Raw genomic sequence first — 71,679 nt, forward strand, 5'->3', positions numbered from 1 at the left:
GAAAGTTATAGTACCCCGATGGGCCATCTTTAGCCTAAATAAAGGATGGGATAGAGCTAGGCATCGAGAGATATATATAGATATATAGATGGTGTCCCAGCTAGTCCCATAGAAGTTCCATTGCCAATAAATCTTGTGACCAGTTAGGCCAAGGAAGTATTGTACTCTGGCAGAGACATTCCTGGGAAAAATGCCAGTTGGAACTTAGTCCTGCCATGAGAGGGAACACATGGTCACAAGATACATAGTCACATAGTAGATGAGGTTGGATGAAGACATGAGTCCATCAAGTCCAACCTATAACCCTACAATCCCCTACAGTGTTGATCCAGGGAAAGGCAAAAACCCCATGAGGCTCATGCCAATTGCCCTGTTTCAGGGGCAAAACTTCCTTCCCGACTCCAATCTGGCAGTCAGTATAAAAATCCTGGATCAACGTGTCCTTAGAATCTAGAGTCCATAACCTGTTATATTGTTCTCTTCAAAAAAATCATCCAGGCCCTCTTTGAACTTATGACTGCAGAGCTGTTAATCGCCCTCATTTCACTACTTGGGTTGACCGACTGTCATATGTAATGGCTCCCAGATTATGGCACCAGCAGTTGGGGCAGCGTCTACCAAAAAGTCAGGATTAAAGCGCTCAAGTCACTACGAGGCCTCTATACTGGAGCCCAACATTGTCGGATCCCAAACAGAACTTAGATTCAACACTGAAGATAATACAGTTCCCATCATAGCAGTGAAGGGTTCTTATTCAAGACATCACTGCAAATGAAGGTGACTGTAGCTGGCTATCAATAGCAGGAGCTGTGACACCACCTGAAAATGGACTGGGCACGGACAGGGTTTGTAATGACGGTGTCCCCTGTGGATGGTGGACAAGACAACTGTGTGAGCTGCTAGTGCTTAATGGTGGTCAAATAGCCTAGATGGTGGGCAATTCATTGAAACGGCCATACTTATCAGTGTTGTGATGCCCCTCACTCCAGTGATGTGTCTCCTTTCAAAGTCTATAAACTAGGCAATAGGTCTGCAAATACATCATAGTAGTATGTCTAGCAGTCAACGATTCCTCACCATGAGGTACACTACCCAAAAGTAACCTCTATGAGTCTTTTTACAAGTTTAGTTTGGTTTAGGACCCAATATTTAAGAATAGATAATTTGTAATAGTCTAATTTGGATTAACTTTAGCAGCATTTCAGGGACCTCTGTTATCAGGGTTAAAATAACACCAAAAAATGGTGAATTCTTAGTGTACTCAGGCTAAAGCTTGGGGAACTTAGAATTTAGCATCGCTCATGAAAAGTCTTATCTCTGGAAAACTGTCCTATATAATATATTACAGTAAAAAAAAAAAGCAATATTCTTGGTGTGAATGGGAATGAACGGATGTGGCCTAATTTTTTGAGAAACTCAAGCCAAGAAGAGAAGTAACATGGCTATGTGGTGGTGACTCCGCCGTCCGCAGGATCTTCCCATGATGGATAATATAGTTAATGGTGCCTGAAGGAAACAGATTCTGTGTCTTTGTATAAACTCCAGGACCGGACAACTCAATGAATGAGACGTAGATAATCTTATTACTGTAAATATATCATGTCGTCTGTGCACATTCTCGGAGAAGAAGATAAATGAACCAGTGTGTGCATGAGGCGGGCCACCAAGGATGACCAACCCCTGTTTCTACAGGAAATGGCGCCAGGACAAAATATATACATATCAAATTTATTCGACAAAATGATGAATATATTATCTATGATTTGATCTTAATGCGACCTTTGTAATGCTTAATCTCTCCAGTGGTGGCGCTGCGAGAGAAAATATAAAAGCTACCCTGAAATACAAAAACCGGCATCTTGTTCTCTTCCATGCCAGGTTTACTTGCCATAGTAATAGTATTGGCGAAAAAAAACTCAATGCAGTATAATAACAAAAGTCTGTATGAGGGGCATAACTATGACCAGGGGAGGTGCCGAGGTGGCAATCGCTACAAGGACCTGGAGCTTGAGGGGTTCCAAAGGCCTCTCTACCACATGTGAAGACACTAGTACTATAGATGACACATAGTGTGGGCGCCATTACAGATTTTTCATAGGACCCAGTTACCCAACAGCATCAGATATTGAATCCAGCGCACTCAGGGACACACAACAATATGTCAAGTGAATGGTGGTCAACCCAACAGTTTGTAGGCACCTCGGGTGCAGACATGGAAGGGCATACAAATTACATTCAGTCTGGGAAGAGTCATGAAATGTAGGATTTTTTTTCACACCGTATTTGTTGCAGCATTTTTATCATAAATTTTATGCAAAAATACTTATGGAGGGAACACAGAACATAAACATGTCACTAAATTTATGGAGATGTGACAAATACCACAGTGCCCCCACAGAAGAGGAGAATGGGAGGGGCCACACGGTGGCTCAGTGGTTAGCACTACAGCCTTGCAGCGCTGGAGTCCTGGTGTTCAAATCCCACCAAGGGCGAAAAACCATCTGCAAGGAGTCTGTATGTTCTCCGCGTGTTTGCATGGATTTCCATCCCATATTCCAAAGACATACTGATAGGGAAAAATGTAGATTGTGAGCTCTATGTGGGGCTCACAATCTACATTAAAAAAAAAAAGAGAGAGAGGAGAATGGGCAGAGCAACCTGTCATATAAGGGCACTGCCTGGTTGTTGTCCAAGGTAAGGCAGTGGCACGATATGACACTAGGGGACCACTCACCTGTCCCTGGTCCTCCAGTGTCTCCCATCATGGTCAGGTCCTGGTGCTTCCACCGCATATAACCACTGAGATTAACCAGTGGCCTAAGGAAAGAAGCTGGGACATCATTCGTAAACATCACCTGGGACACCATGTGTCCTTTCCTTAGGCCACACATTGGACTTCTGCCGGAAGCGGCACTGGGAGCAGCAAAAGATGATTGCGGTGAGAGACACCAGGGACAGGTGATGAAGGGTTTTTGTTTGTTTTTTAACCTTCCCTGGCTCCTTGCCAAGAACGGGGACAATTCCTTTAAGTCTGACATACTTCATGACCGTCTTAATAAATCTTTACCTATGACTATTAAGAAAAAATGACGAGCGAGACTTCATCAGGGGTTTAGTCCTTTCCTTTTCTATGTTAACAAACATTTATCACATTTCAATGGATTCAAGCTGAAATATCTGATTTCGGGTTCTTGTCTGGGAAATCCGAATTCTTATCCAAGGCCATTTTTTTTTGTTTGTTTTTTAATGTAAATTATGAGCCCCATATAGGATTCACAACGTACATTGGTCCCTATCAGTATGTCTTTGGAGTATGGAAGGAAATCCACACAAATACAGGGAGAACATACAAACTCCTTGCAGATGTTGTCCTTGGCAGGATTCAAACCCAAGACTCCAGCGCTGAAGAACTGCAGTGCTAACCACTGAAACACCATGTGGCCATTTATGTCCAATTTAAAGAACTTCTCATGGCTGCCATATTGTGGGAAGTAATGTATGTCATACTATCTAGCGTATATAGCAACTGCAGTCATCTGGAGAAAAGGTCAGGAGCACAAGAAGGAGAAACAGAGGCACTGTTACCTTTCGGGTAATGTGCTGGCACTGTGTATATCTGATGAATGACGCACATTTATCCATATGAGTTACTTTGCAAAAAACTTGCTGACGCTTTCTATGATGGATGGGGATAGTCCCTATAGAGACATCAAACATTGACTCCAGCACTGCCTCCCGCATACACTCTCACTGCACTCATCCCTTGTGACAAGCAACTTGTTTTTTTGAAAAGCCCTCTGTGCTTATCCTACTATTGGGACTGTCCTGCCCCCCTTGTCCTACCTCATTGGCTGTGGCCACACACATCAGTCAGACAGCCTGGAGATGTGTATATAGTCACTGGTCATAGTCCCAGCATCCTATAAAGCAGCAGTCATTACACAGACCCTGATGAAGACGACTCCTAACCTTGTGGATCTGTTTTTGTAACTGTTTTGACTTATCTATGCCAAGGTGGATGAGGCCTGAGGACACTACCGGGCTATCAGGTATGGGGCTGTCTATCACAGGACTGCCAGCCATAACTTTTTTTATTACATTGTATTGAAATATTTTTATTGCAATTTTTTTTAATGAAAAATATTGCGATATGGAGAAAGTGATTTTCGTTTCTGAGTATAGATATATAGCAGAACTGAGGTCTAGAGCTTTACATTGCAGTCCGAAGTTACACTGTTACAAGGTGTTACACTATATGGCAAACTCGGCTCTGCTACATGCGTACAGGTGTAAATGCAAAAATATGTATATATGTGTATAGCAGTAATATTCTGTATTTGTATTGATTGTATTTATCTAACTTGTCTGACCCATGTTAGATGACACCTGTAGGAATCTGCTGGTACTAATGCCTCCCTCTACTATGCCATCTGCTTCATATAGTAGATATGGTTTGGAACGGGGGCAAAGATGATGAGTTATTAACCTGTATGTAAAATGAATACCAATGTGCTAAATCGCAATGTTCCCCCCCACACCCTTCATGTTCACCTGTTCTCTTAAAGGGTATGATCCCACATTGCAAAACATAGCAAAAAAACACTGCGAAAAAAATGAAATGCATCATATTTTTCCACGGTGTTTTTCATCACACTTTCGCTGAGTTTTCCCATGCGGATTTTCTGGCCCTATAAGGAAAACACCAGCGTTTCCGCAGGTATAAGCGACATGCTGCGATTTTTAAAAACATAGGCGCTTTCGTGAAATTCAGCTTTTCTGCTGCGGATTATTTTGTAGATGGAATTGGCCAGAATCCCATTCTCTTTGCAGGTACTGGAAAACACAGTTTTTTTGCCGCAACGTTTCCACAGCGGCAATAACGCTGTATTTTCACAACACGGGGTCAGTTTTACATAAATTGTGCCCGTATTACACTGGTAGAACTGGGCTTAGGGCTCATTCACACTTACTAGAATACAGATGTGCCATAGAGTTTGTTTTGTCACAATTTGTTCCGTTTTTGCTCCAGGATTGTATTCCGTTTTGTTCGTATTGAGTTCTATCTTGTCTGCTTTTCGTATTTGTCCAGTTGTAAGTGTAAACTTAGTTTTGCTATGGTCGGCATGTTGGAGAGAGATGATGATATAAAAAATGGACCAGAGTCCAGTGTTGTGAATCCGTTCATTTCTATAGGCTAAAATCTTTGGAAAATTTTGCGCGCTGAAAAAAATGCAAATTTGAATACAAAAATGTAAACATTTGTTCAATTAAAAAAAATGAGTTAAAGGTGTTTTCCCATGAATGTAACAATAGTTAGATTTGCAGACGGTCACCACTGACATAGATAGGACTCGTTCACATCTGCGCCCGGGGTCTCCGTTCTGCAGGTTTCCGTTTCCTGCACAAAACAGAGCAGGATACGGAAACCTGCAGGACTCTTTCTCATTCATTCATTTGAATGGGTTTGAAAGATGTCCGGCTGTGAGCGGCGGTGAGCGTTTTATGCTTTCCGCCGCAAAACCGTTTTTTTTTTTAAATCGGACACAGAGTCGGACATGCAGTACTCTGTGTCCGATTTAAAAAAAAAAACGGTTTCGCGGCGGAGAGCACAAAACGCTCACCGGTGCTCACGGCCGGACCCGGTCTGACAGCTTTCCGTCTTCTGCATGCAGAAGACGGAAAGCTCAGAACGGAGAGTATTTGTACAGGATGGTACGTCTACTACGCCAGCAGTGATTTTCAGGAGCAGGAAGGCTGTGGGGTTTGGGGAGGGGGGTATTACGTACCATCCACAGCAATGGGTAATCGTTTTTTGTTCATTCAGTTGGAAAAACAAGGGTCAGAGTTATGAAAACTGTCTAAACATGGCGTCTTTGTTGCCCATAGCAACCAAAACCGGCGCAACTTTTACTGTGTATTTTGCTCTTGCAAATGTGAAAGCTGTGTTGTGATGGGTTGCATTAGCACCGTGCTCTAAGGGCTTAGTCACACGTTAGTGATTTTAGGCCGTGTACTGTGGGATCAATCCAGTAAATCAATGTTATTTTCCATTGTAGTTGCCTTTTGTGTCCATAAAAGTCCAGTTGCACCCTGGGATCGTTTGGTACAGCGCACCATTTTGCCTTGTTACTTGGCCTGTTTCACGTAAATTTGTCTCATGTATTAAAATGATTTCATCCAGAAAGTACACCGTTGTAACCATAGGAGAAAGCTAAAACATCAGGGCCCCAGCGTTATAATACTGTTGTCTCTTTTGTAGGTGAGGGGCCTTGGACCCCCTCATACCCCAGGTGCGAAAGCTATCCCTGCACCTTATAGCAACACACCTATAGGTTACCCAGTAACCAGTGGCGTAACTAGGAATGGCGGGGCCCCGTGGCGAACTTTTGACATGGGGCCCCCCCTCCCCAAACCGATGCCGAAGACCTCGACTGACCCCCTCCTCCGCACTCTATTATGTCCCTTAGTAAGCCCTGCACACAGTATTATCCCCAATAGTGTCCCCTGCACACACAGTATTAACCCCTATAGTGTCCCCTGCACACACAGTATTAACCCCTATAGTGTCCCCTGCACACACAGTATTAACCCCTATAGTGTCCCCTGCACACACAGTATTAACCCCTATAGTGTCCCCTGCACACACAGTATTAACCCCTATAGTGTCCCCTGCACACACAGTATTAACCCCTATAGTGTCCAATGCACACACAGTATTAACCCCTATAGTGTCCAATGCACACACAGTATTAACCCCTATAGTGTCCAATGCACACACAGTATTAACCCCTATAGTGTCCAATGCACACACAGTATTAACCCCTATAGTGTCCAATGCACACAGTATTATCCCCCATAGTGTCCCCTGCACACACAGTATTATCCCCCATAGTGTCCCCATATGTCCCACTGTGGACACCTATAAACATTTATTATACTCTGGGGTCTGAAAAGACCCCAGAGTATAATAATCGGAGACCCGGGGGATTAAAACCATTAAAAGAACAGAGACAGTTGCTTACCTGTTCCTGTCGGCTGTCCTGTCCGCTCTTGTCCAGCTTTAATGACGTCAGACGTCACATGACCCGGGAAGCTGGCCTGGGTCATGTGACGTCAGAGACGTCAGACACAAATGACGGAGGCCTGGCAGGATCACGGAGAGGTAAGTAACACTGTTTTTTGTGTTACCTTACCCCTCCCAGTGCGCCGATCATTATACTCGGGGGTCTGCAAAGACCCCCGAGTATAATGATAGCCTCTGTGGGCCCCGCGGTGTTACTTGCTGATCCCGGCCCAGCCAGGATCGGCAAGTGAATGGGGCCCGTAACAGACTTTTAAAAAAAAAAAAAAAACCGCAGCGGTAGCGGCTGTCACCGGGCCCCCTAATGGCCCGGGCCCTGTGGCAGCTGCTACTGCTGCTACCACGGTAGTTACGCCCCTGCCAGTAACCAAATTTCCGTTAACTGGAGAAGTGGAATTGGTCCCTACTGGTTGATACAGCCAACAAAACTACCAGTTTGGGGGGATTATACAGCTTCTACAATTGAGATCCAATACCCGGAACCCCCTGCAGATCAGCTGCTCTACAGCTCTATTCCATAGACTTCACTGGGGTTGCCCTGTAGCACCAAAACCCGCTGCTACAATTTGTACGATGAGCGAGCAGCGTGACTATTGGAATGTAAACAAGACCGGGCCTCAGTAAAAGCTGATCTGCACGGATCCCGGGTATCGAACACCTGCAGATCTAATATTGATAGGTCTACACTGTACCGCCACATGGGTCTAATGTCATATGGAGACCTATGAAGGATTTTCTGTTGTTTCATATTGTATTCTAGGTGGGGATGTGTTCAGCCATTTGTCTGTACATTGAAAGGCAGGAGGCAGCGACCACATGATAATTATATATATACCGAGTCGTCTGCAGTGATAACAATGTGAGGACGTTGTGATAGCATTATTATCGCTACAGATGAACCAGTATCGATATAACTATCATGTGGTCGCTACCGTGTTACCGGTATCTTTCTCCATGTATTCCATATAGCATTTAGGGCCATTGTATAATAGTTACAGGCTCTGTGGAAACCTCCGAGTATAATCAGAGTTATCTAAGACTTCTTCCTTGCCCTTATATAACCATAAATCCTCCATTAAATTGACTGTAACATGCTACAGCACATGGGATCCATGCTGAACATTGACATTCCCACACACATTTCCACCATATAATGCACTACCAAACCAATTCATTCTTAGTTTGTCTTCTTCTTGTTGGTCAAGAACAATCTGATGGCTTTCCAACACCAAATACTTGAGAAATATCTTCAGTCTTGGACTACGAATTGGTCAACACCATGTTTATTAAGACTGAGGCTTTTGGTCATGGTGTTAAATCTCTAACACTAGAAATCAGTAGTTGAATATTGTCTACAAATGGTCGGGCCATACACACTTAGTGCTCCACCTATACAATACTACCTGTGACTACATAGAAATAGCGACCTCTTTAGGCAGCGCTTGGACTACGTTGGGGGTTTCCATCCCCAAACCCACTTAAAAATGGGAAGAGGAAGGACTTTTCTTTCTGCATTTTTTGGGTGGAAACCCGGCAGACCCCATTATAATCTATGAGTCTGCAGGTTTCCCACAGCTTTTTAACATATCGACCCAGATGTCACTGCTTTGGTCAATATTCAAATGAGGTCTTTGGAGCAATGAAGGTGTTGCTGTTTCTCCCAAGGGATAGGCAGCAATGTCCTTATGCCACAGATATAATTTGTATATTGATAAAAATAATAGTGACATCTTGGCAACAGAGACGCTGATTCACAAGGAGAAAACACTGTTTGGTTCAGGTGACCCTAACTTATCTAACTCTGGGATGGGTTGATATGCTGGGTCTGGTGACCCTAACCTATCTATCTGCAGATCTGGTTTGATATGCTAGTTCTGGTGACCCTAACCTATCTATCTGCAGGGCTGGGGTGATATGTTGGTTCTGGTGACCCTAATCTATCTGCTGGGCTGGGGTGATATGCTGGTTCTGGTGACCCTAACCTATCTATCTGCTGGGCTGGGGTGATATGCTGGTTCTGGTGACACTAACCTATCTATCTGCAGGGCTGGGGTGATATGTTGGTTCTGGTGACCCTAATCTATCTGCTGGGCTGGGGTGATATGTTGGTTCTAGTGACCCTAACCTATCTATCTGCTGGGCTGGGGTGATATGCTAGTTCTGGTGACAGTAACCTATCTATCTTCTGGACTGAGTTGACATGCTGAGTTCCGATTTCACACTCCCTTTAATTTCTACTAGACTATCTTATGCTGGGCTGTCCATCATTGGGGTCCCACGGTGGAGCCCATCTGCTAAAACAGCGGTTATCCATGGCCACCTGCAGACTCCATAGAATATAATGGGATCCGACGGGTGTGCGTTGGGTTTCCACTGTTTTATACTGAAACCGGCAAAGAGAAAAATCCTTTTTTACTGCTGATTTTCGGTGGACTGAGACACAGATGAGAACCTAGCCTAACTCATTAGGTTCCTACACATGTCAGAGCCATTTTCAGAGGGATATTCGGACTAAGATAAGATAAAATAATCCTTTAATAGTCTCTGGAAAGGAAATTCAGCAGAATGGATAATATAAAATACAACTGATGGAAGTTTCTCTCCTAGAGAAAGAAGCTTCTATAGAAGAGCACCTCTGTCATCGGAGGCACCGTGAGACCTCAGACATCTCTATGGCAGACTTGCCTTGTCTATGATCCTTTCCGAGCACCATATTGAGGCCAGTCCATGTAAGTGACTATTTATCTCAGACTATTATACTTCCTTCTATGTTTGTTCAACAAAATCACTCAAATAAATTCCACTTAGAAAGATGTAGAATATTGGATTTATATAAATTAGAAGAACATTGTAACATGGCGGTATGAGGTCCTTGGAAGGGGTCCTTTTCCTTTAATTTAATAAGATGTAAAATTTACTACCAAACTTTAATAACCAAAAGTCTGGGGAGGCCAAAGAATAAAAGTGACACAATCGCTGCTTTGTACTGTGGGATAGAAGGACATTATTCATGGACAAGTGGAAGGATCCCTTGTGTGATGTAGACACAGCAAGATTCCAGCGCCTGCAGCCATGAAGGACTATACGCTGCTGCTGTCAGATATAATATAGAACGTCTCATTTACGAAGCTACGGTTCCAGCAAACAATTCCGCCTTTGGTTGCAGAACGCCAAAATAAACCCGAGTCCCATCTTTTTTTAATCCTTTCATTCATGAGCCGATTTTGGATTAGATCTTTCTAATTCGAGATCTTCTATTTATAACTAGATTGGAAAGTCGTAACTTCTGTGGCTAAAATGCTGCATATATGTTTGTAAGGAATAAAAATGATTTTCGGACAAAGAGGTCTTTTTGCTGTCGCTTACTACAAAGTGACTCGGGTCGCAGGGGTTTGTAGTGTGTTGATATTGGTATGGATGTAGCAGAGCTGAATTTGTATTATCACGCTTGGTTACATTGAACAAAGACAGAAGGGACCACAAGATATAATCTATATCTTATCAAATATTGATATCCAGTATAGAGGCAGTGGACAGCTTGCATCTTATTATAGAGAAACCCTGCAGGAAAATCTAGTATATTGTGTTATGCCTGGTACAGGGCATGACTAGCGTTGAGCGATGTGGATCGGGAAAGATCGGATCGAGTAAATTTCACGATCGGTCTGGAAAATGATTGGAAATCGGATGTTAAAATCGATCCCAAGATTGGCTCAACCCTAGGCCTGACTCAAAGAACACCCCGGGCCCTGCACTAGGCAAAAACCAGTAGGGCATATTTATCAATTTCGGTAAATTAGTAGATGTCCAAGTTCACCTACCACCATTGAGTGAATTGGAAGGTTGGTTTTCCCCTTTAAATAAGAGAATATCATTCAAGAGTAAAAGTCTCTGTATCCAGTCAACATCACCAGAAAATCAACCCTCATTATAAATGAATTATAAGGTTTAATAATGACAAAGGCAAAACTGTTTATATATGTAGATAAGGACGGTCGTATAATTGGCGTCATAAGGACAAGGACACGTAAATCAGCACCCAACTATGTACTATATAAACTTACAATATCCGCAGGGGCCTCGGCCTGGACTATAGCCCGACTCATTATATCCCTTACATCATTTGGAATTGTTTTGTGTGCAGACAAGTCAAGTTGGTTGGAAACGGAGAAGAATCCTCCGCAGAACAATGGCCATGATCTCTCTCGAGAACAAGAAGAGTTGGTGTTTTTAAATCGAACATCAACCATAATAGGGGAAAGAGCGACTCCTACACATATTAGATGACTGACCTTAATTTTATCCATATGGTCACCTTAAATATTAACTCCAAGACCAGACTTCTTGGTCCAGAAAATATGGTCAGTATATCGGCCATATTTTCCTGACTGCACTCTTGGTAGAACAATAGTGAAAAAGGGTAACCCAGTTGACTTTCGGTAGATGGGCATGTTAAACCTGTTCTCAATTATCTGTATTTTAGGGTTATCTCTTGATCCCCTTCTACCACATAAGGACCTACCATGCTCTAATTCCAGTTTAGTAGCACTGCAGGGGTCCGGGCAACCCCGGGACAATGGAGTAGGCAGAGCAGTCAAGTGTTTGGGGTGCCAATTTGGGAATGGAGGCACAATTTATCGATAAAAAAATGATGAATAAATCCAATTAAAGAGCTTTGGGAATTTGTGGTACCTACTATAGATATACTACAGCCCTGTGGATGTACATGTGTGGATGGGAAGAAGGTGAAGTAAATGGGATTAGTGGAGGGTAAGTAAAATACTGACAACCGTTGTGGATCACCTTCTAAACCCACTGCCTCGGGTACCGGGAGACCTTGTCTTCCATAGTGACTTTGTGTTCACCCCTTTCAAGCTTTCCCCTATACATATGGTTGATAAATGTTTAGGTGGTACCTGATTTTCTTCTATCTGTAGCTCACCATGCCATGTTATTGCAAGATGAAGCAGAACCCTGAATGGGCGAGGTTTGTGTTGGCGGATCATCATGTGTTATCCGTGTTGTCAATCGTCAGTCTCTTATCCAGCCACAAACCATGACAAATGATCTCTTCATCTCAGCTGGTATATCTCTGCGGGCTATATTACACAATCTGGGACTCGGGATGTTTATTTCTCATTCTAACTTTTTTTCTATTTTGCTTTTTGCAAAACATTTGAAAACATTTTAGTTTTTTTGTTATTTAAAGTAGCCTTAGATTAGATGGTGCCTAGTACAGAACCATTTATGGGGCGCCCTTACCATATAGAACCCAAATAATACAATCAGGAGGGTTCATATAATCCGCTTTAGTAATGGAAATTGAATCATTGCAACTGCCTTTCCAAAGATTGGGCACCAAGTATGAGATTGGGTTCCAAACTCTAAGTGATCTGGACACCCACACCATGTGAGAGTACACCGCTCACAGACACTCAAAGAGATCTCCAAGACTTCATAGTAATGGCTTATCCTTAGGATAGGTCACCACTGTGAGATCACCCCAGCACCCCCTGATCAGCTGTTTACGACACTATATAAAGAGTTGGATGCAGACAGCTCTGTACACGGTGCAATGGCCATGCTGCGCTATTACAGTTCAGTTTCCATTACCATATAGAACCCAAATAATACAATCAGGAGTGTTCATATAATCGACTTTAGTAATGAAAATTGATCCTGTGTAACGGCCTTTCCAAAGATTGGGCACCAAGTATGAGATTGGGTTGCAAACTCTAAGTGATCTGGATATTCACACAATGTGAGGGTACACAGCTCACAGACACTCAAAGGGATCTCCAAGACTTCATAGTAATGGCTTATCCTTAGGATAGGTCACTAATATGACATCAATGTAGGCCTGACACCCAGCACCCCCACTGATCAGCTGCACTATATACAGAGTTGGACACAGACAGCTCTGTACACTGTGTAGTGACTATGCTGCACTATTACAGCTCAGTTTCCATTAACACCATACAGTACTTGAATTTCACAATCATGACCTATCCATAGGATAGATCATTAAAATGAAGACTTGAAGAAGCCCTTTAAAACCAATCCTGTCTTTAATCATTCAAAAGAAATATCACCAAGTATGTTGAAATCTATGTCTTGTACTTTCACAAGGGAAATATGTTTACCAGAGAATAAAGTGTGAAACCAAGTTAGCGGAGACCCCCATGTTCTAGTACCAGATACCTGCAGTATATTCACTTTGTAATGTATAGATACAATATGTAAAGAGGTTTTCTACCTTTACGCTTCTATAACATATCTTCGATGCCCCGTTTATCCCTTTCGCCCTTGCATTTCTTTTCGCATATATGATTAATGGATTTCAGGGAATGGCCAAGTGTGAAAACTCATTTATACCAAAATCAAAGGGAGCTGCAGATCAGAGGTCAAGCAGAGCCAAAGGGGTCCAGTCGTGTCCCTTTGTTCAGGGAATTGGTGACATCCTCAACCCAATAAAATTTTTATTAAGTCTTAATAACATGCAAGAAGATATAACTGGGGAGAATTATGGGTTTACGATAATTTTACGATAACAGGAAAAGCCATCCAAACGTGACATATACAGCGGCCATAAAGAGACAGACACGCATTCTCTAGGATGGAAAGCAATGGCTCAATATAACAAGATGGGTTATTTTGAGCCTATCGATCCCTACGACCTAAAATATTGCATTATTACTTATACACCCAGTGGCCAAAAGTCACGGGAAGAGTGTCCCAGTGCCGGTTGTGTCAGATATGACGTAAGGGATGTCATGCCCCCATTTCTACCAGGATTGTACACCGAGAACTGCACCGCATAGGCTTCAGCAGTCAATGTCCAACCTGTGTCCCTTTGCTGATGCAGCAACACAGAGCTTGGCTGGAGTTGAACCCAGGCAGGACTCCAGCACTGTAAAACAACTGTGCTACCCACTGAGCCTCCATGGTCAAAGGGAAAGAGTGGCTTTAAAATCTTACATAGAACCCATACATCTTCAATTACTGTCTAATGAAGGTTTCCCAACTCCCCTATACACATGTATACTCGGTTCAGACAAGTTTGTCAACAAGGAGGTGCTTATCTTTCGTTAACGTGATATCAACTCTCTGGGAGAGTCTGGCGTCCCTAATAAGTTATAAGTAGAGATGAGCGAACAGTGAAATATTCGAGATTCGATATTCGTTTCGAGTAGAGCCTCAATATTCGACTACTCGATCAAATATCGAATCCCATTATAGTCTATGGGAAAAAATGCTTGTTTCAGGGGAAACCACTATTCGACTAAAGGAGAGTCACCAAGTCCACGAATAGCAGGAGGAGAGGGTTTAGGAGGAGCACGTTGCAGTTAAAGCACACGGACCCCATTATAGTCTATGGGGTCCGTGCGCTTTAACTGCAGAGCGCTTACAGTTGTGCTGATAAAAAGTAAAGCTCCCTCGTAACAGCAAGCTGCCAGCTCTCCCGACTAGCAAGGATGAGCCTGCTGCAGAACTATAGACTATAATGGGGTCCGTGCGCTTTAACTGCACAGTGCTCCTCCTAAACTCTCTCCTCCTGCTATTCGTGGACTTGGTGACTCTCCTTTAGTCTAATAGTGGTTTCCCCTGAAACGAGAAAAAGTAAGCTCCCTCATAACAGCAAGCTGCCAGCTCTCCTGACGAGCCTGCTGCAGAACCAGCGTTGATTTGCCGAATGCTATACACTGTATAGCATTCAGCCAATCAACGCTGGCTCTGAATCGAATATTTACTGCGAATAGCAGCAGTAGAATTCGATCGAGTACGAATATTTCGAACACCTACTCGATCGAATACCACTCGCTCATCTCTAGTTATAAGCTATTCCAGAAAATCTTCCAAAATTATACTTAACATAGAATTTTTCCTTTGATTTACATACTTTATAGAAACCCTGCAAAAACTGCATCTAAGTCCATGTCATCATCGTTGAACATCTGCAGGGTCTCTGGTCTTCTGGCCTCTCCCTGTGTGTACCTCTCCTAATAAGCATCAGGATCATTTCTTTTCAGCCCTACACCCATGTTTTGTCTTTTCATAACTTTCCAAGAAGAATGAGCGGCCGACTAAATGCAATCCATTATAGTGGCCAAATCTGATTTACACTTGGTAATAAAGCGTAGCCACCTTAGGGCATGTTCTGCTGATGTCTAATATGGAGATTGCACTCAATGCTCTTCTTGTACTGATCTTCAGAAAGGTCTATTCATGTCGCATCTTACTGGCTGCTTACCATAGGTCATCAAAGCTTGGATTCACTAGTCACTACATGAGAAAAGCCTCAGGGAAAGCGAGCACTCATGACCTTGTACAATAAAACAATGCATATTCAAGGATAAAAGTTTACTTGTGTGTTGACTGTCAGAGACACGTCATGACCGGTAGATAAGGGACTGTGCGGTTCATGTGATGGTGGGTGGTTTCGTTTATACCTCTGGAAAGGTCACATTTGGGAAGCTTCTGTTTCTATGTCAAGTAACCTACTTAATATCCAAACATTGGAAACGTCTTCTAGTTCAGAAGAATGGCCAAGGTTCAGGTGGTAACGTTCTAATGTTGGCTGGGGTGGTGGGGAGCGGTTGCGTTGTAGATGCTTTACCTAGAGTTTCGGGGTTGGTTCCTGGTTACTCTGTTCCTGTGCTCACCATGAGTTACCTGTGCTATGGGAGCTGGTTATATTATAATAATAATGTGGGAGCTGGTTCCAAAAATGTGACCCAGGACTAGAACCAGCCCAAACCGCTCAATACAGCATCTAAAAACACCAGGAACAAACAAGTCTAAAAAGATTCTTTCCACTTTAAGCATTTTTGGAGAATTCTTTATTGGAAACCAAGGCATCACTTTAAGGTTAAGGCCCCACATTACGGAAACGCAGCATTTTTGTTGCAGATTTTGTTGTGTTTTTTTGAGCCAAAGCCAAGAGTGACTACAAAAGGAATGGGAGATACATAGGAAGTTCTTATACATATACCTTCTGCTTAACCCACACCTGGCTTTGGCTCAGAAAACCGCAGAAAAATCTGCAAGAAAAAAAAAGCTGCGTTTCCGCAACGTGACCTCAGCCTAAAAGGAAAGCTCCATAAAAAGCTTTTCCCCCTACGCCCAACAGCAGCACAACTGGGGTATTCCTGCCCCTATGAGCTGTTAGGACAGGTGGAATTTTTAATTACCTAACAGCTTTTGACCTCTATAAGAGGCCGGAAGACCTGCTCCTCCCTTGTGTTTTTTTCTGTCCTGTGGGACAGGACAGGTGGTCAGGGGGGGAGCAGATGTTCTGACCTCCTATAGGGGTCCACTACTCTCCCCCACCGGTACCTGACAGCAGAAGATCTTTTTTCTGGACATCCTCTTTTTTCAGCAGAGGTCCCCTTCTCCCGGCGGGGACCCTGCCGGCTCGTGCACGCTCCTGTCCGGCTGGCGCGCTGGGTCGGGGCTTTCCCCTAGGAACGCTAGACCTAGGAACCTTTCTCAGGTTCCTCCGGTCCGCCGTCTAATAGGGTCCGCCGCACATGCGCAGTGCGCGGGTCTCGCGGCGGACGGGAAGAGAACAACCCCTAGACACGAGCATTGCACGGTAGTTCGGGAGGGGGGTCCCCCGGTCCTGGGGACCATACCTGGGTCAGATCCCCCTCCCCCTGTCTTCTCCCCTCCCCTTTTTTTCATGAGATTCTGGCTCCGTTGTAGCCTCTACCCCTTGGGCGGGGCTCCGGGCAAAACCCCGCCCCCTGGCCTATTTAAGTCCCCTTAGAGCTTCAGTTAGTGCTTGTCGCTCCGGTTGCAAGCACATCAGTTGGTGAAGCTCCCTGGTCAATTTCTGTGCTGGAGAACTGTCTTCATTGACTAAGGTTTGGTGGACATGGCCGGGGGGGGGGGGGGGGGAGGGAGGTTGGAGAGTTGCATCTCTGAGTGCAGTAAGTAGTTAGTGTATTCTTTTTCTTCCTCCTCAGAATGTCTTCTTCTTCCTCCACTGTTCCGCCTAGAAGGAAGGCTACTTCCAAAAGGAAGCATCTGGCGTGTGCTTCTTGTAGAGTGCCGCTGCCTGATGACTCCCAATATCGCTTCTGTCAGGGGTGCAGGGCCCCCTCTGTTGAAACAACTCCCATGCGAGAGATGGTGTCCTGGGTGAAGGGGTACGTCCAGGACTCCATGAAAAGAATGGAAGCCGTCTCCCTGGCCAAGAGGCCACGGCTGGATTGCGAATTGTCCCTGCCGCCTCTGGAAAAGCTGCGCCTCAGGGATGTGGAGTCGTCTTCTAGTACGGAGGAGGAGAAGGAGATTTTTCCCCTGGACAAAATGTCCAGAGTATTCAAGACCCTAAGAATCAGAGACCGGGAAGGCGGGGAAGGCTCTAGCCGTAGGTCTCGTACCTTCAGGCCCTCTTCGGAGATGCTCCGCCTGATGGAGGGCGAATGGAGGCACCCGGAGAGATCCTTTGCGCCATCCACACGCTTCAAGGCACTTTTTCCCGTCTCTGAGAGTCAACTAAAGGCGTGGGGTCCCCCGCCAAAGGTGGACGTCGCCGTGGCCAAGTTATCAAGGCGCTCCATCCTTCCATCAGAGGACGGCTCGGGCCTCAGGGACCCCATGGATCGCCGAGTCGAAGGATCTTTGAGGCGTGTATATTCGTCCGCCTCTGCCCAGGCCTCTTTGGGCATGGTCGCGAATGAGGTAGCAACTGGCTTACGCGCAGAACTGTCATCCCTGGCCAAGGACATCGATTCCGGCGTGGATCGTGATGATCTCCTCGCGGCAGTGTCCGACATCACGCTGTTGGTGGATCACCTGACAGAAGCTACCCATTTTCAGACCCGTCTGGCGGCTAGATCCATGGCACTGGCTACTGTGGCTCGCCGACCCCTATGGCTGAAGCCCTGGAAGGCTGACCTTACTTCCAAAAATAGCCTCTGTGGTCTCCCCTTTGAGCCCGGACGGCTGTTCGGAAGGGAGCTCGACCATATCATGGAAGGCTGGGCCGACTCTAAGAGCAAGAACCTGCCACAGCCCCTTGAAGGTCGGAGTACCTCCTTTCGAGGAAGAGGCACCAGAGGCCAGCGGCGATCCGGGAAAGGAAGAGGTCGGGGCTGATCTCGTGGCCGTAAGAATGCCCCCTTCTAATTCCCTCTCAGTACACCCCCCCCCTTCCTACTCCCCCCCCTCCCCTGGGGTGGGCGGTCGTCTTTCCCACTATGTGGAGGCCTGGCGGCAGAATATTCGGGACCCCTGGGTCATCCAGATGATCCAGGAAGGTTATAAAATTAATTTTGTTTCCCAGCCGCCAGAGAAGATGGTAAGAACCCGCCCTCTTCAGGGCCCCAAACAACTTCATCTGGAGAGATTGATTCAGGAGTACGTGGACAAGGCCACGCTAGAGATGGTTCCTCGCGCAGAACAAGGCACAGGCGTCTACTCTCCAGTCTTCTTGGTCCCCAAGCCATCAGGCGAGTGGCGTATGATCATCGATCTCAGGTATCTGAATCACTTCATCCGCAGGCTGCGGTTTCGCATGGAAACCATAAGGTCAGTACTACCTTTCATGCACCCTGGAGATCACTTCGTCACTCTGGACCTGGAGGACGCCTACCTCCACGTACCCATCTTTCTGGCACACCGAAAGTTCCTAAGGATTGCCGTAGACATACAGGGGAAAGAGGCGCACTTCCAGTTCGCAGCCCTCCCGTTCGGCATATCCTCCGCCCCCCACACCTTCACAAAGGTCATAGCTCCGGTCGCTGCCGCCCTGCGCCTTCAAGGCATATTCATAGTCCCGTACCTGGACGACTGGCTTCTGAAGGCTCATTCAAAGGAGGTTCTTACCACGCAGGTGCAGACCGTCGTAGCTCTACTAGACAAGCTGGGGTGGCTGGTAAACTGGCAGAAGTCAGTGATGGTGCCATCAACACGAGTTCAGTTCCTGGGACTTATTCTAGACTCTCTCAACATGACGGTCTCTCTACCCTCTCCTCGCAAAAGGAAAATTGCTCGGGCGGGACATCATTTGTCTTCCACACGGAAGGTCACCATCAGGACGGCGATGAAGGTCCTCGGATTGATGTCCGCTGCCCTAGATGCAGTTCCTTGGGCCCTATGGCATATGCGCCCTCTACAGAACGAGATCTTGAGAGTCTGGAATCACAGTCCTTCAGGTTTACAGAAGCCAATCCAGTTAACCATCAGCACCCGGCAAACCTTGCCCTGGTGGACCCATCTGCGAGATGGGAAGTCCTCGGTCCAGCCTGCCTGGACCCTGTTGACTACAGATGCCTCCCTCACAGGCTGGGGAGCTCATCTGGGGGAGACCCCGGTTCAAGGTACATGGAATCAGCGGAAGAGGACGCACTCATCCAACTGGCGCGAGCTTACCGCAGTTCATCGAGCCCTTCTGTCATTTGCACCACTTCTACGAGGGAAAGCGGTCAAAGTAAGATCAGACAATCTGACGACAGTCCACTACATCAACAAGCAGGGAGGAACCAGGTCCCCCTCGCTCATGCAAGTCACCAACCTGATCTTCTCCTGGGCAGAACGAAACCTCTCCCAACTGGCCGCGGTACATATCCAGGGCCGCCTGAACATCCTAGCGGATCAACTCAGCAGAGGCCGGCCGACCGCAGGCGAATGGTCCCTGAACCAGGACATCTTCCACTACCTGACCAGGAGGTGGGGTCTCCCCGAGGTGGATCTGATGGCCACCCAACACAATGCCAAAGTAGAAAGGTTTTGCTCCCTGTACTGGGAAGACAACCCTTTGGCTGTGGATGCCCTGTCAATACCATGGAGGTTCGAACTGGCATACGTGTTCCCTCCCATCCCGATGATACCGAAGGTATTGGCGAAACTCAGGCAGGACCAGACTTCGGCAATAGTGATCATGCTGTTCTGGCCAAAAAGGGCATGGTTCACCGACCTTATCCTTATGAGTCGGGGGAACTACTGGAGGCTTCCACCAGTCAGGAACCTGGTGTCACTGAACAGTCGGCCGTGCCTGGGCCTAGACAAATTCAACCTCACTGCCTGGAGGCTAACCGCGCCATACGCGCAGACAGAGGATTGTCCCAGGGAGTGCTAAGTACCTTAGCCCATTCAAGAGCAGAGGCAACCAATCAGAGCTACCAAAGGATCGCCCGGATATTCCGAGATTGGTGTACAGGCAGCCACCACGATCCAGACAGAGATGCAGTCCTAGAGTTCTTACAGAACGGCCTGGAGAGAGGACTAGCACCTGCCACCCTCAAGGTTCAAGTGTCAGCTCTATCTGCTCTCCTGGAGACACGGTTATCACAAGATCCTCTTGTCAAACAGTTCCTTAGGGGGGCTGCCAGGCTCCGCCCCCAGGTACGGCCCCCTGTCCCCAGGTGGGACCTGGCCGCGGTTCTACAAGGGCTATGTGCGCCCCCCTTCGAACCATTATCTGAAGTGGACTGGAAGTACCTGTCATTTAAAGTGACTTTTCTGTTGGCAATAACCTCCGCCAAGAGGGTTGGCGAATTGCAGGCTCTAGCAGCCTCCGAACCTTTCATAACTTTCTTTCCTGACAGAGTACAGCTAAGGTTCGTTCCAGGATTCTTGCCGAAGGTACCCACACTTAAGAACACCAATCAAGTGATCACCCTACCGGGGTTCTTTCCCTCCCCTGCCACTGAGCAGGAGGAGAAGCTACACACCCTGGATCTGGTAAGAGCACTACGTATCTACCTGGATCGTACAGCACCGTTCCGAAGATCAGAGAATCTTCTGGTTAATGTGTTTGGCCACAATAGAGGCGCTAAAGCATCAAAGGTAACCCTGTCTAGATGGATCAGAGAAGCTATCAGCTGTTCCCTACGGGCTCAGAATCTTCCTGTTCCAGATTTCCTACGAGCCCATGCCACCCGATCAGTGGCGACATCATGGGCAGAGACACGGTTCCTCTCTCTAGAGCAGATATGTGCTGCAGCCTCTTGGAGCTCACAGCTGACTTTTGCCAAACACTACAGATTGGACTGGCGTACGGCCGATGCTACAGCATTTGGGCACTCCGTCTTGGCATCAGCCTGCCAGGAGGTCCCGCCCTAGGGGAGATAATACTTGCTAAATCCCCAATTGTGCTGCTGTTGGGCGTAGGGGGAAAGAAAGATTATGAATGATAATCTGTTTTCCCTTAGCCCAAACAGCAGCACAAGGCTCCCTCCCTAAGAGGTGCTATTGTACAGATTTTGTGTATGTGTGTAGCTCTTGGCATAGATTGCTCTGTATATCATACTTGTTACTAACACAAGGGAGGAGCAGGTCTTCCGGCCTCTTATAGAGGTCAAAAGCTGTTAGGTAATTAAAAATTCCACCTGTCCTAACAGCTCATAGGGGCAGGAATACCCCAGTTGTGCTGCTGTTTGGGCTAAGGGAAAACAGATTATCATTCATAATCTTTCTATCTAGTGTAACCCTCTCCCTTCACAGGCATTTTTCGATTTTCATTTTTGACCCCCCCGCTTTCCAAACCCCATAACTTTTTTTTATTTTTCAGTTCACAGTGCTATCGAAGGCTTAATGTTACGAGACAAATTGTACATCGTAATGGTGACATGTATTATTCCATACAATGTACTAGCAACTTGGAAAAAAACTTAGAATGGAGTGGAATTGGTGAAAAACTGCATTTGTGGGTTTATGGGCTTCATTTTTATAGCGTTCACTGTGCAACCAAAATGATTTGGTACGATTCCAGGGATACCAAATTTTCCTCTTTACTGTATTTTTTAGACCCCCTAAGAGTCTTAAACCCCTTGAGAGCTGATCACTATTACAATTCATTACTAGAGATGAGCGAACAGTAAAATGTTCGAAGTTCGATATTCGTTTCGAGTAGCCCCTCAATATTCGACTACTAGAATTGAATATCGAACCCTATTATAGTCTATGGGGGGAAAATGCTCGTTTCAGGGGTAGGCAACGTTTGATCAAATTATACTTACCAAGTCCACGAGTGAGGGCCGGTCTGGACCCTCTGGGAAGTCTTCTCCTTGCAGCGTCCCCGCAGCATCTTCCGGCTCTGAATTCACTCTGCCAGGCATCGGGCCTGGGCAGAGCCGACTGCGCATGCCCGCACTACAAGCGGACATGCGCAGTCGGCTCTGCCCAGGCCCAATGCCTGGCAGAGTGAATTCAGAGCCGGAAGACGCCGTGGGGAAGCTGCACGGAGAAGACTTCTAAAGGTAGGAGAAGAACCAGCGTTGATTGGCCGACTGTATAGCATTCGGCCAATCAATGCTGGTTCTGCATCGAACTTTTACATTCGAACAGCGAGTGGTACTCGATCGAGTACGAGTATTTCGAATACCGTAGTATTCGATCGAATACCTACTCGATCAAGTACTACTCGCTCATCTCTATTCATTACAATGCTAATGCATAATATCTAATACTTGCATTTGTATTATAGTCTGCACAGAGCAGCCTGTAGTACAAAATGAGTGTGAGAAGTCTGGGAGTCTTCAATAGGCTGATCGCCAGCCCCGGATCTCGTTCTGGAAACCAGCGATCTACAACAAAATGGCAGCTCCCATGTGCCGCCACAAAAATGCAGGCACTGATCGTGTGTCTCTGCTGTTTTAATATATTTAAATACCCAACAAGGGTTAATGAGGAGCTTTCACCAATTCCAACTTCTTGCAGCCTTCAATACATATTACTCCATTGACTCTGGTGCAGTTTTTATTTTTCCCAATTAATTGATGGTGTTAGTTTTCTGCACAATCATGATCGCTGTTGTCAGGTGGGCATTGCCTGTCCTTCTACTCCAGACTTGGACCACCCACTTGACAGTAGAGAGCATAAATGTGCTGAAACTAATAGCAATGATTGCTCAGGAATGGTGGGGGTTAGAGAAAAATAAAAGATGCATTGGAGTCAGTGGAGCAGCATGTATTGAAGGATGCAAAGAAGTGGAGGTGGTGGAGGTGGTGAAAGGTCCATTTAAGGGAAACAAATATAAAAAGAGTTTTCTCATGAAGACATCCCTTGTCCACACGTCCATTTTATCTTTGGACATATGGGTGTCTGAGGAGGGGGTCCCCCACTTGGGACCTCTAACTATGAGCTCCAATAGAAAGCAACTCTGCTCAAGCAGCTCTCGCTTTGATGGATTTATAGTATTTTTAACTCTTTATTGTCTACAAACCTAAATTTGGTTATATTTGTGGAAAACTCCTTGAATCATTCATATCTAGTTAAAGCGATTTCGTGATTTAGAGTTAATAGACGGCGATTCCACCCTTATTTATTCATCAGAGCGGAGAGTAACTACAAAGTGTATCTCGCCTTGCAAGATTTACAGACATCCCATTGATTTCGGTGAGAGCTGTGTGATATGTTATTTTCCCTGCTGCGTCTGCCCGTGTATTACAGCTATGATCTAAACATTCTGCACGATCCCATTACCAACAAGAAATAGATGTATTTATCATGGGTGGGTGCATGTTACTACACAATGATGGATATATATGTCATCTGATAGGTACGACCCAATATACCCATAAGATAATGGTGACACACAGCCGTGCCCCTATCAAGACTGAAAATAACTCCAATCCGGGTAGTTTAATACCCTTGATGCCACCATGCTCCTATGGGCGATGAGAACTGGTCAGTCCATTGGCACCCCACCAATACACCCAATAAATTGCCAGCTGCTAATACGTTTTTTGGTTATATCACGGCATTACTGTAAATCTACTGAAAAATTATGAAAGTTTTCCACAATGGATATCGACAGGAAAATAAAAATGAATAGCTCTTGAAATATGCGTATGAAAAAACAATTAAAATGCCTCCATCCTGAAGGCACCAAATAGGCTCTATCATAAAAGGGGTTTACCAGGCAAAGAATCATTTTTCAAAAAAGGTCTGTCAGTGCTATTAATGGGTTAATAAGCGACCCCAATACCTTTAGCCGTGTTTTGAGTGATATCTGGGTTCCTCTGTGAGCTCCTGGCATCTTCCGCATTTGTTTACATGGGTATCTTCCTGTTCTGTGTTTTCCTACTACTACCATGATGCCTTGGGCTTCACTCAGAGAAGACTCCATCCCCTCCCTCTCTCACTCCCTGCCTCTCCCTTTCTCCCTAGCTAGCCTGCCGACTACTAACCCTTTCTAACTAAATCAACCCCTCCACCCTTTCATACTAACCTGTCTTCCGATCTGGACCTTCTGGGTATGGGACGTCACTTCTCCTGGGCATTTCGGCACAGACATGGAACAAAGTGAAGAATAGGGTTGAGCCGATCTTGAGATTTCAAGATCGTTTTTAAAATCTGATTTTTGATCATTTTCAAGACGATCCCGATCGTGAAATTTGCTCGATCGCCGATCGGTATCTGATCTTTCCCAATCCCGATCACTCAACCCTATTAATGATATATACATGAATAGGGCTGAGCTGATCTTGAGATTTCAGGATCATTTTTAAAATCTGATTTTCGATCATTTTCCAGCCGATCCCGATTGTGAAATTTGCTCGATCACCGATCGCTCAACCCTAGTAAAGAAGTGGAGCTCAGAAGGAGTGATATCCCATGTCCAGAAGATCAAGATCAGAATACGGATCAGTATGATGGGCGTGGAGGAGGATGGGTTAGTATTGGTGACATTCTGTTTACCCCCTTCCGGAAACAGAACATCACCAGAGAATCGGAAAATGTGCCTGGGATGGTACACTAAGTTAACTTTAGAAGGTAGGCGAGGGGGAAAGGGGGGTATTTAGCTTAGATTAGAAATATCAATTTATCTCAGACAACCCCTTTAAGGGGTTAGATTATACCACAATATGCTTTTTCACAATTTACTCTGGTGCCTACATAAGATTCTTTTTAGCATCTGAAAGGCTTATAGTTATGTCAATGTCTTTCTCTCCTTTACAGATTCATGTAAAAAAGAGAGATCAAGCAAAATCTCAAGACCTTGCTAAGACTAGAGTTGCCCGAGTACACAATGCCTCCTGGTACAATGGCCATTTGGATCCTATGCCTACTCGTGGGTGTTTCCAGCCAATATTCGCCAACACCAATGTCTCTCGAAGAGATTTCAGAACTGTCACAGACATTAGAACAGGAGCCGGCTGGCCACATGGTACAGATGGATACAAGCCTTCAGAATGCCACAGACAGTGACTCCAAAGAAAACCATGGAAGAATGCCGCCTTTCCCTCCTCCTCCCCCTTGTCTATCCCGCTACAAAATTAAGCATGCCTTTAAATATGTCACAACAATTCTATCCTGCGTTATTTTTCTGGTGGGGATTATAGGAAACGCCACACTGTTAAGAATCGTATACAAGAACAAGTGCATGAGGAATGGACCCAACGTCCTCATCGCCAGCTTGGCATTGGGCGACTTGTTCTATATCCTAATTGCAATTCCCATCAATATTTATAAGGTTTGTTCATATGGCTTTAAAATGATCATTGGTATTGTTAAATCTGAAATTGATTCTTAAAGGGGGTTTCCAGGCTAAAAATATTAATAACCTATCAGATTGGTGGAAGTCTGACACCCAGTACTCCCATCCATTGGTTGTGCTCAGTACCTCATATACAGAGAATAGAGCAGGAATCAGACAGCGCTGTGCTCTGCATAGTGTTCAGACTGGGTACTTCAGATACACAGAAAATAGAGCGGGAATCAGACAGCGCTGTGCTCTGCATAGTGTTCAGACTGGGTACTGCAGATACACAGAGAATAGAGCAGAAATCAGACAGCGCTGTGTTCTGCATAGTGGTCAGACTGGGTACTGCAGATACACAGAGAAAAGAGCAGGATCAGACAACGCTGTGCTCTGCATAGTGGTCAGACTGGGTACTGCAGATACACAGAGAATAGAGCAGGAATCAGACAGCGCTGTGCTCTGCGTAGTGGTCAGACTGGGTACTGCAGATACACAGAAAATAGAGTGAGAATCAGACAGCTCTGCACTCTGCATAGTGGTCAGACTGGGTACTGCAGATACACAGAGAATAGAGCAGGAATCAGACAGCGCTGTGTTCTTCAGTGTGGGTACTGCAGATACACAGAGAATAGAGTGCAGGAATCAGACAGCGCTGTGCTCTGCGTAGTGGTCAGACTGGGTACTGCAGATACACAGAAAATAGAGTGCGAATCAGACAGCGCTGTGCTCTGCATAGTGTTCAGGCTGAGTACTGCAGATACACAGAGAATAGAGCAGGAATCAGACAACGCTGTGCTCTGCATAGTGGTCAGACTGGGTACTGCAGATACACAGAGAATAGAGCAGGAATCAGACAGCGCTGTGCTCTGCGTAGTGGTCAGACTGGGTACTGCAGATACACAGAAAATAGAGTGCGAATCAGACAGCGCTGTACTCTGCATAGTGTTCAGGCTGAGTACTGCAGATACACAGAGAATAGAGCAGGAATCAGACAACTTTGTGCTCTGTGTAGTGGTCAGGCTGAGTACTGCAGATACATAGAGAATAGAGTGGGAATCAGACAGCTCTGCGCTCTGCGTAGTGGTCAGACTGGGTACTGCAGATACATAGAGAATAGAGTGGGAATCAGACAGCTCTGCGCTCTGCGTAGTGGTCAGACTGGGTACTGCAGATACACCGAGAACAGAGCTGTCTGCTACCTGCCCCATTCTCTGTGTATCAGTTGAAGAGATCAGCTAAGTGATGGGGGTGTCAGGTATTAGATGCCTAAGAACCTGATATTAATGACCTATCCCTATTATTCCCATTCATATTTTAGCCCAGAAACTCTGTTAAGGTACATGAAGTAATTCAAGAAAATAATTCACATTTATGGCTGTTCTAGATTATCATGCCAGTAATAAACTGATTCAATATTCTGGGGCCCAATTAACAGGTCCGTATAGATAGTATATGTAAAATGTCTCTATAGATAAGGATGTGTCAAATCCATAGACTGTGTGAAGAGACACAGTTATGATCCAAATCTTATGCAATTGTACTTAGGATCTTTTCTTGAGCAATTCCAAGGTGATACATACCATAAAGTATGTCATGGAGGTGATATCGGGTTATTGAGGGGGAAAGGAAACTCATATCCTCTTTGCTACTGGGTATTGGGAACTGTGTAAGATTCCCCTCTATAAGAGGAACTCCATTGTCTTCATTGCAGACGTGGAAGTTGGGAATTGGCCCAAGGGTCATGGAAAAGGTATAGAAGACAAAAAGAATGGCAGGTCGATCCTGAGTGGCAAAATCCGCCACTGCAATCAATGGGTGCCCATCTTGATCTTTGCTATAGGACCTACTGGTCTACAGTTTAGTCCATAGATCGGAAACTTAAAAAATAAAATGAAGTCTGTAGAACCAACTGGAACAGTCTGCCCTCCTCCAGAAAACTGGTCAAGATATTAGTCTGACTGAGCAAACACTACCCATGTGAACTCTATAAGAGTCTGCCAAAAAAGCCCTTGTTTCTGGTTAGTTGATGGAGGATTATATTGTCCCATCCAGATCCCAATAAGAGGGGTAAATGGAAATGCAGAATGGTAGTAAGGTCTTTGTACTTCTATACCACTAGTAAGATGTGGGTATAGCTCAGTGCCTATCATCCCAAAAGTTAAGCAAGCCATTGTATTGTCTCCTATTTCTTAGTATTAGATAAGTACGTGTTAAAGTGTTGTCAATGTTTTTTTGATATTTCATTATGATCCTCTGTGTATTTGCAGTTATTGGCGGAGCACTGGCCATTTGGGGTATACGTGTGCAAGCTATTACCATTTATCCAGAAGGCATCTGTTGGGGTCACAGTGCTCAGCCTCTGTGCTCTAAGCATAGACAGGTAAAGCTCCAGACTTCTCATTCCCATAAACTTAGGTTTGATATTCTTACTAATAATGTGCAGTCTTCTCTGCGCCGGGCTGAAGAGATCCAATCAGAGCCAGAGCTGTCCTCGGCTGAAAGACTAACTTGGTAAAATCCCACATCATTGCAGCAAAGGCCTCTGGGAAGGTCGGGCATGATGTTAAAGGAAGCACCCCCTAGTGGTCAGCATGACTAAGGCACTGTCTCCCTATTTACATCTTGGGAGACAGATTTGCATATTCTTCCCATGATCCCTCACAGTGGAGCGCAAATGGCTTAATAAGACTCCACACACCTACATGGTGGTCTCTCCTTAATGAGTGACAATATCCCCATATACTAATAATGTAGTAATTTCTGACCATGTCTGTAACCATGATCTACTACTGGACTATAATACCAACATACTACTCCACCCAATATATATATTCTATGCAGAATACCCTGATACCTCTCATATACCAGGATCTGATCATCTCAGAATTTCAGGTGGTCCAGTTTGAATACCAAAGAAAGACTGAATGGAACCTTATATTAAAGAGAGTCTGTCACCAAGACCCAGCAACTCAACCCATCCCTGCAGATAGATAGGTTAGGGTCACCAGAGCCAGCATATCACCCCAGCCCTGCAGATAGATAGGTTAGGGTCACCAGAACCAGCATATCAACTCAACCCTGCAGATAGATAGGTTAATTTCACCAGACCCCACATATCAACTCAACCCTGCAGATAGATAGGTTAGGGTCACCAGACCCCGCATATCACCCAGCCCTGCAGATAGATAGGTTAGTGTCACCAGAAACAGCACATCACCCCAGCCATGCAGATAGACAGTGTAGTGCCACCAGAACCCCAACCCTGCAGATAGATAGGAAAGGATCACCAGAACCAGCATATCACCCCAGCCCCGCAGATAGATAGGTTAGGGTCACCAGAACCAGCATATCACCCCAGCCCTGCAGATAGATAGGTTAGGGTCACCATAACCAGCATATCAACCCAGACCTGCAGATAGATAGGTTACGGTCACCAAAAACAGCATATAACCCCATCCCTGCAGATAGATAGGTTAGGGTCACCAGACCCCGCATATCACCCCAGCCATGCAGATAGACAGGTTAGTGCCACCAGAACCAGTATATCACCCCAGCCCTACAGATAGATAGGTTAGGGTCACCAGAACCAACATATCACCCCAACCCTGCAGATAAATAGGAAAGGGTCACCAGAACCAACATATCACCCCAACTCTACAGATAGATGGGTTACTGTCACCAGAACCAGCATATCAACCCAGCTCCGCAGATAGATAAGTTAATATCACCAGAACCAGCATATCACCCCAGCCCTGCAGATAGATAGGTTAGTGTCACCAGACCCAGCATATCACCCCAACCCTGCAGATAGATAGGTTAGGGTCACCTGAATCAAACAATATTTTCCTCTTGTGAATCGGCGCCTTCATTGTCAGTATATCACAGTTTTTTATAATATGCAAATAACCCAAGGGCATTGCTATTGCTCCAAAGAGGTAAACCACAACACCCTAGTTGCTCCAAAGAGCTAATTTGCATATTGACAAAAATGTTGATATGTCAGCATTAAAGGCGCACTGTTTTATTCAGATGACCCTAACCTATCTATCTGCAGGGCTGGGTTGATGCACTGGGTTTTGGTGACAGATTCTCTTTAAAGCATAGCTAAACCTTCTGACAACTTTTGATTTTCTGGCAGTATTTGTGTTATTAATACATTTTGGAATATACTTTATTAACAAATATTGGAACCCTGCATTTTTTTCACTCTCCCCCTGCTTCTTTGTTGAAATCGTCCCTTACTTCTCATTGTATAGGTGTAGGGGCTGTGTGAAGTAAAGAAGGGAAGGGTCACTTCATACACTTATATCTCAGGCATTGTAAAACATAGAAACTTGTTTTGGTGTCATATGAAAGCAGATTCTGATCTTTTCTATGACGCTATGTGTGTTGTACTCCAGAGCTGTATCTCCAATTCTGCACAATGTTAATAAAAATTAGACATCATAGTTGTTTGCAGACACACCCAAAACAAGTGAAGTCAAGGAGGTGGTCTTACAGATAGGTTTTACTGTATATCGTCTAAGAGTAGGATAGGTCATTGACATCAGATTGATGGGGGTCCTGAAATTGTGCAAACAGACAACTTCACACACTATGTAGTAGCCATCCCAGGATACTAACACTCAGCTCCCATTATATGGAAACTGGACTGGGGCATAGTCACTAAACAAAATACCTACTTGATCCCCTCCGAGATACCATACAATATAAAAACTCCTCATCTATGTTACAGATACCGAGCCGTGGCGTCTTGGAATCGGATTCAGGGCATTGGAATCCCAGTGTGGAAGGCCATAGAGCTGACGCTGATCTGGGTAGTAGCCGTCGTTTTGGCAGTACCAGAAGCCATTGCCTTTAACTTGGTCGAGTTGAAGTTTCGGGAACAAACCCTTCTGGTGTGCATGTTACCACTGGAGCAGTCCTCGAGTTTTATGATGGTAAATAGTCCAGCTTTTACTGCTACAACTTCATGTGCTTCACCATCTTTCTAGAAAAACAAACTTCTCAAACATGTAAAGGTTACTCGTTGACTAATAATAACAAGTTTTGCAACTTTCTATTATACCTGACAACATTTTTGATATCCAGATGCTGAAAACATATCCTGACCATTCCCAGCTGATACAGGACACTTATAAGTGAGAGCTCTGATTCACTTTAAGGGGGTCCCCTTATCCATAGGATGTCATAAATATTTGACTGATGATGGTGGTCCCATTATTAGACATTTCAACCTGTCGGTGAAACGCGAGTCCACTGTCCCCATTTCCAAGGCAGTCTAAAGTCCAAATGGTGAAGTCTATGGGTAGGAATGGATCTGCAGAATAAGTTGGTGGGCACCTGCACAGCCATCTCTCCATCTAGTCTTCTCCTATACACAGATGTGTGAATGTGAGACCCGTTCTGTATTGGAAGGATGATCATTCAGCTAAACCATAATTGCGAACTCTATTGTAACATCAGGATGGGTTCCCTAAATGGGGGATAGATTCCGAGAAGAGTGGGCAGAACTCATGGGGCACCGCCGGGATGTTCCCATGTCTTTGAACATGTGATGTAGACACTTTAGGGTCATGTCCAGAAAAGTGGGCATTTGTTTGTAAATGTGAAAAATGGGGAAGGCCACATCAAAGTGTGGGTGGGTTTCCATGCATGCCATTTCTCCTAATAGAAGAACTCAGATGTTGGCAGGTATCGTCTACTCCACTTCTGCAGTGTCTGGCCATTGACTTCCCTTGAAAAAAATTCAGCTGTTTGCTGTGGGTGCAGAGAGTGAAACCTGATAGCCCCGGGATCTATATTTTGGAAGGGGTTTTCTCTGAGCACACAAAACCTTCAAACATTCACAACATGGTCCATAATACATTGATAACCATACTAACAAGATCATCTCTCTTCTCTAGTTCTATCAAGAAGTGAAGGTCTGGTGGCTTTTTGGCTTCTACTTTTGCTTGCCCTTGGTATGCACCGGCATCTTTTACACCTTGATGGCCTGTGAGATGCTAAGCATGAAGAATGGGATGAGGATTGCACTCAATGATCACATGAAACAGGTAAAACCAAAGTATTATCCCTCATAGGCAAACATTAGTAAGTCTTTAAAATGTCCAAAGGGTGGGGCTTATTTAAAGGCGATATTCTCTTTCCGATTGAAGCTGGACTGCTGAATTTTTAATTTGGAAAGCAGACCGCCATACTTATAGTATTCCATGCTGGCTGTTTACGGACTAAGTTTTTTTTAGTGGAAACCCCTCTTTTGGTGGTACCACTGCACCATACCCCTGCAGGAACAGTTAGCAGCACTATATTATATGGTGGACTATATTATATAGACATTTTTCTTATATTATTTTCTGTATTTCAGAGGCGGGAGGTGGCTAAGACTGTCTTCTGTCTGGTGGTGATCTTTGCTCTTTGTTGGTTGCCTCTTCACGTCAGCAGTATACTGAAGAAAACTGTGTATGATGGAACTGATCCTCATAGGTGTGAACTGCTCAGGTAAGATACCAAGTCGTACACGACCCTGGCCTCACTGGGGCGCTCCGATGTGCTCTGGGGTGTCTTGGAAGTGCAGGAACAAATTATTAATGTGCATGTATATCACAATCCACTCCTCTGGATGGACACTCTGGGAGGCCTCAATGGTGCATCTCATGGTATAATGAAACACTGAACTTAAAACACATTAGGGCAAATTTATTAAATGGGTTGTCAAGGAAAAAAATGTTTTTTTTCTCTGGAGGATGGGGAAGGTGAAATTTAAAAAAAGAAATAAAAAATACGCACCTGTCCCTGATGCTCTGATGTCCCAGGCCGCTGTCCGATTCCACAGTCCCTCTGGGCTTGTTCCATTGCATGTGACCGCTGAGGCCAATCGCTGGCCTACGGAAAGGAACCAGGGATGAATGAACGTGAGGTACGGTTGGGACTTGGGTCAGAACAAGACCTGGGGCATCATGGGACTGGATAGAGCCCTGGCACACGGGAGCACCAGGGATAGGTGAGTATGTTTTTACATTTATCACCTTCCTCAGGATCCTAAACCTTTCCACACTTGTCGGACTTATACAAGCAGTAGATAATGAAATCATATGCAGATTCGCAGATTCGGACACATTTACCATAAATTTCTCATTTACTTATTCAGCTTCTTCTTGGTCATGAATTACATCGGGATCAATATGGCGTCGCTGAATTCCTGCATAAACCCGGTGGCGCTCTACTTTGTCAGCAGAAAATTCAAAAACTGTTTCCGGGTAAGATAACTTTGCTAATACTAAGCATTGAACGATCCAAACATCCAGTACAGAGAACAGGGAATATCCACAGGGCACAGAACATCCACAGGGCAAAGGGAACATCCACAGGGCACAGGGAACATCCACAGGGCACAGGGAACATCCACAGGGCACAGGGAACATCCACAGGGCACAGGGAACATCCAGTACAGGGCACAGGGAACATCCACAGGGCACAGAACATACACAGGGCACAGGGAACATCTACAGGGCACAGGGAACATCCACAGGGCACAGAACATCCACAGGGCACAGGGAACATCCACAGGGCAAAGGGAACATCCACAGGGAACATCCACAGGGCACAGAACATCCACAGGGCACACGGATATATTTTCCCCTACAAGCATTGTATATGACATTGGATGAAGCAAGAAAAGTAAAACCAAACAACTAGAATTAAAAAAAAAAATCTACTTTACTAGTATTCTAATTTCATAACCAGTGTTATGGGAAAAAATATATGTGAAATAAGGTTGCAGTTGCAGAAGCAGAAAACTTGTCCTAGAAACTAGAATCTCCTCTTTGAGGGAGACGCAGATGGCAAATTTGTCTTTCTTACCTTGTAAATCGCTGCATTGTTCTGTTAGTAAGGCCTTAAAGGGGTTTTCTGAACCATAATACATATTTCATACTGAGGACCTATCCACAGGATACATCATCAGTATCTGATCTGTCCCCCATAGATCAGCTGCTCCGGCAGCCTCTGGAAGTTACAGCACTTTCTGGCATTGGAGCCTGTTGGAATCACTGATCTGTGCACGGTCACCTACCTAACTGGTGGTCATCATCAGCATGAAACATGCATTGGGGCCAAAAAAAAACCTTTAGGCAAAGTGGGGCCACGGCCTTAAAGGGATTCTACCATTAAAATACTTTTTCTAGTTAACTCGTTGGAATAGTCTTAAGAAAGGCTATTTGTCTCCTACCTTTATTAGTCGCCTCCGGCCCGCCATTCGGTAGAAATACCGTTTTTACCGGTATGCAAATGAGTTCTCTCGCAGCACTGGGGGCAGGTTCCAGCGCTCAGACAGCACTGGGGGCGTCCCCAATGCTGCCAGAGAACTCTCTCCAGTTACGCCTCCAGCTTCAACAACAACCGCCTCTTCTGCCGTCTTCTTCCGGCTGGGGTCACACTCCGGCGCCTGCGCATTCGGCTCTGCCATCGGGATGCAGGCAAGAGCCGACTGCACAGGCCGGCAGGCGGCCATTTTTTGAAGGCCGCTTACACGCACATGCACAGTACACTCCTTTAGTTCTATGGAGAACAGGAGACTGTGCTGACCAGCCTTTAGAGAAACTACATACCACTCTGAGCAGAACATTTTCCTTTTAAAGTGAATAGGAGTTATGTAAATAATGTAGCTCACTGTCCTATTCTGTTTTCACAACTCCTATCCACATCCGTGGGAGTTACAGAAACAGTGTCACTCAGAAGGCTACGCTGTTTTTGTAAACCTGGCCATTGAGGACAGTGTTCTCAGTGAGGTCACCTGCAGGTAAGAGAGGCTGAGGGACTCATTTAGAGCAAGGTATGGGTTCCAGAAGTAGGACCTACATCTATCAGACGTGATAGGTAGGAAAACCCCATTGTTTCTATATTCTCCTGCAACAACTGCAGCGTACCCTGCTGAGAGCAACCAGTGGTCCAGATATCTGAAGTCAGACCTTGACCATTAGGCTGGTTGATAGCTTTAATTTTATTAGGATGAGACAAACCCTGAAAAATCTATTATAAAACTGAAGGATAAAACATAAAAAAAACAAAACTATATGAATTAACTTTTTGTGTTCTGGTTTCTACAGTCTTGCCTTTGCTGCTGGTGCCACAGGCCAAGTCTAGCAATCACTCCTATGGATGAGAAAGTTTCAGGAGGAAAGTGGAAAGCCAACGGCCACGACTTGGTTCTGGATCGGAGCAGTTCTCGTCTTACAAACAAGTACAGCTCTTCCTGAAGACCACTCGAGATCAATGACCCTCATAGAACGGACACAGATCCTCATTTTCTACCTAATTGCTCAATGAAACGCAAAAACTTCCTGGAGCCCCAGTGAGCGCGCGCTCCAGTGATTTCTTCCGGACCACCATGATGGACTGTACACTTACATTTGACATGGATTGGTGCGTTCCAGGTTTCCATTTGTATAGATCCTGGGGCTTGGCATAAAATAAGATCTATCTATAATATATGGAAACCACATTCAGTGCCAGATGTTACCTTTGAAGGAACTGTATTGAGCAATCTGATGGTATTGGGGTATAGTGGGCCGATAGGAGTCCAGGAATATGAAAATAACAATAATACAGTATTGTGTACATATAAAAAAAAAAAAACCTTTGGAACTGAAAACCTTGTTAGTCACAATCACACCTCCCCTTTAAGGGGCAAAGTGCTTGCAAGTTGAATCCTGCAACCTCAGCTTGTCCATTGTGGAAAGTAATAACTAGCCGGTGCAGGTTCCCTTATGTACAGGAATGGGGGTAGTTTTACAAACACTAAGCACAGAAGAATTTTTGTATTGTTAGAGAGGGGGATATTTTGCACTTGTTGTCCTTTTAAAGGGGCTTTCCTTGAGATATGTCATTACTGTCTGATGTCTGACACCAGCACCCCCACCTATCAGCTGGCAGTGCTGCTCGGGTGCTAGTGATGTCACATTGTTGGGTCACATGGCCCGCTTGCAGTTCCATAAAAGTGAATTGGGCTGAACTGCAACATAAGCACAGACCCTATACAAATTATAGTGCTGCAGTGCCCAGCTGATTGGTGGGGGTGCCGGGTGTCAGACCCCTCACTGATCTTATATCAATGACCGATCCTAAGGATAGGATACCAGTATCATAATCCTGGAAACCTCCTTTACAAGGTCTCCGGTACGGACTTTCTAACACTGCCATGTAAATATACTGTATGTAATATTGACTATTATTTTTCTTCGAGACAACAGACATGATACATGAATGTAAGTGAGTCGTATAAATCTTGTCTTCTCTGTACGTAACTTATACAGGTAACCCTTAAGTACCATCATGATATGTGTATGATAGTGGTGTATGATAGACACCATGATAGTACTTAAGGGTTAAAGTAACCTGTTATTCGGCTTTGGATCCCCAGTCTCATGTGAATTGCTATTGTATCCCTATACAAATGAAAGGTAAAGTGCTTGGGCTTTGATCTCAGCTCTGGAGTCCCACTTTACCTCCATTTACATAGGAATAAAACAGCAATTTACTTGAAAAAGGGTCTCCAAAACTGCACAGCAATGTGGGGCCTCCGCCTAAAGGAGACTTCTAACCTTTTTCCAAAACTTGCCACAAAGCAGAACCCACTGTAAGTGAAAGGAAAAGAGACGACTCTGTTAAAGCCTCCTCCATTCTAGGTGCCTCTTTCCTATCAGATCACAAGCAATGTCATGTTCATTATTCACGTGACTACTTAGGCTGGGTTCGCACTGGGATTTTTGGACCAAATTTTGGACCGGATTTTGGACGCGGAGGCCGCCTCAGAATCCGGTCCAAAAACCGGCTAGCCGCGACTGGATGCTGGTGTAGTGCACCGGCATCCAGTCGCGGTATTCTGCTCCAGATTAGGCCCAAATGAATGGGCCTAGTCGGGAGGGGAGTGTCGCGCCGCGGAATCTGCGGCAAGAAAAGGCAACCGGTTTCTTCACACTCGTGGAAAAAGGAAGTGAACGGCTCCCATTGAAGTCAATGGGAGGTGTTTTATGGACCGGATTCTGAGGCGGGTTCCGCATCAAAATTCGTTCCAAAAATTCCTGTGTGAACCCAGCCGAAGCCAATCACTATTCTAAGCTTGTGCATGATTGACAGGTGGTCTATGAAGCTGAGCGAACGTGTGAGCCAACATGATCATTTTTGGCCTGATGGGGACTTTTTGGTCAGAATTTTGAGGCTGTATTTGCCTCAAAATCCTGACCAAAAAGACGGTTCCCATTGAAATCAATGGGAACCGCTCAGGAGCTTGTGCCAGCTCCCGGAAAAAGAAGCGAGATGCTCATTCTTCAGGCCGTTTCGCCTCGCGATTCAGCCTGAAGACACTCCCTCCTCCGGACTAGGCCCATTCATTAGGCCTAATCCGGAGCGGAGTGCGCAGCTGGATGCTGATGCAATGCACCGCCTTTCAGTTGCGGCTACCTGGGTTTTGGATCGGAACCTGAGGCGGCCTCACCATTAGGACAGATGGACTTTTATTAGGAGAGCCATCTTGTTTCACTTTGTTTTACAGCATCATTTGCTTTGTGGCAAAGTTTTAAAAAGGTTGGAAAGCTATGTTTAAAAGCCTTAAAGGGGTATTTCGAGCTTTAATGGTTCCAGACCAGTTTAAAAAGAACCCATCAGCTCTCCTGACATTTCAAGTAAATACTTTCATTGTTAACAATTTGGGGGCATCTTAGACATGGATGGATAATTTGACAACTGGAGGTGTCCCTACACAGTATGATACTGTCCAGTCAGTGCCAGGCTATAGAGACATGCCCTTTTGATATGCTGAACTGTAACGTCCACAAGTCTAGGATACACTAAAGCGAACTAAAAAAAGATGATCCTCAATTTTTATTCAAGGGGGGATACAGGTATCAGGTCAGGAGAAAAGCCCCCTTTAAGAAAGCTGGGTCCTGATCGGTTGCTGTGGACAAGGTAGAGGTTTTGGTAAATGAGGCGTAAGGTATATTATTAGCAGAATACCCCTATATAGGAGCGCGTACACATCCCTTACGTCAACCATAGACAATAAGTAGGTAGCCAAGATTACCAACTTGGCCTGCCGAGATGTATAGGAAATCTTCAGGACCAGTTGCCTTTATTTTTCTTTTTTACTAGTATAATATAAAGACCTGCAAACACTAGAAGTTGATGTAGTATTATTATAATATTGTTCTTGTAATGTTCTGCCCATGACGGGTGTGTATGTCTTAATATTATTGAATTAAAAAGAAAATCTTTTTTGTATTAAAAAAAAAAAAAAAGTCTCCATAATGCTGTGGTAAAGTGGCACAGATCTGCTGCAATAAGTGGGCAAACTCAGCAGTAACTGCACAGGTTGCCTGCAGCACCTCCAGAGGCGAAAGACAGTACTACAGTTTTCGTAAAATCACACTCAGGAGACTCCATCGCAAGAATGGAGGTTTGTAGGGGCTGTGTCCCGGCTGAAGAAGGGTTCCGTAGGAATTTGTGAAGAACAGTTTTGTAATCATACATGTGGCAATGGGACAAGCTCTTTATACACTTCATTTGTTCTGTAGCAGATGATCCCTACGTTACAGGGAATCTTTCGATTCTGCTTGAAAATCCGCCTGCAAAACACACTGATGCAATACTTAATGCTTTAAAGGGGAGCTCTTACCCCTGATCGCAAGTGCTATTAAGGCATATGTGTATGGGGACACCATCCCAGTAAAAGAAAAACCTAGTAGTGGCAAGGTTCACTTCTGGCTTTGGCTCAATATAAGCAGCAACATTTGCAAGAAGCCTATATTCACACGACATGATGCGTCACGGCTGCAATATATTGGACCGTTACTTTTGACAGTCCATTTCAATGGACGATCAAAGAATTGCTCATGACTAGAGATGAGCGAACACTAGTCGAAACAGCCGTTTCGAATAGCACGCTCCCATAGAAATGAATGGACGTAGCCGGCACGTGGGGGGTTAAGCGGCCGGCCGCCGGCAAAGTCTGCGTGCTAGCCGCTTCCATTCGTTTCTATGGGAGTGTACTATTCGAAACGGCTGTTTCGACTAGTGTTTGCTCATCTCTACTCATGACCTATTTTTTAGCAGTTTTCACGAATCCCTCAAAAAACTGAAATTTATGTTGGATCCTTGAAATCAGATGCATAACAGCTGAGAAAAATGTTCATATTTCGCAGGAATTTCATCCAGAAATTGTGTAAATGAGGGCCAAGACTGCAGAGCCACCTCTATAGATACCACCACTGACCCATCATTGCATCCACCACCGACAACAGATGATGTCACCACTTAGACCCCCGCTTGCACAGAGCATGCCTAGAATCCAATGTGTTCGCTCCAGTCTGTTACCGCTATTGGAAAAATAGATGACAATTAGGTTTCAGAGATATTCCTCTGTGCTATGTGCCAGGGCAAATCCCATCTCTATTTCATGCAGATTTTGCAAAGCAGTGTGTCCTGATCTTTATGCTGATTTTTCTTCTGCCATGTTTTGTTGCTGGTTTTTGGTCGCCAATCCGCACAGTTCAACAACGTAGTCGCAGCACATGAACATTGCACAATACGTTACACGTAAGTGAGCAGAAATACCTTGGAACTGCCATGTTCCATGCGGAGACTGTGCAGAAAGCACACGGACCCCATTATAGTCTATGGCAGGGGTCTCAAACTCGCGGCCCAAGGGCCAACTGCGGCCCTTGGGACAATAGTTTGCAGCCCCTGGCGGACATCCCGATATCCACCGTAATAGTACGGCGCGTGCCGGGTGTGTAACTATGGCGACCGCCATGGCCGCCGGGTGTCTACTGCTTTCAGTCCCGGGACCGATCGGAGGAATTAACCCCTCCGGCGCCACGGTCAAAGGCGCCGGAGGCGCCATTTTGCCGGTGATCGATGGCGCCTGGAGCAAGCTCCAGGGCAGACGTCACGTTGCCATGACAGCCAGGAGCCTTTACAAGGCTCCCAGGCTTGTCTGCAATCTCTTTCTTTTGCAGGCTGCTCTACGCAGCCTGCAAAAGAAATGATGATTTTTTGCAATGCATTAGTATTGTAATGCATTGCATTAGTGATCAGACCCCCCGGGGTTCAACACCCCTAGGGGGTCTAATAAATGCAAAAAAAAAATAAAAATTTTTTTTTTAAAGTAAAAAAAATATATAAAAAATATAAAAAGTATTAAAAAATTCAAATCACCCCCCTTTCCCTAGAACACATATAAAAGTAGTTAAATACTGTGAAACACATACATGTTAGGTATCCCCATGTCCGAAATCGCCTGCACTACAAATCTATAAAAATATTTTTCCTGTATGGTAAATGCCGTAGCGGGAAAAATAGTCAAAAGTGCCAAACCGCCGTTTTTTCACTGTCTTGATTCTGATAAAAATTTGAATAAAAAGTGATCAAAGCAATAACATTTCCCGTAAATGGTATAACTAAAAAGTACACCCGGTCCCGCAAAAAAAGACGCCCTATACATCCCCGTACACGAACATATATAAAAAGGTTATGGCTGTCAGAATATGGCGACTTTTAGAAAAAAAAAAAGTTGGGAAAACCTGATGAGGCCCAGCCTCACCCAGACTCTACCTCCAGCGGCCCCGGGGTAAATTGAGTTTGAGACCCCAGGTCTATGGGGTCCGTGTGCTTTCACTGCTCACCTCTTGTCAGGGCGTTCGGTAGTCCGTTCAGGAAGGGGAGGGGGGTCCCTATGTGGATTCCCCCGAACGGATTACCGATGCAGATGTGAAGCAGGCCTTAGGGAGACAGAGGTTATTGTGGGGAGCGCGGTCCTTCTGTATATTTTACCCTTGGAACTTTATACATAGGTGAAGGCTACATGACCTGACTCCATAATTGTGGCCTCCACAACATTACAGCTAATACACACACACATATATATATATATATATATATATATATATATATATATATATATATATATATATATACACACACACACACACACACACACACGAGTCCGTTGCATACGACAAATAAAAGAAAAAAAAAAGAACCTAAGTAATAACTATTGTGCATGTTTATTCATATTTAGGGAAACAAAATAGGAAAAAAAATTGGAATAAATGTATATTACAGGGGCAGAGTCTTTACACATCGCTATATACACAAACAACTCAAGGAAGGTCAATCCATCGCCATCTCCTTCTGCTCATTGTATCGTTTCATACTGGTCTGTAAAGAGACAACAATGGGAACGTTAAGTTACAGGACTAAAGCCCCACAAACGACAAGTGACCCTATAAGGCGGAGACCCCACATTACGGAACTGCAGCTTTTTTTTTTATTGCAAATTGAGTTTTGTGGGTGGAAGGGTTTTGAGCCAAAGCCAGGATTGGATTGAGCAGAAGGTAGAGGTATAAGAACTCCCTGTATGTTTTCTATTCCTTTTGTAGCCATACGAATCCATGAATACACAAAATCACAGTTTTTTCCTTATATAGTAAAAAAATAAAATAGGTGAATCGTTTATCACGCGACATCATACGGATTTTTCTCACTTATGACCTATCCACATAGTTGTCATCAGTCATGATCTGAGGGGGTCCAATACTGGGATCCTGCACCGATCAGCTGTCTTGGCAGCCTCCAGCTACTACAGTGGACGGGGAGTGTTTGCTGTCTGTTCCTATTCAAGTAATAGAAGCAACGCTGCAGTTCCTTGATCCACCATCTCACAGTGGACAGGGCTGCGGCTCCTCTCATATTACTGGAATAGGAGCAGACTGTTGCTGCTTCTAGTCCCTGGAGAAGGACGGAATGCCTGATCTGAGTGGGATCTAGGTGTCTGACCCCCACAGGTCACATACCAATGACCTATCCTAAAGAGTGACCTTTTATACTGCTAATAAATTTGATGGCAGGAACCCCTTTAAGTCCTCCAGAACATGGATGGTTTGCACACTGGGTTTGGGATGTATAATTCCGCCAGTTAGGCCGGGTTCACACGGGGTATTCTGGCTCGTCATTTGGTACGTAGACACCACGGGAGGATTTGCGGGCCGTATACGCTCCCATTGTTTTCAATGGGAGCCGGTACCGTACACGCGGCGCTATTTTGCAGCCATGATTTTGCGTCGGCCGCAAAATAGCGCCGCGTGTACGGTACCGGCTCCCATTGAAAACAATGGGAGCATATACGGCCCGCAAATCCTCCCGCGGCGTCGTCTACATACCAAATGACGAGCCAGAATACTCCGTGTGAACCCGGCCTTAGGAGACCAGAAACCCTTGTAACATAGTGGCCTATAACGCTATGTCCTGAAACAAATCCATAATCACCAAAAGCCAATCTGATCAGACGGAAACCAGTCCTGTGCTGCGCTATTTCATCCCAAGTATGAGCCACTACTTGACACGCCGGAGCTAGTTTTCCGCACTGATCATTCTGCATTTTCAATCGGCTGACAAAGCAAACACTTATTGATTTGTTCTATGTTAATAAAAAAAATGCTCAAAACTATGATGTGTGCCGAAATCTGAAAGTGAAGAAGAGGGAAATTTCACCTCATGTTATCTGGGACCATGATGAAAAGCGAGTATAAAACAACCCAACGTGGGAGATCAAACACTACAGCTGTACACACTGCACACTATTACCCGACCATCAGTCACCCCTTGTTCACATCTATGTTGGTATTCCGTTCGGGGAAGTCCGCATGAAGACCCCCACAATGAAAGGCTCCGTCCTCACGGAGTAACACGCCGCTCATTTAGACACGTATACACGTGTCAGAGCGCGGCGCCTCAAAACAGAGCTCATTGATTTCAATGGGTGCCAGCTTATGCACGTAACACATTGAAATCAATGGCATCTGTTTTGAAGCGCTGCGCTCTGACATGTGTATATGTGTCTAAATGAGCGGCGCGTTACTCCGTGAGAACGGAGCCAAATACTGAACGCAACTGCAAGTGGTGTGCCAGTGAAAGCACGCGGACCCCATGGACTATAATGGGGTCAGTGTGCTGGCCGCCAGATCTCCACAGGGATCATGCGGACAGCAAAGTAATTCACAATCTACTTTCCTGCCCACATGAGTCGTTCAGGCAGTGCGCGGCGAGCACACGGACTCAATTATAGTCTATGGGGTCCGTGTGCTTTTACTGCACACCATTTGCAGTTGCGTTCGGTATTCCGGTCGTGGCGTCCCCATGCGGACTCCCCAAATGGAATACTGATTGCAGATGTGAACGAGGGGTAAGGCTGGACAATTAAGACCTAACTTAGACATAGCGATTAATTGGGCACGTTACCTTGGATATGATTAATGAACGATTTAGGACACACACATTTTTAAAGGCCAAGCCCCTCATGGGGTGCATTATAAGGGCAAAATGGGTTGTAGCCTGGGGCCCAACGGGAAGTAATTGCATTATAATCAAACCTCATAATCAATTGTATTGGCATTCGCCATCCGTTACTGTTGTGGGGCGCAGGAGTTTACAGGAGGAGAGTATGTGGTTGGGGGTCTTGCAAGGTTCAACTGATGGTTTTGCTCAGACCGAACCAGAACTGCTGTTATACTCTGGGGTATCTTTAGACCCCAGAGTATAATAAGCAGAGGCAGTGGGTTCTAGGGGTGGCATCTGTACATATCAGGAATGTATGACATAGCCTGTGAATTTACCATAGATGTCCCCATCTGATGTACATGTATTCTGTTATCGTACCTCAAATGTGTTGAGAACATGCTGGCAGACATCCATAAGGTCATTCAGTCCCTTTCTGAATGGCTCCACTGCGGGCAATCCATCTGAAAGAGAATTTGGATTATATTAACGATCACACAATACATATTTTAGCTTCCGTATGTTCATTATTTAGAAAACATTACATTTTTTTGTTGTTTTAGGCCCGTTTCACATCTGCGTTCGGGGATTCCATTACCCTCTCCGAGTGGAAACCATATGGACCCCATTATAGTCTATGGGGTCAACAGGTTCCTAAGGTAACTGCTTTTTTAATGCGGATTAGGTTTCCGTTCGGGGAGTCCCAAAGCGGATGTGAACCGGGTCTTAGTGTTTAACTCTGTTCATCCTTTGTGAACTACATTCAGTGCACGTGAAAGGTTTAGACGCATAAGCTGAATGTGACTATAGGGCCTCAGTCACATGATAAAACAATATAACCAGCAGTATGTGTCACTTTGTCATTGTATGGAATAACTTATACTATGCTATACTGCATACAGGGCCATAGTGTAAAATATAATGTTAATAGGTATGGACTGGACTCTGTATTTAGCAGATTAGGTTGGGGGTCTGTATTTGTACTCATACAGAAGTGTACAATCTTCAGGCCGTATATACGTACGTCGTGCCTGGATGCGAAAATTGATTTTGGTTTCAGAAGGATGAGTGATGCTGTATCCACAGAACTCCACTTCTGGGCTGGAAGTGAAAAGATGAACAGACAATGATTAACATTCCAGAAGTCACATACAAAGAGGAGCAATGTCACCCGCCATACTACAAATCCACACGTATTGTATTGGAGTCAATGTGATAGGAGACTATGATGCAATTTAGCCGCCGCCAAAGGTTTCTGACTAGGTCATTAACAGGGGGTATGAAAACCCCTTTCTCCACTTACTAGGTGGCAAGTGGAAACCGTACACACAGGACAGTATTGCTGCAAATTCTACTTGCAGATTTATTTAAGTGAAATTTCTAGGAGTCTACAGTACCAGGCAAGTGGATGAGATTTAAAGGGGTTGGCCACTTTCCCTGAATGAAAAAGCAATCGATTATTAGACAAATCTGGGATGACCTCACTACAAGGTTCCGGTGATGTCATCAGCCTATCTGCAGATTATCCCAAATCTAAAAAGCAAGCAGCTACTTATGACGTGAGCTCAATCTGCTAAAATGATTTGTATATATGGTAGTGTGACCATGTGTTTGATAGGTCCTATCATTCCCATGTACTAGTTTCTGTTAAAGGGGTTGTCCAGGCAAAAGTGGACAACCCTTTTAACATTTAAATCAGCTAAGGGCAGTGAAATAAAAAACCAAAACATACCCACCTATCCCCGATGTTACGGCGTCACCCTGCACGTCACGGTTCTCTGGAGCCATCTCCCAGCGTTCAGTTGAAGCCATGGTCACATGACCACTGAGTCCAATCAGTGAAGGGCCTGCAACGTCACTACTGGTGACATCACGGGTCTTCTTCATGAGGCCAGCGGCTTCGGCTGAATGCCGGAAGAGACGCCACCGGAGTAGAAGAACCTGGACACGCAGGAGGACACTGGAACAACAGAGGATGTTTTTTTTTTTTTTTTTTTATTTCACTGCCCCCATCTGATTTAAACGTTAAAAGGGTTGTCCATTTTTCCCTGGACAACCCCTTTAAGGTACAAGAGTAAATGCCCCTATGGACTGTTTTCCACAAAGTTATTATACTTGTAGTTTCTTAAGCATGCATTATAATCCTCTTACTTCTTCATAACCATGTAACGCAGAGCATTCCCCAATGTGTGATCTTCTTCATGCAGCACAAAGGTCACACAGGTCTCATCTGTGCCATGAGCCTGGACCTAAAAGGAAAAAAAAATATAGACATTAAGATCATCAGATTTCAGCGTTTCCTTGGACTTTATCAATATTCAACAATTTGGCGCCACCTAGTGACCGGTGTGTAACGTCCGGCGACTTCATGAATGCCTTAGCAGTAGTATTATGAATAGATAAGTAATATAGAAGAGAATATTCTAATAGCAACTCCCTACTTGGTTACTAGATCTACTCTATGATCCCCAATTCCGGATATTGGGAAACCATGCAGCCCTAAAAAAATACAAGCTGATCATTGTTCATGCTTTTCCATTTGTCTCATCTATGGTGCGTGAAGTAGCAAAGAATACAATTGGTATATAGGCCGGCTTAGAGAATACAAACAAAAACACCCACAGCCATTGTGTATTGGGGGGGGGGGGGGGTAGTTTAAATACATTGTATAGACAAAAAACAGGATGGACAAGTATAATTAGCATAACATGATTGGATGTAAATTTTTAACATAGTTCTGACAAATGGCCATAGGATAAGGAACAATTGGATCTGCATTCCATTAAGGCTTATGGGGGAGGGGGGAGTGTGAGGATTGGGAATGAGCTATCTGAATAGAACAAAGAGGAATCTAAGATGGATACAGGCATCGCCCTGCAAAGAATTCACAATGGCTGTGCACTGGACATTCTCCTCCAGTCGTGTGTATACTGAATGTAGCCACAATACACAGGCTTGACCACTGCTCCATTGGATTCCCTTGGCTGTGGCCATGCAGAAGAGGGAAAACAGGGGACATAAGTGAAAACTTCATATAATCGGATCAGCCCCAGCCATCTCACATGTATGGGGGAGTCTCAACGTACCCAAAGGCAGACGTGTGGGAAGGAAGGGGCAGGATTGGGACATTGGATTCCTGCATGTGCAATACTTTTGACCTTTTGGGTTATAAGCCAAGGCCATAGCTGCTGGTAACAATCTACTTTCTCTTTCTCATTGAGCACACATGCACACCCAGCGCTGATCCAAGCATGCATGTGTATGGAGGAGTTAGGGAACTCAATGGGCAGCTTAGTCCATGTATGAGATGATCTATTACCCCTTTACCTATTAGGACACAATACAGGCCCCCCCCCCCGGGAAATAACCAGACTAGTAAATCTGCCATCTAGGCTTATATTACATAAATGAGACCAATTGTGCAGGAGCCCATCAAAGTAATCTACTAACACGTGCACGACATGGCTCAAACCGAGCATGCGCAGGACTGTAGAGCCGCTCATGAGTGGCTGGAGTAGCCCTTTATTATGGAGGTGAGAGGTTCAGGTCTCCATAAGCGTTATACATAAGTTAACATAATTAATTAACATACGTAATTAACATACGTTATTACGTTAAACATAAGAGTTATAGCCCCATCATACCATCTCCAGCACCGACTTCCTCTCCGCTGCCGTAGCCATGCTGCTAAACTGCGGCGCCTTCTTTGCGCTTCAAGACGTTGTCGCGCGGTGATGACGTCATAGAGGCCCATGGGTACATGGGAGTTGTAGTTTAACGCGCGGCAGATCAGGTGACTGCCATGTACTGCGTGTTTGTACACATAGCCTGCTGGCAGGGTTGCGTCTAGAATGGAGTCGCTCCTGGTAGGTCCTCCCTCTAGTCACCTCACTAGTGAACGGGCTAGAATGGAGTTACTGTAGGGAGGACCTACCAGGAGCGACTCCAATCTAGACAATTCACTAGTGAGGTGCTGGAGGCAGGAACTACTACAATCAACTCCAATGTAGACTGTTCAGTGCTGAGGTGACTAGAATGGAGTTGCTAATAGGAGCTGCCGCCAGAAACTCCAATCTAGTCACCTCACTACAGGAGCAGCTACGGTACAGTGGAGTGTCTATAGGGGGCGCCAGAACTGGCCAAGAGAGACATTGTATATGTATATGATTATCAATAAGAATACAGGAAATACACATTCCTGCACATAGTTACATCCTGTGAAAGTTTGTGAGCTTGGATGTTTGTGGGTTTGTGTGTTTGGATGTTTGTTCCTCAATCACGCAAAACCTGCTCGACCGATTTGGCTGAAAGTTTCCACAAACATAGCTAATACACCCGAATACGCAATAGGCTACTTTTCGTCACAATAGCGCACATACGTTTGTGACAGGACCCCCACAAAACCCAAACTCACACCACCATTTCTGCAATCTCACACACTTTGGACCATAGCAAGCCACAAAATTCATATTGCCCTCTACAGCCTCGCCCCTAACCCCACACAATCACATATACATATACTTTACCACTTTGCCCCTCACCTTAACGATACTCCGGGAGACTCTCTTTAACGCTCCGGAGCAGCCATGTTTGCCGACCCCCACCGCTCTGACAATCCGCGACACCGCCCACCCATGTCAATACCCCTAGGAGGTCTATTACATGCAAAAAAAAAAAGTTTAAAAAAAAGTAAAAAAAATATAAAAACAAATAAAAAGGATTAAAAATTCAAATCCCCCCCCCCTTTCCCTAGAACACATATAAAAGTAGTTAAAAACTGTGAAACACATACATGTTAGGTATCCGCGCGTCCGAAATCGCCCGCTCTACAAAGCTATACAAATATTTTTCCTGTTCGGTAAACGCACTAGCGGGAAAAAAGGTCAAAAGTGCCAAACCGCCGTTTTTTCACTGTTTTGATTCTGATAAAAATTTGAATAAAAAGTGATCAAAGCAATAACATTTCCCGAAAATGGTAGAACTAAAAAGTACACCCAACCCCGCAAAAAAAGACGCCCTATACATCCCCGTACACGCACGTATAAAAAAGTTACGGCTGTCGAAATAATGACGACTTTTCAAAAAAAAAATTTTTAACACAGTTTTGGATTTTTTTAAAGGGGTCAAAATGTAAATAAAACCATATAAATTTGGTATCCCCAGAATCGTAACGAAAGACAGAATACAGGGGACATGTCATTTTGGCTGCACAGTGAACGCTGTAAAACCAAAGCCCATAAGAAAGTCGCAGAAATGCATTTTTTCTTCAAATCCACCCCATTCTGAATTTTTTCCCTGCTTCCCAGTACATTATATAGAATAAATAATGGCGGCATCATGAAGAAAAATTTGTCCCAGGAAAGATTAAGACCTCATATGGCTCTGGGAGCGGAGAAATAAAAAAGTTATGGGGTTTAGAAGGAAGGGAGTCAAAAACAAAAAACGAAAATCAAAAAATGCCATCGGCGGGAAAGGGTTAACTTCAAATACTTCTGTCCCAAAGTCACTATGTAAAGTTTCTCACAACACCGTATATATAGCAGCTCAAATACAAAGTAACTTCAACACAAAAGTCTCACGTATTCTCTGGATTACAGCAACAACAAGATACAAACTTACATTTCATATCCCATACCTTATACACAGTACGAAAACCTTACCCGCGCCTGTATATACCCACTGCTACACTCACTGCAGACGAAGTCGCGGGTACCAGCTAGTATATTATAATTGTGAAATGTTTGTGGGTTTGGATGTTTGGCGGTCAATCACGCAAAACCCGCTCCACCGATTTGGCTGAAATTTTCCACAAACATAGTTACTATACAGGATTGCACAATAGGCTACTTTACGTCACAATAGCGCACATACGTTTTTCCCAGGACCCCCACAAAACCCAAACTCACATCACTATCTGTCAGCAACCCCTGGCACACGTGCCAAGAGTGGCACTCCTGCCATATTTCACTGGCACACCAGCAGCACAGGTCCTGCAAGAGTTAAATGAAGTCGGAGCGTCCCTTCAGTGCTCTGCTAGAGCTGAGGCATAAGGACACTCCCCTTCTCTCACTGCCCTCCAATGAGAGGGGTGCAGGAAACCCAGGGGGTGGAGCTTAATCGCTCAGGTCTCTGCCTGCTATAGTGATAGCTCCTGCCATCTGCATCCTGCAAACATTCCCGAGGAGGAGAGGAAGCTGCTAGCAAAGTGAAAGTAAGAAACACACAGGTCCCTTCCTGTAGTTCCTATTCTCATTAATATCAGGCATTTGGGGTTATTAGTTTAGTGTTAGTAACTCCATGTGCATCATATTAATAGGAATAAACCCCATCATGTCCCTCGTATTAACCCCTGTGTGCCTCACATTAATAGGAATAAACCCCATCATGTCCCTCATATTAACCCCTGTGTGCCCCATATAAAGGTTACTAATATGTGAGACATATGGAGGTACTAATAAAAGACCTCAATAATGAAGATACTTAATTATTACCTCCAAGTCTCTCACATATCAGTAACTCTTACACAAGGGTTAATGTGAAGGACATGATGGGTTACTAAACTGTCATGCACAGGGCCAGACTTTATGTTGCTTGCTCAAGAGTATCCTGTGCCCAAAACTTACATGTACTGGCGGAAAATAACAAATCATACAATGTTGTATATCGAAGTATATTAACCTGAAATATCTCTGTCCCAAACACACTATGTACAGTTTCCCAGAACACCGTATATATAGCAGCTCAAATACAAATTACATTCAACACAAAAGTCTCACGTATTCTCAGAATTATAGCAAAAACAAGATACAAAGTTACATTTTATATCCCACACCTTATACACAGTACGAAAACCTTACCCGCGCCTGTATATACCCACTGCTACACTCACTGCAGACGAAGTCGCGGGTACCAGCTAGTATGTATATGTATATATATATATATATATATATATATATATATATATATATATATATGTGCCTATATATGTGTGCGTGCCTATATATGTGTGTGTGCATATATGTGTGTGTGTGCGCATATATATGTGTTTGTGTGTGTATATATAGATGTGCGCGCATATATATATATATATATATATATATATATATATATGTGTGTGTGTGCGCACATATATATGCACATATATATGTGCACACATATATATGCGCGCACATATATATGCGCCCCACCCTGTATATGCGCGCACATATACAGGGTGTCCAAAAAATGTATACACATTTTAGCAGCTGATAACTCAATTATATTCTTTCTTTACAGACTGAGCCCATTACACCGAGTGATGGCATACTGTACAGACTTGACTTTGAAGAAAGGAAATTTATTCTAAAATGCTACTGGAAGTATGAAAACGCAGTAGAAGTGCAAAGACAATTTAGGAGGGAGTTTAACAAAGAACCACCTACACAAGTTACCATCACTCGAATTAGAGATAAGTTTGAAGCTGATGGAAATTTTCAGGACGTCCATAAGAAGCGTTCCGAAAGACCACGTACCTCGACAAGCCCCATAAAAGAAGAAAGATGGGGCACCTCCACGCTACCATGTATTATTCTCAGGTCCCCAGTAGGTGCAATTGTGTCTGTTAATCGAACCATTTAATTTGAATGTGGCCTCATCACTCCACACAATCTTTGTAGGAAAGTGTGCATCTTCGTTACATCGTTCCAAGTACCACTCGCAATACTGTACTCTTCGGTCTGGATCATCGTCATTAAGAGCATTGACTAATCTTGGAATGTAACTTCTCCACTGACAACGTTTCATGATGCGATGAACTGATGAGTTTGAAATCCCTACCTCACGACTAGCTTGCCGCAAAGAGTTTCTTCGACTTCGTTGAAACGTTTCCAGTAATCTTTCTTCTTTTATGGGGCTTGTTGAGGTACGTGGTCTTCCAGAACGCTTCTTATGGACGTCCTGAACATTTCCATCAGCTTCAAACTTATCTCTAATTTGAGTGATGGTAACTCGTGTAGGTGGTTCTTTGTTAAACTCCCTCCTAAATTGTCTTTGCACTTCTACTGCGTTTTCATACCTCCAGTAGCATTTTAGAATAAATTTCCTTTCTTCAAAGTCAAGTCTGTACAGTATGCCATCACTCGGTTTAATGGGTTCAGTCTGTAAAGAAAGAATAAATAATTGAGATATCAGCTGCTAAAATGTGTATACATTTTTTGGGAACCCTGTATATGCGCGCACATATATATATATTTATATATATATATATATATATATATATATATATATATATATATATATACAGGGCGTCCAAAAAAAATGCGCGCGCACATGTGCGTGGGTGTCCCATATATATGCACTCGCATAGGGTGTCCCATATATATGCGAGCGCATATATATGGGACACCCGCACATATTTATATATATAAATATATGCATATATATATATATATAGAGGCTGTCCCAAAAAAATGCGCATATATATGCGAGCGCATATATATGCGATGTCAGAGCCAGAATCAGGATGAGAGATCAGAGCCAGAAACAGTCTGAAAGGTCAGAGTCAGAATCAGTATGAGAGATCAGAGCCAGAATCAGTAAGAGAGGTCAGAGCCAGAAACAGTCTGAAAGGTCAGAGTCAGAATCAGTATGAGAGATCAGAGCCAGAATCAGTAAGAGAGGTCAGAGCCAGAATCGGTCTGAGAGGTCAGAGCCAGAATCGGTCTGAGAGGTCAGAGCCAGAATCAGTATGAGAGATCAGAGCCAGAATCAGTAAGAGAGGTCAGAGCCAGAATCGGTCTGAGAAGTCAGAGCCAGAATCGGTCTGAGAGTTCAGAGCCAGAATCAGTCTGAGAAGTCAGAGCCAGAAGTAGTATTAGACAACAGAGCCAGAATCAGTCTGAAAGGTCAGAGCCAGAATCAGTCTGAGAGGTCAGAGCCAGAATCAGTATGAGAGGTCAGAGCCAGAAACAGTCTGAAAGGTCAGAGTCAGAATCAGTATGAGAGATCAGAGCCAGAATCAGTAAGAGAGGTCAGAGCCAGAATCGGTCTGAGAGGTCAGAGCCAGAATCGGTCTGAGAGGTCAGAGCCAGAATTGGTCTGAGAGGTCAGAGCCAGAATCAGTATGAGAGGTCAGAGCCAGAATCAGTCTGAGAGGTCAGAGCCAGAAACAGTCTGAGAGGTCAGAGCCAGAATCAGTATGAGAGGTCAGAGCCAGAATCAGTATGTGAGGTCAGAGCCACAATCAATATGAAAGGTCAGAGCCAGAATCAGACTGAGAGGTCAGAGCCAGAATCAGTATGAGAGGTCAGAGTCGGAATCAGTCTGAGAGGTCAGAGCCAGAAGCAGTATGAGATGTCAGAGCCAGAATCAGTATGAGAGGTCAGAGCCAGAATCAGTATGAGAGGTCAGAGCCAGAATCAGTCTGAAAGGTCAGAGCCAGCATCAGTATGAGAGGTCAGAGCCAGAATCAGTCTGAAAGGTCAGAGCCAGAATCAGTATGAGAGGTCAGAGCCAGAATCGGTCTGAGAGTTCAGAGCCGGAATCAGTCTGAGAGGTCAGAGCCAGAATCAGTATGAGATGTCAGCGCCAGAATCAGTATGAGAGGTCAGAGCCAGAATCAGTATGAGAGGTCAGAGCCAGAAGCAGTATGAAAGGTCAGAGCCGGAATCAGTATGAGAGGACAGAACAAGAACCAGTATGAGAGGTCAGAGCTGGAATCAGTCTGAGAGGTCAGAGCCAGAATCAGTCTGAGAATTCAGAGCCAAAATCAATATGAGAGGTCAGAGCCAGAATCAGTCTGAGAGGTCAGAGCCAGAATCAGTCTGAGAGGTCAGAGCCAGAATCAGTCTGAGAGGTCAGAGCCAGAATCAGTATGAGAGGTCAGAACCAGAATCAGTCTGAGAGGTCAGAGCCAGAATTGGTATGAGAGGTCAGAGCCAGAATCAGACTGAGAGGTCAAAGCCAGAATCAGTATGAGAGGTCAGAGCCAGAATCAGACTTAGAGGTTAGAGCCAGAATCAGTGTGAGAGGTCAGAGCCACAATCAGTATGAGAGGTCAGAGCCACAATCAGTATGAGAGGTCAGAGCCAGAATCAGTCTGAGAGGTCAGAGCCAGAATTGGTATGAGAGGTCAGAGCCAGAATCAGACTGAGAGGTCAGAGCCAGAATCAGTCTGAGAGGTCAGAGCCAGAATCAGTATGAGAGGTCAGAGCCAGAATCAGTATGAGAGGTCAGAGCCAGAATCAGTATGAGAGGTCAGAGCCAGAATCAGTCTGAGAGGTCAGAGCCAGAATCAGTATGAGAGGTCAGAGCCAGAATCAGTCTGAGAGGTCAGAGTCAGAATCAGTCTGAGAGGTCAGAGCCAGAATCGGTATGAGAGGTCAGAGCCAGAATCAGTCTGAGAGGTCAGAGCCAGAATCAGTATGAGAGGTCAGAGCCAGAATCAGTCTGAGTGGTCAGAGCCAGAATCAGTATGAGAGGTAAGAGCCAGAATCAGACTGAGAGGTCAGAGCCAGAATCAGTCTGAGAGGTCAGAGCCAGAATCGGTATGAGAGGTCAGAGCCAGAATCGGTATGAGAGGTCAGAGCCAGAATCAGTCTGAGAGGTCAGAGCCAGAATCAGTATGAGAGGTCAGAGCCAGAATCAGTATGAGAGGTCAGAGCCAGAATCAGTATGAGAGGTCAGAGCCAGAATCAGACTGAGAGGTTAGAGCCAGAATCAGTGTAAGAGGTCAGAGCCAAAATCAGTATGAGAGGTCAGAGCCACAATCAGTATGAGAGGTCAGAACCACAAACAGTATGAGAGGTCAGAGCCAGAATCAGTCTGAGAGGTCAGAGCCAGAATTGGTATGAGAGATCAGAGCCAGAATCTGTCTGAGAGGTCAGAGCCAGAATCAGACTGAGAGGTCAGAGCCAGAATCAGTCTGAGAGGTCAGAGCCAGAATCAGACTGAGAGGTCAGAGCCAGAATCAGTCTGAGAGGTCAGAGCCAGAATCAGTCTGAGAGGTCAGAGCCAGAATCGGTATGAGAGGTCAGAGCCAGAAGCAGTATGAGAGGTCAGAGCCAGAATCAGAATGAGAGGTCAGAGCCAGAATCAGTCTGAGAGGTCAGAGCCAGAATCAGTCTGAGAGGTCAGAGCCGGAATCAGACTGAGAGGTGAGAGCCGGAATCAGTCTGAGAGGTCAGAGCCAGAAGCAGTATGAGATGTCAGAGCCAAAATCAGTCTGAGAGGTCAGAGCCAGAATTAGTATGAGAGGTCAGAGCCAGAATCGGTATGAGAGGTCAGAGCTCAGAATCAGACTGATAGGTCAGAGCCAGAATCAGACTGTGAGGTCAGAGCCAGAGTCAGTCTGAGAATTCAGAGCCAGAATCAGTATGAGAGGTCAGAGCCAGAATCAGTATGAGAGGTCAGAGCCAGAATTAGTATGAGAGGTCAGAGCCAGAATCAGTATGAGAGATCAGAGCCAGAATCAGTCTGAGAGGTCAGAGCCAGAATCAGTATGAGAGGTCAGAGCCAGAATCAGTCTGAGAGGTCAGAGCCAGAATCAGTGTGAGAGGTCAGAGCCAAAATCAGTATGAGAGGTCAGAGCCAGAATCAGTGTGAGAGATCAGAGCCAGAATCAGTATGAGAGGTCAGAGCCAGAATCAGTATGAGAGGTCAGAGCCAGAATCAGACTGAGAAGTCAGAGCCAGAATCAGTCTGAGTGGTCAGAGCCAGAATCAGTCTGAGTGGTCAGAGCCAGAATCAGTATGAGAGGTAAGAGCCAGAATCAGACTGAGAGGTCAGAGCCAGAATTAGTATGAGAGGTCAAAGCCAGAATCAGTCTGAGAGGTCAGAGCCAGAATCAGTATGAGAGGTCAGAGCCAGAATCAGACTGAGAGGTCAAAGCCAGAATCAGACTGAGAGGTCAGAGCCAGAATCAGTATGAGAGGTCAGAGCCAGAATCAGACTTAGAGGTTAGAGCCAGAATCAGTGTGCGAGGTCAGAGCCAAAATCAGTATGAGAGGTCAGAGCCACAATCAGTATGAGAGGTCAGAGCCACAATCAGTATGAGAGGTCAGAGCCAGAATCAGTCTGAGAGGGCAGAGCCGGAATCAGACTGAGAGGTGAGAGCCGGAATCAGTCTGAGAGGTCAGAGCCAGAAGCAGTATGAGATGTCAGAGCCAGAATCAGTCTGAGAGGTCAGAGCCAGAATTAGTATGAGAGGTCAGAGCCAGAATCGGTATGAGAGGTCAGAGCCAGAATCAGACTGTGAGGTCAGAGCCAGAGTCAGTCTGAGAATTCAGAGCCAGAATCAGTATGAGAGGTCAGAGCCAGAAACAGTATGAGAGGTCAGAGCCAGAATCAGACTGAGAGGTCAGAGCCAGAATCAGTATGAGAGGTCAGAGCCAGAATTAGTATGAGAGGTCAGAGCCAGAATCAGTATGAGAGATCAGAGCCAGAATCAGTCTGAGAGGTCAGAGCCAGAATCAGTCTGAGAGGTCAGAGCCAGAATCAGTCTGAGAGGTCAGAGCCAGAATCAGTGTGAGAGGTCAGATCCAAAATCAGTATGAGAGGTCAGAGCCAGAATCAGTGTGAGAGGTCAGAGCCAGAATCAGTATGAGAGGTCAGAGCCAGAATCAGTATGAGAGCTCAGAGCCAGAATCAGAATGAGAGGTCAGAGCCAGAATCAGTCTGAGTGGTCAGAGCCAGAATCAGTCTGAGTGGTCAGAGCCAGAATCAGTATGAGAGGTAAGAGCCAGAATCAGACTGAGAGGTCAGAGCCAGAATTAGTATGACAGGTCAAAGCCAGAATCAGTCTGAGAGGTCAGAGCCAGAATCGGTATGAGAGGTCAGAGCCAGAATCAGACTGAGAGGTCAGAGCCAGAATCAGTCTGAGAGGTCAGACCCAGAATCAGTATGAGAGGTCAGAGCCAGAATCAGACTGAGAGGTTAGAGCCAGAATCAGTGTGAGAGGTCAGAGCCAAAATCAGTATGAGAGGTCAGAGTCACAATCAGTATGAGAGGTCAGAGCCACAATCAGTATGAGAGGTCAGAGCCACAATCAGTATGAGAGGTCAGAGCCAGAATCAGTCTGAGAGGTCAGAGCCAGAATCAGTCTGAGAGGTCAGAGCCAGAATTGGTATGAGAGGTCAGAGCCAGAATCAGTCTGAGAGGTCAGAGCCAGAATCAGTATGAGAGGTCAGAGCCAGAATCAGTCTGAGTGGTCAGAGCCAGAATCAGTATGAGAGGTAAGAGCCAGAATCAGACTGAGAGGTCAGAGCCAGAATCAGTCTGAGAGGTCAAAGCCAGAATCAGTCTGAGAGGTCAGAGCCAGAATCGGTATGAGAGGTCAGAGCCAGAATCAGTCTGAGAGGTCAGAGCCAGAATCAGTATGAGAGGTCAGAGCCAGAATCAGTATGAGAGGTAAGAGCCAGAATCAGACTGAGAGGTCAGAGCCAGAATCAGTATGAGAGGTCAAAGCCAGAATCAGTCTGAGAGGTCAGAGCCAGAATCGGTATGAGAGGTCAGAGCCAGAATCAGACTGAGAGGTCAGAGCCAGAATCAGTATGAGAGGTCAGAGCCAGAATCAGTATGAGAGGTCAGAGCCAGAATCAGACTGAGAGGTCAGAGCCAAAATCAGTCTGAGAGGTCAGAGCCACAATCAGTATGAGAGGTCAGAGCCACAATCAGTATAAGAGGTCAGAGCCAGAATCAGTCTGAGAGGTCAGAGCCAGAGTCAGTCTGAGAGGTCAGAGCCAGAATCGGTATGAGAGGTCAGAGCCAGAATCAGTCTGAGAGGTCAGAGCCATAATCAGTATGAGAGGTCAGAGCCAGAATCAGTATGAGAGGTCAGAGCCAGAATCAGACTGAGAGGTCAGAGCCAGAAACAGTCTGAGTGGTCAGAACCAGAATCAGTATGAGAGGTAAGAGCCAGAATCAGACTGAGAGGTCAGAGCCAGAATTAGTATGAGAGGTCAGAGCCAGAATCAGTCTGAGAGGTCAGAGCCAGAATCGGTATGAGAGATCAGAGCCAGAATCTGTCTAAGAGGTCAGAGCCAGAATCTCTCTGAGAGGTCAGAGCCAGAATCAGACTGAGAGGTCAGAGCCAGAATCAGTCTGAGAGGTCAGAGCCAGAATTAGTATGAGAGGTCAGAGCCAGAATCTGTCTGAGAGGTCAGAGCCAGAATCAGACTGAGAGGTCAGAGCCAGAATCAGTCTGAGAGGTCAGAGCCAGAATCGGTCTGAGAGGTCAGAGCCAGAATCGGTATGAGAGGTCAGAGCCAGAAGCAGTATGAGAGGTCAGATCCAGAATCAGACTGAGAGGTAAGAGCCAGAATCAGATTGAGAGGTCAGAACCAGAATCAATCTGAGAGGTCAGAGCCGGAATCAGACTGAGAGGTCAGAGCCAGAAGCAGTATGAGAGGTCAGAGCCAGAAGCAGTATGAGATGTCAGAGCCAGAATCAGTCTGAGAGGTCAGAGCCAGAATTAGTATGAGAGGACAGAGCCAGAATCAGTCTGAGAGGTCAGAGCCAGAATCAGTCTGAGAGGTCAGAGCCAGAATCGGTATGAGAGGTCAGAGCCAGAAGCAGTATGAGAGGTCAGAGCCAGAATCAGTATGAGAGGTCAGAGCCAGAAGCAGTATGAGAGGTCAGAGCCAGAATCAGTATGAGAGGTCAGAGCCTGGATTCAGACTGAGAGGTCAGATCCGGAATCAGACTGGTAGGTCAGAGCCAGAATCAGACAGAGAGGTCAGAGCCGGAATCAGTATGAGAGGTCAGAGCCAGAATCAGACTGAGAGGTCAGAGCCCGAATCAGTATGAGAGGTCAGAGCTGGAATCAGTATGAGAGGTCAGAGCCAGAATCAGACAGAGAGGTCAGAGCCGGAATCAGTATGAGAGGTCAGAGGCAGAATCAGTATGAGAGGTCAGAGCCAGAATCAGTATGAGAGGACAGAGCAAGAATCAGTATCAGAGATCAGTGCCAGAATCAGTATGAGAGGTCAGAGCCAGAATCAGTATGATAGGTCAGAGCCAGAATCAGTCTGAGAAGTCAGAGCCAGAGTCAGTCTGAGAATTCAGAGCCAGAATCAGTATGAGAGTTCAGAGCCAGAATCAGTCTGAAAAGTCAGAGCCAGAGTCAGTCTGAGAATTCAGAGCCAGAATCAGTGTGAGAGGTCAGAGCCAGAATCAGTATGAGAGGTCAGAGCCAGAATCAGTATGAGAGGTCAGAACCAGAATCAGACCGAGAGGTCAGAGCCAGAATCAGTCTGAGTGGTCAGAGCCAGAATCAGTATGAGAGGTCAGAGCCAGAATCAGACTGAGAGGTCAAAGCCAGAATCAGTCTGAGTGGTCAGAGCCAGAATCAGTATGAGAGGTAAGAGCCAGAATCAGACTGAGAGGTCAGAGCCAGAATTAGTATGAGAGGTCAAAGCCAGAATCAGACTGAGAGGTGAGATCCGGAATCAGTCTGAGAGGTCAGAGACAGAAGCAGTATGAGATGTCAGAGCCAGAATCAGTCTGAGAGGTCAGAGCCAGAATTAGTATGAGAGGTCAGAGCCAGAATCGGTATGAGAGGTCAGAGCCAGAATCAGACTGTGAGGTCAGAGCCAGAGTCAGTCTGAGAATTCAGAGCCAGAATCAGTATGACAGGTCAGAGCCAGAATCAGTATGAGAGGTCAGAGCCAGAATCAGACTGAGAGGTCAGAGCCAGAATCAGTATGAGAGGTCAGAGCCAGAATTAGTATGAGAGGTCAGAGCCAGAATCAGTATGAGAGATCAGAGCCAGAAACAGTCTGAGAGGTCAGAGCCAGAATCAGTATGAGAGGTCAGAGCCAGAATCAGTCTGAGAGGTCAGAGCCAGAATCAGTGTGAGAGGTCAGAGCCAAAATCAGTATGAGAGGTCAGAGCCAGAATCAGTGTGAGAGGTCAGAGCCAGAATCAGTCTGAGAGGTCAGAGCCAGAATCAGTATGAGAGATCAGAGCCAGAATCAGAATGAGAGGTCAGAGCCAGAATCAGACTGAGAGGTCAGAGCCAGAATCAGTATGAGAGGTAAGAGCCAGAATCAGACTGAGAGGTCAGAGCCAGAATTAGTATGAGAGGTCAAAGCCAGAATCAGTCTGAGAGGTCAGAGCCAGAATCGGTATGAGAGGTCAGAGCCAGAATCAGACTGAGAGGTCAGAGCCAGAATCAGTATGAGAGGTCAGAGCCAGAATCAGTATGAGAGGTCAGAGCCAGAATCAGACTGAGAGGTTAGAGCCAGAATCAGTCTGAGAGGTCAGAGCCAAAATCAGTATGAGAGGTCAGAGCCACAATCAGTATGAGAGGTCAGAGCCACAATCAGTATGAGAGGTCAGAGCCAGAATCAGTATGAGAGGTCAGAGCCAGAATCAGTCTGAGAGGTCAGAGCCAGAATCAGTCTGAGAGGTCAGAGCCAGAATTGGTATGAGAGGTCAGAGCCAGAATCAGTCTGAGAGGTCAGAGCCAGAATCAGTATGAGAGGTCAGAGCCAGAATCAGACTGAGAGGTCAGAGCCAGAATCAGTATGAGAGGTCAGAGCCAGAATCGTTATGAGAGGTCAGTGCCAGAATCAGTATGAGAGGTCAGAGCCAGAATCAGACTGAGAGGTTAGAGCCAGAATCAGTGTAAGAGGTCAGAGCCAAAATCAGTATGAGAGGTCAGAGCCACAATCAGTATGAGAGGTCAGAACCACAAACAGTATGAGAGGTCAGAGCCAGAATCAGTCTGAGAGGTCAGAGCCAGAATTGGTATGAGAGATCAGAGCCAGAATCTGTCTGAGAGGTCAGAGCCAGAATCAGACTGAGAGGTCAGAGCCAGAATCAGACTGAGAGGTCAGAGCCAGAATCAGTCTGAGAGGTCAGAGCCAGAATCAGTCTGAGAGGTCAGAGCCAGAATCGGTATGAGAGGTCAGAGCCAGAAGCAGTATGAGAGGTCAGAGCCAGAATCAGAATGAGAGGTCAGAGCCAGAATCAGTCTGAGAGGTCAGAGCCAGAATCAGTCTGAGAGGTCAGAGCCGGAATCAGACTGAGAGGTGAGAGCCGGAATCAGTCTGAGAGGTCAGAGCCAGAAGCAGTATGAGATGTCAGAGCCAAAATCAGTCTGAGAGGTCAGAGCCAGAATTAGTATGAGAGGTCAGAGCCAGAATCGGTATGAGAGGTCAGAGCTCGGAATCAGACTGATAGGTCAGAGCCAGAATCAGACTGTGAGGTCAGAGCCAGAGTCAGTCTGAGAATTCAGAGCCAGAATCAGTATGAGAGGTCAGAGCCAGAATCAGTATGAGAGGTCAGAGCCAGAATTAGTATGAGAGGTCAGAGCCAGAATCAGTATGAGAGATCAGAGCCAGAATCAGTCTGAGAGGTCAGAGCCAGAATCAGTATGAGAGGTCAGAGCCAGAATCAGTCTGAGAGGTCAGAGCCAGAATCAGTGTGAGAGGTCAGAGCCAAAATCAGTATGAGAGGTCAGAGCCAGAATCAGTGTGAGAGATCAGAGCCAGAATCAGTATGAGAGGTCAGAGCCAGAATCAGTATGAGAGGTCAGAGCCAGAATCAGACTGAGAAGTCAGAGCCAGAATCAGTCTGAGTGGTCAGAGCCAGAATCAGTCTGAGTGGTCAGAGCCAGAATCAGTATGAGAGGTAAGAGCCAGAATCAGACTGAGAGGTCAGAGCCAGAATTAGTGCGAGAGGTCAAAGCCAGAATCAGTCTGAGAGGTCAGAGCCAGAATCAGTATGAGAGGTCAGAGCCAGAATCAGACTGAGAGGTCAAAGCCAGAATCAGACTGAGAGGTCAGAGCCAGAATCAGTATGAGAGGTCAGAGCCAGAATCAGACTTAGAGGTTAGAGCCAGAATCAGTGTGCGAGGTCAGAGCCAAAATCAGTATGAGAGGTCAGAGCCACAATCAGTATGAGAGGTCAGAGCCACAATCAGTATGAGAGGTCAGAGCCAGAATCAGTCTGAGAGGGCAGAGCCGGAATCAGACTGAGAGGTGAGAGCCGGAATCAGTCTGAGAGGTCAGAGCCAGAAGCAGTATGAGATGTCAGAGCCAGAATCAGTCTGAGAGGTCAGAGCCAGAATTAGTATGAGAGGTCAGAGCCAGAATCGGTATGAGAGGTCAGAGCCAGAATCAGACTGTGAGGTCAGAGCCAGAGTCAGTCTGAGAATTCAGAGCCAGAATCAGTATGAGAGGTCAGAGCCAGAAACAGTATGAGAGGTCAGAGCCAGAATCAGACTGAGAGGTCAGAGCCAGAATCAGTATGAGAGGTCAGAGCCAGAATTAGTATGAGAGGTCAGAGCCAGAATCAGTATGAGAGATCAGAGCCAGAATCAGTCTGAGAGGTCAGAGCCAGAATCAGTCTGAGAGGTCAGAGCCAGAATCAGTCTGAGAGGTCAGAGCCAGAATCAGTGTGAGAGGTCAGATCCAAAATCAGTATGAGAGGTCAGAGCCAGAATCAGTGTGAGAGGTCAGAGCCAGAATCAGTATGAGAGGTCAGAGCCAGAATCAGTATGAGAGCTCAGAGCCAGAATCAGAATGAGAGGTCAGAGCCAGAATCAGTCTGAGTGGTCAGAGCCAGAATCAGTATGAGAGGTAAGAGCCAGAATCAGACTGAGAGGTCAGAGCCAGAATTAGTATGAGAGGTCAAAGCCAGAATCAGTCTGAGAGGTCAGAGCCAGAATCGGTATGAGAGGTCAGAGCCAGAATCAGACTGAGAGGTCAGAGCCAGAATCAGTCTGAGAGGTCAGACCCAGAATCAGTATGAGAGGTCAGAGCCAGAATCAGACTGAGAGGTTAGAGCCAGAATCAGTGTGAGAGGTCAGAGCCAAAATCAGTATGAGAGGTCAGAGTCACAATCAGTATGAGAGGTCAGAGCCACAATCAGTATGAGAGGTCAGAGCCACAATCAGTATGAGAGGTCAGAGCCAGAATCAGTCTGAGAGGTCAGAGCCAGAATCAGTCTGAGAGGTCAGAGCCAGAATTGGTATGAGAGGTCAGAGCCAGAATCAGTCTGAGAGGTCAGAGCCAGAATCAGTATGAGAGGTCAGAGCCAGAATCAGTCTGAGTGGTCAGAGCCAGAATCAGTATGAGAGGTAAGAGCCAGAATCAGACTGAGAGGTCAGAGCCAGAATCAGTCTGAGAGGTCAAAGCCAGAATCAGTCTGAGAGGTCAGAGCCAGAATCGGTATGAGAGGTCAGAGCCAGAATCAGTCTGAGAGGTCAGAGCCAGAATCAGTATGAGAGGTCAGAGCCAGAATCAGTCTGAGTGGTCAGAGCCAGAATCAGTATGAGAGGTAAGAGCCAGAATCAGACTGAGAGGTCAGAGCCAGAATCAGTATGAGAGGTCAAAGCCAGAATCAGTCTGAGAGGTCAGAGCCAGAATCGGTATGAGAGGTCAGAGCCAGAATCAGACTGAGAGGTCAGAGCCAGAATCAGTATGAGAGGTCAGAGCCAGAATCAGTATGAGAGGTCAGAGCCAGAATCAGACTGAGAGGTCAGAGCCAAAATCAGTCTGAGAGGTCAGAGCCACAATCAGTATGAGAGGTCAGAGCCACAATCAGTATAAGAGGTCAGAGCCAGAATCAGTCTGAGAGGTCAGAGCCAGAGTCAGTCTGAGAGGTCAGAGCCAGAATCGGTATGAGAGGTCAGAGCCAGAATCAGTCTGAGAGGTCAGAGCCATAATCAGTATGAGAGGTCAGAGCCAGAATCAGTATGAGAGGTCAGAGCCAGAATCAGACTGAGAGGTCAGAGCCAGAAACAGTCTGAGTGGTCAGAACCAGAATCAGTATGAGAGGTAAGAGCCAGAATCAGACTGAGAGGTCAGAGCCAGAATTAGTATGAGAGGTCAGAGCCAGAATCAGTCTGAGAGGTCAGAGCCAGAATCGGTATGAGAGATCAGAGCCAGAATCTGTCTAAGAGGTCAGAGCCAGAATCTCTCTGAGAGGTCAGAGCCAGAATCAGACTGAGAGGTCAGAGCCAGAATCAGTCTGAGAGGTCAGAGCCAGAATTAGTATGAGAGGTCAGAGCCAGAATCTGTCTGAGAGGTAAGAGCCAGAATCAGATTGAGAGGTCAGAACCAGAATCAATCTAAGAGGTCAGAGCCGGAATCAGACTGAGAGGTCAGAGCCAGAAGCAGTATGAGAGGTCAGAGCCAGAATTAGTATGAGATGTCAGAGCCAGAATCAGTCTGAGAGGTCAGAGCCAGAATTAGTATGAGAGGACAGAGCCAGAATCAGTCTGAGAGGTCAGAGCCAGAATCAGTCTGAGAGGTCAGAGCCAGAATCGGTATGAGAGGTCAGAGCCAGAAGCAGTATGAGAGGTCAGAGCCAGAATCAGTATGAGAGGTCAGAGCCAGAAGCAGTATGAGAGGTCAGAGCCAGAATCAGTATGAGAGGTCAGAGCCTGGATTCAGACTGAGAGGTCAGATCCGGAATCAGACTGGAAGGTCAGAGCCAGAATCAGACAGAGAGGTCAGAGCCGGAATCAGTATGAGAGGTCAGAGCCAGAATCAGACTGAGAGGTCAGAGCCCGAATCAGTATGAGAGGTCAGAGCTGGAATCAGTATGAGAGGTCAGAGCCAGAATCAGACAGAGAGGTCAGAGCCGGAATCAGTATGAGAGGTCAGAGCCAGAATCAGTATGAGAGGTCAGAGCCAGAATCAGTATGAGAGGACAGAGCAAGAATCAGTATCAGAGATCAGTGCCAGAATCAGTATGAGAGGTCAGAGCCAGAATCAGTATGATAGGTCAGAGCCAGAATCAGTCTGAGAAGTCAGAGCCAGAGTCAGTCTGAGAATTCAGAGCCAGAATCAGTATGAGAGTTCAGAGCCAGAATCAGTCTGAAAAGTCAGAGCCAGAGTCAGTCTGAGAATTCAGAGCCAGAATCAGTATGAGAAGTCAGAGCCAGAATCAGTATGAGAGGTCAGAGCCAAAATCAGTCTGAGAGGTCAGAGCCAGAATCAGTGTGAGAGGTCAGAACCAGAATCAGTATGAGAGGTCAGAGCCAGAATCAGTATGAGAGGTCAGAACCAGAATCAGACCGAGAGGTCAGAGCCAGAATCAGTCTGAGTGGTCAGAGCCAGAATCAGTATGAGAGGTCAGAGCCAGAATCAGACTGAGAGGTCAAAGCCAGAATCAGTCTGAGTGGTCAGAGCCAGAATCAGTATGAGAGGTAAGAGCCAGAATCAGACTGAGAGGTCAGAGCCAGAATTAGTATGAGAGGTCAAAGCCAGAATCAGACTGAGAGGTGAGATCCGGAATCAGTCTGAGAAATCAGAGACAGAAGCAGTATGAGATGTCAGAGCCAGAATCAGTCTGAGAGGTCAGAGCCAGAATTAGTATGAGAGGTCAGAGCCAGAATCGGTATGAGAGGTCAGAGCCAGAATCAGACTGTGAGGTCAGAGCCAGAGTCAGTCTGAGAATTCAGAGCCAGAATCAGTATGACAGGTCAGAGCCAGAATCAGTATGAGAGGTCAGAGCCAGAATCAGACTGAGAGGTCAGAGCCAGAATCAGTATGAGAGGTCAGAGCCAGAATTAGTATGAGAGGTCAGAGCCAGAATCAGTATGAGAGATCAGAGCCAGAAACAGTCTGAGAGGTCAGAGCCAGAATCAGTATGAGAGGTCAGAGCCAGAATCAGTCTGAGAGGTCAGAGCCAGAATCAGTGTGAGAGGTCAGAGCCAAAATCAGTATGAGAGGTCAGAGCCAGAATCAGTGTGAGAAGTCAGAGCCAGAATCAGTCTGAGAGGTCAGAGCCAGAATCAGTATGAGAGATCAGAGCCAGAATCAGAATGAGAGGTCAGAGCCAGAATCAGACTGAGAGGTCAGAGCCAGAATCAGTATGAGAGGTAAGAGCCAGAATCAGACTGAGAGGTCAGAGCCAGAATTAGTATGAGAGGTTAAAGCCAGAATCAGTCTGAGAGGTCAGAGCCAGAATCGGTATGAGAGGTCAGAGCCAGAATCAGACTGAGAGGTCAGAGCCAGAATCAGTATGAGAGGTCAGAGCCAGAATCAGTATGAGAGGTCAGAGCCAGAATCAGACTGAGAGGTTAGAGCCAGAATCAGTCTGAGAGGTCAGAGCCAAAATCAGTATGAGAGGTCAGAGCCACAATCAGTATGAGAGGTCAGAGCCACAATCAGTATGAGAGGTCAGAGCCAGAATCAGTATGAGAGGTCAGAGCCAGAATCAGTCTGAGAGGTCAGAGCCAGAATCAGTCTGAGAGGTCAGAGCCAGAATTGGTATGAGAGGTCAGAGCCAGAATCAGTCTGAGAGGTCAGAGCCAGAATCAGTATGAGAGGTCAGAGCCAGAATCAGTCTGAGTGGTCAGAGCCAGAATCAGTATGAGAGGTAAGAGCCAGAATCAGACTGAGAGGTCAGAGCCAGAATCAGTATGAGAGGTCAGAGCCAGAATCGGTATGAGAGGTCAGAGCCAGAATCAGACTGAGAGGTCAGAGCCAGAATCAGTATGAGAGGTCAGAGCCAGAATCAGTATGAGAGGTCAGAGCCAGAATCAGACTGAGAGGTCAGAGCCAAAATCAGTATGATAGGTCAGAGCCACAATCAGTATGAGAGGTCAGAGCCACAATCAGTATAAGAGGTCAGAGCCAGAATCAGTCTGAGAGGTCAGAGCCAGAATCAGTCTGAGAGGTCAGAGCCAGAATCGGTATGAGAGGTCAGAGCCAGAATCAGTCTGAGAGGTCAGAGCTAGAATTAGTATGAGAGGTCAGAGCCAGAATCTGTCTGAGAGGTCAGAGCCAGAATCAGACTGAGAGGTCAGAGCCAGAATCAGTCTGAGAGGTCAGAGCCAGAATCGGTCTGAGAGGTCAGAGCCAGAATCGGTATGAGAGGTCAGAGCCAGAAGCAGTATGAGAGGTCAGAGCCAGAATCAGACTGAGAGGTAAGAGCCAGAATCAGACTGAGAGGTCAGAGCCAGAATCAATCTGAGAGGTCAGAGCCGGAATCAGACTGAGAGGTCAGAGCCAGAAGCAGTATGAGAGGTCAGAGCCAGAATCAGTCTGAGAGGTCAGAGCCAGGATCGGTATGAGAGGTCAGAGCCAGAAGCAGTATGAGAGGTCAGAGCCAGAATCAGTATGAGAGGTCAGAGCCAGAAGCAGTATGAGAGGTCAGAGCCAGAATCAGTATGAGAGGTCAGAGCCTGGATTCAGACTGAGAGGTCAGAACCGGAATCAGACTGGTAGGTCAGAGCCAGAATCAGACAGAGAGGTCAGAGCCGGAATCAATATGAGAGGTCAGAGCCAGAATCAGTATGAGAGGTCAGAGCCAGAATCAGTATGAGAGGACAGAACCAGAAGCAGTATGAAAGGTCAGAGCCGGAATCAGTATGAGAGGACAGAGCAAGAATCAGTATCAGAGATCAGTGCCAGAATCAGTATGAGAGGTCAGAGCCAGAATCAGTATGATAGGTCAGAGCCAGAATCAGTCTGAGAAGTCAGAGCCAGAGTCAGTCTGAGAATTCAGAGCCAGAATCAGTATGAGAGGTCAGAGCCAGAATCAGTATAAGAGGTCAGAGCCAGAATCAGTGTGAGAGGTAAGAGCCAAAATCAGTATGAGAGGTCAGAGCCAGAATCAGTATGAGAGGTCAGAGCCAAAATCAGTCTGAGAGGTCAGAGCCAGAATCAGTGTGAGAGGTCAGAGCCAGAATCAGTATGAGAGGTCAGAGCCAGAATCAGTCTGAGAGGTCAGAGCCAGGATCGGTATGAGAGGTCAGAGCCAGAAGCAGTATGAGAGGTCAGAGCCAGAATCAGTATGAGAGGTCAGAGCCAGAAGCAGTATGAGAGGTCAGAGCCAGAATCAGTATGAGAGGTCAGAGCCTGGATTCAGACTGAGAGGTCAGAACCGGAATCAGACTGGTAGGTCAGAGCCAGAATCAGACAGAGAGGTCAGAGCCGGAATCAATATGAGAGGTCAGAGCCAGAATCAGTATGAGAGGTCAGAGCCAGAATCAGTATGAGAGGACAGAACCAGAAGCAGTATGAAAGGTCAGAGCCGGAATCAGTATGAGAGGACAGAGCAAGAATCAGTATCAGAGATCAGTGCCAGAATCAGTATGAGAGGTCAGAGCCAGAATCAGTATGATAGGTCAGAGCCAGAATCAGTCTGAGAAGTCAGAGCCAGAGTCAGTCTGAGAATTCAGAGCCAGAATCAGTATGAGAGGTCAGAGCCAGAATCAGTATAAGAGGTCAGAGCCAGAATCAGTGTGAGAGGTAAGAGCCAAAATCAGTATGAGAGGTCAGAGCCAGAATCAGTATGAGAGGTCAGAGCCAAAATCAGTCTGAGAGGTCAGAGCCAGAATCAGTGTGAGAGGTCAGAGCCAGAATCAGTATGAGAGGTCAGAGCCAGAATTAGTATGAGAGGTCAGAGCCAGAATCAGTATGAGAGGTCAGAGCCAGAATCAGACTGAGAGGTCAGAGCCAGAATCAGTCTGAGTGGTCAGAGCCAGAATCAGTATGAGAGGTAAGAGCCAGAATCAGACTGAGAGGTCAGAGCCAGAATTAGTATGAGAGGTCAAAGCCAGAATCAGTCTGAGAGGTCAGAGCCAGAATCGGTAGGAAAGGTCAGAGCCAGAATCAGACTGAGAGGTCAGAGCCAGAAACAGTCTGAGTGGTCAGAGCCAGAATCAGTATGAGAGGTAAGAGCCAGAATTAGACTGAGAGGTCAGAGCCAGAATTAGTATGAGAGGTCAGAGCCAGAATCAGTCTGAGAGGTCAGAGCCAGAATCGGTATGAGAGATCAGAGCCAGAATCTGTCTAAGAGGTCAGAGCCAGAATCTCTCTGAGAGGTCAGAGCCAGAATCAGACTGAGAGGTCAGAGCCACAATCAGTATGAGAGGTCAGAGCCACAATCAGTATAAGAGGTCAGAGCCAGAATCAGTCTGAGAGGTCAGAGCCAGAATCAATCTGAGAGGTCAGAGCCAGAATCGGTATGAGAGGTCAGAGCCAGAATCAGTCTGAGAGGTCAGAGCTAGAATTAGTATGAGAGGTCAGAGCCAGAATCTGTCTGAGAGGTCAGAGCCAGAATCAGACTGAGAGGTCAGAGCCAGAATCAGTCTGAGAGGTCAGAGCCAGAATCGGTCTGAGAGGTCAGAGCCAGAATCGGTATGAGAGGTCAGAGCCAGAAGCAGTATGAGAGGTCAGAGCCAGAATCAGACTGAGAGGTAAGAGCCAGAATCAGACTGAGAGGTCAGAGCCAGAATCAATCTGAGAGGTCAGAGCCGGAATCAGACTGAGAGGTCAGAGCCAGAAGCAGTATGAGAGGTCAGAGCCAGAAGCAGTATGAGATGTCAGAGCCAGAATCAGTCTGAGAGGTCAGAGCCAGAATTAGTATGAGAGGACAGAGCCAGAATCAGTCTGAGAGGTCAGAGCCAGAATCAGTCTGAGAGGTCAGAGCCAGGATCGGTATGAGAGGTCAGAGCCAGAAGCAGTATGAGAGGTCAGAGCCAGAATCAATATGAGAGGTCAGTGCCAGAAGCAGTATGAGAGGTCAGAGCCAGAATCAGTATGAGAGGTCAGAGCCTGGATTCAGACTGAGAGGTTAGAACCGGAATCAGACTGGTAGGTCAGAGCCAGAATCAGACAGAGAGGTCAGAGCCGGAATCAGTATGAGAGGTCAGAGCCAGAATCAGTATGAGAGGTCAGAGCCAGAATCAGTATGAGAGGTCAGAGCCAGAATCAGTATGAGAGGACAGAACCAGAAGCAGTATGAAAGGTCAGAGCCGGAATCAGTATGAGAGGACAGAGCAAGAATCAGTATCAGAGATCAGTGCCAGAATCAGTATGAGAGGTCAGAGCCAGAATCAGTATGATAGGTCAGAGCCAGAATCAGTCTGAGAAGTCAGAGCCAGAGTCAGTCTGAGAATTCAGAGCCAGAATCAGTATGAGAGGTCAGAGCCAGAATCAGTATAAGAGGTCAGAGCCAGAATCAGTGTGAGAGGTAGGAGCCAAAATCAGTATGAGAGGTCAGAGCCAGAATCAGTATGAGAGGTCAGAGCCAAAATCAGTCTGAGAGGTCAGAGCCAGAATCAGTGTGAGAGGTCAGAGCCAGAATCAGTATGAGAGGTCAGAGCCAGAATTAGTATGAGAGGTCAGAGCCAGAATCAGTATGAGAGGTCAGAGCCAGAATCAGACTGAGAGGTCAGAGCCAGAATCAGTCTGAGTGGTCAGAGCCAGAATCAGTATGAGAGGTAAGAGCCAGAATCAGACTGAGAGGTCAGAGCCAGAATTAGTATGAGAGGTCAAAGCCAGAATCAGTCTGAGAGGTCAGAGCCAGAATCGGTAGGAGAGGTCAGAGCCAGAATCAGACTGAGAGGTCAGAGCCAGAAACAGTCTGAGTGGTCAGAGCCAGAATCAGTATGAGAGGTAAGAGCCAGAATTAGACTGAGAGGTCAGAGCCAGAATTAGTATGAGAGGTCAGAGCCAGAATCAGTCTGAGAGGTCAGAGCCAGAATCGGTATGAGAGATCAGAGCCAGAATCTGTCTAAGAGGTCAGAGCCAGAATCTCTCTGAGAGGTCAGAGCCAGAATCAGACTGAGAGGTCAGAGCCAGAATTAGTATGAGAGGTCAGAGCCAGAATCTGTCTGAGAGGTCAGAGCCAGAATCAGACTGAGAGGTCAGAGCCAGAATCAGTCTGAGAGGTCAGAGCCAGAATCGGTCTGAGAGATCAGAGCCAGAATCGGTATGAGAGGTCAGAGCCAGAAGCAGTATGAGAGGTCAGAGCCAGAATCAGACTGAGAGGTAAGAGCCAGAATCAGACTGAGAGGTCAGAGCCAGAATCAATCTGAGAGGTCAGAGCCGGAATCAGACTGAGAGGTCAGAGCCAGAAGCAGTATGAGAGGTCAGAGCCAGAAGCAGTATGAGATGTCAGAGCCAGAATCAGTCTGAGAGGTCAGAGCCAGAATTAGTATGAGAGGACAGAGCCAGAATCAGTCTGAGAGGTCAGAGCCAGAATCAGTCTGAGAGGTCAGAGCCAGGATTGGTATGAGAGGTCAGAGCCAGAAGCAGTATGAGAGGTCAGAGCCAGAATCAGTATGAGATGTCAGAGCCAGAAGCAGTATGAGAGGTCAGAGCCAGAATCAGTATGAGAGGTCAGAGCCTGGATTCAGACTGAGAGGTCAGAACCGGAATCAGACTGGTAGGTCAGAGCCAGAATCAGACAGAGAGGTCAGAGCCGGAATCAGTATGAGAGGTCAGAGCCAGAATCAGTATGAGAGGTCAGAGCCAGAATCAGTATGAGAGGACAGAACCAGAAGCAGTATGAAAGGTCAGAGCCGGAATCAGTATGAGAGGACAGAGCAAGAATCAGTATCAGAGATCAGTGCCAGAATCAGTATGAGAGGTCAGAGCCAGAATCAGTATGATTGGTCAGAGCCAGAATCAGTCTGAGAAGTCAGAGCCAGAGTCAGTCTGAGAATTCAGAGCCAGAATCAGTATGAGAGGTCAGAGCCAGAATCAGTATGAGAGGTCAGAGCCAGAATCAGTGTGAGAGGTAAGAGCCAAAATCAGTATGAGAGGTCAGAGCCAGAATCAGTATGAGAGGTCAGAACCAAAATCAGTTTGAGAGGTCAGAGCCAGAATCAGTGTGAGAGGTCAGAGCCAGAATCAGTATGAGAGGTCAGAGCCAGAATTAGTATGAGAGGACAGAGCCAGAATCAGTCTGAGAGGTCAGAGCCAGAATCAGTCTGAGAGATCAGAGCCAGAATCGGTATGAGAGGTCAGAGCCAGAAGCAGTATGAGAGGTCAGAGCCAGAATCAGTATGAGAGGTCAGAGCCAGAAGCAGTATGAGAGGTCAGAGCCAGAATCAGTATGAGAGGTCAGAGCCTGGATTCAGACTGAGAGGTCAGATCCGGAATCAGACTGGTAGGTCAGAGCCAGAATCAGACAGAGAGGTCAGAGCCGGAATCAGTATGAGAGGTCAGAGCCAGAATCAGACTGAGAGGTCAGAGCCCGAATCAGTATGAGAGGTCAGAGCTGGAATCAGTATGAGAGGTCAGAGCCAGAATCAGACAGAGAGGTCAGAGCCGGAATCAGTATGAGAGGTCAGAGCCAGAATCAGTATGAGAGGTCAGAGCCAGAATCAGTATGAGAGGACAGAGCAAGAATCAGTATCAGAGATCAGTGCCAGAATCAGTATGAGAGGTCAGAGCCAGAATCAGTATGATAGGTCAGAGCCAGAATCAGTCTGAGAAGTCAGAGCGAGAGTCAGTCTGAGAATTCAGAGCCAGAATCAGTATGAGAGTTCAGAGCCAGAATCAGTCTGAAAAGTCAGAGCCAGAGTCAGTCTGAGAATTCAGAGCCAGAATCAGTATGAGAAGTCAGAGCCAGAATCAGTATGAGAGGTCAGAGCCAAAATCAGTCTGAGAGGTCAGAGCCAGAATCAGTGTGAGAGGTCAGAGCCAGAATCAGTATGAGAGGTCAGAGCCAGAATCAGTATGAGAGGTCAGAACCAGAATCAGACCGAGAGGTCAGAGCCAGAATCAGTCTGAGTGGTCAGAGCCAGAATCAGTATGAGAGGTCAGAGCCAGAATCAGACTGAGAGGTCAAAGCCAGAATCAGTCTGAGTGGTCAGAGCCAGAATCAGTATGAGAGGTAAGAGCCAGAATCAGACTGAGAGGTCAGAGCCAGAATTAGTATGAGAGGTCAAAGCCAGAATCAGACTGAGAGGTGAGATCCGGAATCAGTCTGAGAGGTCAGAGACAGAAGCAGTATGAGATGTCAGAGCCAGAATCAGTCTGAGAGGTCAGAGCCAGAATTAGTATGAGAGGTCAGAGCCAGAATCGGTATGAGAGGTCAGAGCCAGAATCGGTATGAGAGGTCAGAGCCAGAATCAGACTGTGAGGTCAGAGCCAGAGTCAGT

The 71,679-nt window shown here is 45.9% G+C and overlaps 2 protein-coding genes across 2 annotated transcripts; one reads left to right on the forward strand and one right to left on the reverse strand.

Moving 5' to 3' along the window:
- The first annotated feature begins 3,893 nt into the window (after positions 1-3,893).
- On the forward strand, positions 3,894-35,070 carry LOC142184962 (endothelin receptor type B-like). The gene is made up of 8 exons (XM_075260123.1): positions 3,894-4,049; positions 24,995-25,508; positions 27,785-27,897; positions 30,253-30,457; positions 31,424-31,573; positions 31,885-32,018; positions 32,668-32,776; positions 34,625-35,070. Exons 2-8 carry the CDS (start codon positions 25,065-25,067, stop codon positions 34,772-34,774), a joined length of 1,305 nt encoding a protein of 434 aa, XP_075116224.1. The 5' UTR covers positions 3,894-4,049; positions 24,995-25,064; the 3' UTR covers positions 34,775-35,070.
- A 5,503-nt stretch (positions 35,071-40,573) lies between these two features.
- On the reverse strand, positions 40,574-46,549 carry LOC142184250 (DNA-directed RNA polymerases I and III subunit RPAC2-like). Its single transcript, XM_075259019.1, has 5 exons — positions 46,490-46,549; positions 44,997-45,094; positions 43,870-43,946; positions 43,227-43,309; positions 40,574-40,730 (listed from the first exon to the last, which is right to left on the reverse strand). Exons 1-5 carry the CDS (start codon positions 46,526-46,528, stop codon positions 40,683-40,685), a joined length of 345 nt encoding a protein of 114 aa, XP_075115120.1. The 5' UTR covers positions 46,529-46,549; the 3' UTR covers positions 40,574-40,682.
- Between the last annotated feature and the right edge of the window lie 25,130 nt (positions 46,550-71,679).

Source organism: Leptodactylus fuscus, chromosome 11 (genome assembly GCF_031893055.1).
Source record: "Leptodactylus fuscus isolate aLepFus1 chromosome 11, aLepFus1.hap2, whole genome shotgun sequence".
Classification (NCBI taxonomy): Eukaryota; Metazoa; Chordata; class Amphibia; order Anura; family Leptodactylidae; genus Leptodactylus; species Leptodactylus fuscus.

Excerpts from the sequence above, each read along its gene's own strand:
- LOC142184250 (XM_075259019.1), bottom strand. The coding sequence starts at position 46,528 with ATGGCTACGGCAGCGGAGAGGAAGTCGGTGCTGGAGATG. Across the intron at positions 45,095-46,489 it reads GGAAGTCGGTGCTGGAGATG|GTCCAGGCTCATGGCACAGA; the intron begins GTATGATGGGGC and ends TTTTCCTTTTAG. Across the intron at positions 43,310-43,869 it reads TTTTCGCATCCAGGCACGAC|ATGGATTGCCCGCAGTGGAG; the intron begins GTACGTATATAC and ends ATTCTCTTTCAG.
- LOC142184962 (XM_075260123.1), top strand. The coding sequence starts at position 25,065 with ATGCCTCCTGGTACAATGGCCATTTGGATCCTATGCCTACTCGTGGGT. Across the intron at positions 32,019-32,667 it reads CATAGGTGTGAACTGCTCAG|CTTCTTCTTGGTCATGAATT; the intron begins GTAAGATACCAA and ends TTACTTATTCAG. Across the intron at positions 32,777-34,624 it reads AATTCAAAAACTGTTTCCGG|TCTTGCCTTTGCTGCTGGTG; the intron begins GTAAGATAACTT and ends TGGTTTCTACAG.